Source organism: Ruditapes philippinarum, unplaced genomic scaffold (genome assembly GCF_026571515.1).
Source record: "Ruditapes philippinarum isolate M1 unplaced genomic scaffold, ASM2657151v2 ctg5028_1_1_1_1, whole genome shotgun sequence".
In the NCBI taxonomy this organism is placed as follows: domain Eukaryota; kingdom Metazoa; phylum Mollusca; class Bivalvia; order Venerida; family Veneridae; genus Ruditapes; species Ruditapes philippinarum.
Window position 1 is genome coordinate 1 of NW_026866552.1, and position 61,047 is coordinate 61,047.

Here is a 61,047-nt window from a genome sequence, read left to right on the forward strand (position 1 = left end):
AAGTTTGCGGACGGCAACGGCATCGGCAACGCCGCCTGGACTATAACAATACCTCTACTTTTTTTCAAAAAAAAGTCGAGCTAATAAAATGGTTTGCTTGAATTTAAAATTTTGATTGCAATGCAAATTATTAAAATGTACGGCACTTGAGCATTTTTGTTGAATACATATCATAGACTTGTAAATTAGCAGACATGGTTGGCAAAATTTGCAGTGAAACAAGGGCAAAGAAAACTGTGAATGCAAAAATACATATCACGTCTATTAAGCTTGCCCATGTTTTAAATAACAATGTCTATAACATGTGACCATTACATAACTAGTGCAAGGACACTATATTATTGAAAATATAATGTTAATAGAACATTCGAGGTGTAATAATATGGTTAAAGTGACATAACTGCTGAAATACCGGTAATACCTATAAAATAGTCACTCGGCGTCATTGTCAACCATTGGCAACTTTTGTTGCTACAGAAGGCACTAGGTTGATGAGCAAGAGACGCTTATCCTGGCTGTTTACGTTGTTAAATTCTGTAAAACGATCTAAATTAATACAGTATAAAATTGCTGTTTCAGCAAATCATTAAGCAGTCTGAGTAACTGGATTGTTTTCTTCTAAAAGAAAACCACAAAAGAACAAATAAATAACATTATAAAAAGTTAAAAGTTGTTTAAGCTTATTTGTGATTATATGAATGTACTTGCAACTTTTTTCCTTTGTATAAACCTGTACTCTTATATAGTTCGAGAGGGCAATCTAAATAGAAAGCCAACAAGCTTTTTGTTAGAAAAAGCCACCTACTCCGAAGTTGCAGCCTCGTGTATTGTGAGTGTATGTGTACGTTGACATATCTGTAAGTTGGTCAATTTTTAGATAAATACAAAAAGTGACAGCAGGAAACCAGTTCTTTTTCATTAAAATATTCTATTATAAATTATAAGACCTTATAGAATTATTCCCCTTGATCTTTAAATTTATGTTAACAATGTTATTTTTTTACTATAACTTTAAACATAAGTATACATAATTGATTTTTCTTTCATATTTTTGTCTTCCTTACTGCGTCCAGTATTTTATTAGTCGAGCTTCGCTGTCTCCTGTGACAGCTCTTGTTGAATGGATTGTCTTCAAACTTGAACATAATCTTCAAGGATATCCCTTAAAAATAACCAGACAGACCTTGATCTTCACTCATAACTGACCTTGACCATTCCATTCTCTTAATGAAGCTTCAAGCGTCTGGTCTTGGTGATGACATCATAAGGTGGTTTAGGTCATATCTTTCTGAGAGACAACAGCTTGTTGATGTGTCAGGTAGTTTTTCTTCTACTTAAAGTATAACATGTGGTGTTCCCCAGGGTTCAATCATTGGGCCCCTCCTCTTTTTAATTTACGTCAATGACATGTCAGCAGTTGTGAAAAATAGACTATTGCTATATGCTGATGACTATGGAATACTCGTTTCTGGAAAAAGTTTATCTCAGGTGGAAATTTCTGTATCTGAAGATTTGTCTGTCCGAGTCTAGTTGTGCATATTATCAGCATTTTCCGGTTTTTTTTGTAAGTCAATGGTTAATTGATAATAAGTTATCGTTGCACTTGGCTTAAACTGAGTCCATTGTGTTTGGTTCTAAACAAAACCTCAGGTCACATTCCAAATTAAACATAAATTGTAACGGCACTGTAATAGAAGCGTCCACATCCATCAAATATCTTGGGGTAACAATTGATCAGAACCTGTCCTTTGGTTACATGACAGACTCAGTTATTCAGAAGGCTAACGCCAGGTTAAAGTTCCTTTACCGTAAGAAAGATTTCCTTACACAGCATACCAAAAACTGCTTGTCAATTCCTTAATTCAGTGCCACTTTGACTATGCCTGCTGTGTCGGGTATAATGGCTTAACTTAGGTCTTGAAAAATAAATTACAGACAACACAAAATAAAATGATGAGATTTGTTCTAAACCTTGATTCCAGAGCACATATTGGCCCTTCCTATTTTAAATCCCTTAATTGGTTACCAGTTTATAAAATAGTTGAACAAATTATGTTATGTCATGTTTTTAAGGTTAAAAACCAAATGGCCCCAGAGTACTTAAGTGACTGTTTTGTTTCTCAGGAATCTATGCATTCTTATTGCACCAGACTGAGTAAAAAGGAGGGTATTGTCTTCCTAAGGTTAAAGGTTCTGGGTCAAAATCTTTTAGTTTTATTGGTGCTAAACTATGGAACAGTCTTCCAACTTCAATAATAGCAAAGGTACAGCACGTTACAGCCAAAAATATGAAAATTTCAATAATTTGACCTTCAAAGTCAAGGTCATTTATGAGTAAAGGTCAAGGTCTGTCTGGGTATTTTTAAGGGTTATCCTTGAAGATTATTATGTTCAAGTTTGAAGACAATCCATTCAAAAATAACAAAGGTACAGCCAATTATAGCCAAAAAATGAAAAAAATCATTTTCTTGACCTTCAAAGTCAATGTCATATTTATGAGTGATGGTCAAGGTCTGTCTGGTTATTTGAAAGGGCTATCCTTGAAGATTATTATGTTTAAGTTTGAAGACAATCCATTCAAAAATAACAAAGTTACAGCCCATAATAGCCAAACACGAGCGATCAGTGATCACATGTGTCGCCTCATGATGGCCAATTTCATGTTGGGACAAGTTTTGTGACAGACGGACAGACAGACGGACAGTGCACAACTAGACTTGGTACTGATCATTCCTGTAAAGTTTGGATAAAATTGCACCAGTAGTTTATGAGAAGTAGTCCGGACAAGCTTTTGTGTATCTCGCAACACACAGAAAAAAAACACCTTTTTATCAAAGGGCCATAACTCGGCCAAAAATCATTCAACCGGAAAACCCGTGCAATATGCGCAAGGACTTGAGCTACAGATCAATTCTGTAAAGTTTCATTGAAATTGCATTAGTGGTATAAGAGAAGTAGTTCGGACAAACTTTAAAAATAAAAATTATGAAAGGGCCATAACTCTGACAAAAATCATTGAACCAAAAAATGCTGACAATATCCACAACTAGACTTGGTACTGATCATTCCTGTAAAGTTTGAATAAAATTGCACCAGTAGTTTATGAGGAGTAGTCCGGACAAGCTTTTGTGTATCTTGCAACACACAGAAAAAAACACCTTTTTATCAAAGGGCCATAACTCGGCCAAAATAATTCAACCGTAAAACCCGTGCAATATGCGCAAGGACTTGAGCTACAGATCAATCCTGTAAAGTTTCATTGAAATTGCATTAGTGGTATAAGAGATCTAAGTAGTCCGGACAAACTTTAAAAATAAAAATTATGAAAGGGCCATAACTCTGGCAAAAATCATTGAACCGAAAAATGCTGACAATATCCACAATTAAACTTGGTACTGATCATTCCTGTAAAGTTTGAATAAAATTGCACCAGTAGTTTATGAGGAGTAGTCCGGACAAGCTTTTGTGTATCTGGCAACACACAGAAAAAAAAACCTTTTTATCAAAGGGCCATAACTCGGCCAAAATCATTCAACCGGAAAAGCCGTGCAATATGCGCAAGGACTTGAGCTACAGATCACTCCTGTAAAGCTTCATTGAAATTGCATAAGTAGTATTAGGGAAGTAGTCCGGACAAACTTAAAAAAATAAAAATTATTTAAGGGCCATTACTCTGACAAAAATCATTGAACCGGAAAATGCTGACAAGATCCACAACTAGACTTGGTACTGATCATTCCTGTAAAGTTTGAATAAAATTGCACCAGTAGTTTATGAGGAGTAGTCCGGACAAGCTTTTGTGTATCTTGCAACACACAGAAAAAAACACCTTTTTATCAAAGGGCCATAACTCGGCCAAAATAATTCAACCGTAAAACCCGTGCAATATGCGCAAGGACTTGAGCTACAGATCAATCCTGTAAAGTTTCATTGAAATTGCATTAGTGGTATAAGAGATCTAAGTAGTCCGGACAAACTTTAAAAATAAAAATTATGAAAGGGCCATAACTCTGGCAAAAAATCATTGAACCGAAAAATGCTGACAATATCCACAATTAAACTTGGTACTGATCATTCCTGTAAAGTTTGAATAAAATTGCACCAGTAGTTTATGAGGAGTAGTCCGGACAAGCTTTTGTGTATCTGGCAACACACAGAAAAAAAAACCTTTTTATCAAAGGGCCATAACTCGGCCAAAATCATTCAACCGGAAAAGCCGTGCAATATGCGCAAGGACTTGAGCTACAGATCACTCCTGTAAAGCTTCATTGAAATTGCATAAGTAGTATTAGGGAAGTAGTCCGGACAAACTTAAAAAAATAAAAATTATTTAAGGGCCATTACTCTGACAAAAATCATTGAACCGGAAAATGCTGACAATATGCACAACTAGACTTAGAACTGATCATTCCTGTAAAGTTTGGATGAATTTGCACCAGTAGTTTATGAGGAGTAGTCCGGACAAGCTTTTGTGTATCTGACAACACACCGAAAAAAAACCTTTTTATCAAAGGGCCATAACTCGGCCAAAAATCATTCAACCGTAAAACCCGCGCAATATGCGCAAGGACTTGAGCTACAGATCAATCCTGTAAAGTTTCATTGAAATTGCATAAGTGGTATAAAAGAAGTAGTCCGGACAAACTTTAAAAATTAAAATTATTAAAGGGCCATAACTCTGACAAAAATCATTGAACCGGAAAATGCTGATAATATGCACAACTAGACTCGGACAGACAGACGACGGAGAAGTGATCCCTATATGTCGCCCTTCGCCGTAGAGGCGACACAAAAATGACAATTTCAATAATTTGACCTTCAAAGTCAAGGTCATTTATGAGTAAAGGTCAAAGTCTGTCTGGTTATTTTCAAGAGTTATCCTTGAAGATTATTATGTTCAAGTTTGAAGACAATCCATTCAAAAACAAGAAAAGCATTGATGCAAAGCATCAAAGGCAACACCAAAAAAAATTGATCAAGTTTTGCACCTAAATACTTAACAAAAGATGTGTACTTTATAGCAATACCATTACATGTGACCTGGAGGCTAGGCCCAGTTTGAGTTGAAACTTAAACCAAAAAGAATAGACTTTGTCTTGCCAAGATGCAAAGACAATTTATAGTCAATTAACCAATCTTATAAGACTCATGTTATAAGAGAGAATTTCTACAGATTTATTTTACCAGATACAAGGATACCTGAGTCATCAGCATATAATAAAAGCTTATTGCTTAGGGTTGCAGACATGTCATTGACATATATTAGCCATAAAAGAGGACCTAAAATGAACCTCAGGGGGACACCATAGGTACTTGAAGTAGTAGTAGAATGAGTACCAGCCACATTCACCAGCTACTGTCTATCAGGGATAAGTCTTAAACCATGTAAGAATGTCATTACTTATGGCAGATGCTTGATTCATGAAGAAGAAGAACTCTTCTTCATGTGCAGTAAATTGTGATCAACTGTATCAAATGCCTTTTGAAGATCTAAAAGTATCATGCAATTCTGCCTTTGTCTATTTCAAATTTAATACAATCTGTTAAATGAATCAAACATGTGTCAATTGAGAAACCACTTCTAAACTCTGATGAAACTGCCTGACCATGACTCGAACCCATGGATGATCATTCCTGTAAAGTTTGAATAAAATTGCACCAGTAGTTTATGAGGAGTAGTCAGAAAACCAACTTAGCTATCCGGCCGGCTACACATTTTCTATTTAATAATGAAACAGTTCTAAACTCCAACATATTTCCCCCACTATATTGATTTTAGTCCTTGAATTTCTGATGTTTACAGAACATAGTGAGCATATATTGTATAATTATATTTACTAAAACGGGCTTAGACAGTTATTCGTTGTGCCATTATTTATAACAGGTCAATTTGAAAGTGAACATAACTGTACTAATACATGTACAATATCTTATTTTTGTACAGATAAAAAACTAACATTTTTTCTATGATAAGAAATTTTATGAAGGCTGATTTGTATTTTGCATAGGAGGCACCGAGCGAAAACATGAAAATACAACAAACGAACCACTTTGTGGTAGATTGTATTTTCATGTTTTCATCTGGCACCTGACAACAGACTTTTCATAGAGTAGATTGTTACTTGCCCTTGAATAAATTTGTGCACTTTGTTGGTTTTCATTTGGCACAAATCACCCACTAAAAAATTTAGTGCACAAATTTATTCAAGGGCAAGTAACAATCTACTCTATGAAAAGTCTGTTGTCAGGTTGACTCTGGAGACCTGGAGGTTGAGACAGGTGTCCCTCCATTACAAATAGACAGAAGGTATCCTTTTCAAACTATGATTATGTTAGAAAAAATAAGAATAGCTATTCAGAATAATATTTTTTGAGACTTTATTAATTAAATTGCTTGATCCAAGTTTAACGACATTTTCAATCAATACATGTATTATCATTTATAACTTTAAATGAAAGTCTCATCCCTTTAATAATAATGTCATAACTATAACTCTTTAAATACAGAAATATTACAAGTCTCATCATATCAATATACTAAGATATACATGTATGCACATAACATTAATAATTACTCTTACAGTAACAAATACTGTCCCTATTTTAACTCTCCATTTGACTTTATTATATAACTTAGGGTTTCTTAATCGGACAAAAATCATAATCGATCATCAAAAATAATCGAACAACCTTTTTCGATCAATCATCGATTATATAATCGAAACATTTATGATAACAAAGTAAATATGTACAATACACATATCATACTTTAATATTTATAAGAATTCAATTAATATTCTATATTTTGTGTAACTACCACTTAATCAACTGAAATAAACTAGTTACTCATGCTTATGATCATCCTTGAGTAAAATATTTTAATCAAATAAATTCATTATATCTATGAAGTTATGTCTCAATTCCAATATAAAAGGAATGAATAAGCTATGTATGGGAACAAGAGAAGTTGGTCATGAATAAAAATGCCAGGTTTTTTTTCATGTCACTATATATTTATATTGTAACCATGATTAGTGTGTAGAATAATTTTATTCATATCGTCTTTGTTTGAAGTCAAAACATGTTTATTTCATATTTACAAATAGACTGTGTAGCAATTTTCTAATTTCAAATTTGAGCATAGTATGTCTGTAAACTAGAATGCCTCACTGTCAACTATTAACTTCATGGTAACCAGTATGCTTTCTCATTCATTTTAATGAAAATTATTGGGTAAACCAAAGCTTTAAAGTGTTGTTATAATACAGTGAGTCACTTAAGTAACAGCAAGAAGATAAATAACCGATGATCGATTATTGAACTTTGTATTCGATCATCGCTAATCGGTCCTATAAACGATCAATTATCGATTATACTTGATCATCGTTTAATCCCTAATATAACTACATGTAACTGGATATATATCAAGTGTTTAAAATTGATAACTTCAGTATGTTATCCTTTCTCTGTTTTAATATATGGACATGAGCACCTATATGCATATCTTTAATTTTCTACCTTTCATTTTTACCAAAGGTTATTTTATTAACAATTTATATACAAACACATAAAAAATAATAATTAGTAATAAAAAAGTAAATAGACAAAAAACAAAAATTTTAATAAAAGAGTTACTCCCCTTTTAAAAAGGGAAAACCCAAAAAAAAAACACCCAAACAGCAAAAAAATAAATTTGCAGGCCCCATTTTATTTGCCACCAAAAATGGTAAAATTTTCTAAAAAGTTTGTGCCATGTGAACAGTAATTTCAGAAAAAAAGGATGGGTTTCAACATCCGGAACTTAACTTTTAAAAACAAAACATTCTGTCAATAGATTTAAAAATATGGGTAAAATTTTAAAAGGGAAAACGTTTACAAAAGTTCTTACCTATCTTAAAAATTATTTGCAGGTGAACTTTTTCTTTTAGAAAAATTTTTTTAAAATATATAAATGAAAAAAAAGAATACGCTCAAGTAACCACAAAATTTCGAAAACCATTTTTGTATTGCCAAAAAAGCTAAGGGACAAGCTGTTAAACTGAGCCTGCAATTTCTTGAATATAATATCACAATGCACATGCTTTTTACATAAAGTTATTAAATACAAATATAACAACATATTTGTTTACTTGAATTTTACGAAACAAAATAAAAGTAATTAACACAACTTGACATTAACTGTTAATAATAACAGCTCCTTCCATAGGCCAAAATAAAAAGTATTCCATAAGAGACGACGCCGCTCACCGGCGTCGCCAATAACAAAGTTACAGCAAATAATAGTAAGAACAAGCAAAATTTGGACTTATTTATGAATGAAGGTCAAGGTTAGTATGGTCTACTGAAAGGTTTTGTCCCAAGGGTTGTTGTGGCCAAGTATGAAGACAATACACCAAGAACTAAAAAAGTATATGATCCAGGTAGAAGTTTGCGGACGGCAACGGCATCGGCAACGCCGCCTGGACTATAACAATACCTCTACTTTTTTTCAAAAAAAGTCGAGCTAATAAAATGGTTTGCTTGAATTTAAAATTTTGATTGCAATGCAAATTATTAAAATGTACGGCACTTGAGCATTTTTGTTGAATACATATCATAGACTTGTAAATTAGCAGACATGGTTGGCAAAATTTGCAGTGAAACAAGGGCAAAGAAAACTGTGAATGCAAAAATACATATCACGTCTATTAAGCTTGCCCATGTTTTAAATAACAATGTCTATAACATGTGACCATTACATAACTAGTGCAAGGACATATATTATTGAAAATATAATGTTAATAGAACATTCGAGGTGTAATAATATGGTTAAAGTGACATAACTGCTGAAATACCGGTAATACCTAGAAAATAGTCACTCGGCGTCATTGTCAACCATTGGCAACTTTTGTTGCTACAGAAGGCACTAGGTTGATGAGCAAGAGACGCTTATCCTGGCTGTTTACGTTGTTAAATTCTGTAAAATGATCTAAATAAATACAGTATAAAATTGCTGTTTCAGCAAATCATTAAGCAGTCTGAGTAACTGGATTGTTTTCTTCTAAAAGAAAACCACAAAAGAACAAATAAATAACATTATAAAAAGTTAAAGGTTGTTTAAGCTTATTTGTGATTATATGAATGTACTTGCAACTTTTTTCCTTTGTATAAACCTGTACTCTTATATAGTTCGAGAGGGCAATCTAAATATAAAGCCAACAAGCTTTTTGTTAGAAAAAGCCACCTACTCCGAAGTTGCAGCCTCGTGTATTGTGAGTGTATGTGTACGTTGACATATCTGTAAGTTGGTCAATTTTTAGATAAATACAAAAAGTGACAGCAGGAAACCAGTTCTTTTTCATTAAAATATTCTATTATAAATTATAAGACCTGAAATTTTACTTAGAACTGACATGCGTATCGTTTATTAAGTTTTCATCAACACTTTTACACAATAGTGTGTACGTTGTCATCGACAATTTGCAAATATTGTTTGAATGTTCTCATAAAATACAAAAAATTAGACGGAACTAAATACATTTTTAGACAGCATCGGAACTGCCGCGGTCGGTAGGCTATGTAGCATAATTTAAATCGGCTGGACAGAAAAATAATCACTAAAAAAACTTACCTCAGCCGAGCTATTTTGGCCGTGTACGTTGACTTTTGTGGTCACATGACCAAAGTTGCTTACCCACGGTGATTATTAGTTTCCACAATATGGGTTTGTTGCTTATAACATTAAAGTCCTAAACAAACCCCACATTGAAAAATAATTTCTAGAATTTTAGAATTTCTATGAATATAGTGATGCAACCCAATGATCTTCATATTGTCATCTTAGTGTGTAATAGAAAGAGCATCGAAACACAAGGCTATCTGATTTGTACGAGGGGGCATAGACCCCCGAGTATTAATCAGATTGCCGAGTGTTTTGATGTTCTCATAATCAAACATAAAATCACGTTCCCTGTTGTCACAATATGAAACCCCAGAAAAAAGGTACTAGTAACCAATAAACGAGCATCTGAATATGATATTTCTATCGCCTTCCCTTTCTCTGCCGTCACAATAAGTAAACCCAAGCAAAATTGAGCCAATCAATGGGCATGCTCTGGATTGCGGGTAACTAATACCTGCACTCCAGTTAACGCACTTTGCATGTATATGTAGATACTGATGATATACTCATAACTAGAAATTGAATATTGTTGCATTTAACAATTATAAACCACAGTATTGTCACGTATGTTTTTGTGTTCCTACATTCATCTTTTTTTGAAAAAGCAAAAGTCAATTTCTCTGAAGTAGTGAAGGACAAATGGTATTGACGTTAAACATGACACAACATGGACTTTATATAGGGTTCTCCAATGAAATTCAATGTTTCAAATTTACTTATCTTATAATATCCCATTGAGCAATGAAAATTTGTGTTACAATATAAAGTCATATATCTAGTGTCTGGAGACGAGTCTTAGAAACTGCCAACCAGTCAATTTCTCTTTTAAAACTTCAACAATAAAAACTCTCCTTCAAATACAACTTGCAAAACCTAATTCAAATTTTATTGTAAGGATAGCTTAAGCGTTAAAAGTTATAATTCCTGATTGTAACCTGTTAAACAAGTAGAATTTACTAAGTTCAAAATGGGCTATAATTCTGTCAGAATCCATTTCAGTTATGGGCCTTGAATACCCTCTCTTACTGTGTGAAGTTTCAACCATTCACATCAGTAGTTTTGGAGAAACTAAATTGCACTGAATGTAATGAACTTCTTTTTAACTTTAGTTTTTTGAGAATGCAATAAAATCACACATTACTTTTTAAACATTCACCCTCAATTTAACCTGTTCTTTGTGTAATAAATGTTCCCTATTAGAGTTTAGAACGGTCAAATGTTAATAATCAAAATGTTAAAAATCATGCTGCGAATAGGACTGACACTAGATAGAGAGCAAATTTATCGAATTACTGTTGTAAATTGCCATATAATGAATCAGTAAGAAAATCTTTAATTATGCCTGTGAATGTGCACAACATGCATAAAAATTCAACCTAGTTTCAAGGCTCTAAAAGTGAAACTTAGAACCAGTCTAAACTAGGCATTTGATTGGATGTTGATAAATAACAATTTTCAAAATCAACCAATAGTATGAAAGTATTTGTAGACTGGTTTCTGGATTCATATTTTTGCCTCATGACTAGTTCGAGATTTATTATTTATAACAAACCTGTCCCTTCTGTCCTTCTTGCCAGTTCTCTAGTAAACAGGATATTTGCTAGTTTGGTATCAAAGTAACAGTTGTGAATAGAATAGTCTTTTTCTGCCCTCAGGTTCTCAAAGTCAATCCCCTTTGACCAGTTATGAGCCAAGGATGATACATTCACTACTCTACTGGGCTGTGACTTCTTAAGCAGGTCTGATAATATAAATCATGAACCAGTTATTGTGAATTCAATGAAAAACAAAGCATTACAGGTCATCAGAATTCAAGATCATAAATTTTGCCTAAATTTTATTAATGTCAAAACACAACTATGAAAAGCATACATGTACCAGTCAATTAATTAAATGTGTTCAACATTAAATTAGAAACATTATAAAATAGGAAGGCTGAACTATTTTACCCATGAGAAGGTTTGTGAGAAGGAAAGGTCCAAAATGGTTTGTTGCAAACGTCACTTCAAATCCGTCATCTGTTTTTGTCAATGGCACAACTGCATAAAAGATTATTACTCGATACAAATTGTACAATCATTCAATTTGATATAATTTAAAAAATCTTATTTTGCTTATTTAGTTTTAACATTTTTGGTCACAACTTTGCGGTCAGTCCCTAACCGACTTTCCTAGAAAACTGACCAGTAATTACCATTTTTTCTGCAAGTGACCAACTACTTATCCAACATGCTTTCTGAATTAGCTGCGAGAGACAAATGGCCCTTAGACTCAATGTTGAAGATCACATAAAAATTTTGCCTTGTCAAAGACTTAACAAAGCGACCCATGGATTACAAATCCAATGCTCTCCCTATCAAGCTAAGCCAGCAGTCTATTAATCTTGTCCAATTCAAACAGAGCAAATATCTTCTGAATTCCCATAATTACACAGTAAATATAATTCATATCATAAATAATAAAGTTTATACCTTTACTGTCACAGCAAAAGATTAAACTTTTATCTACTTATTCTACTTCAATATCAGGGATTTCCATACACAAATTTTATAAATGTAATGCTGCTTGCACTTCTTTGAAAGTCATTTTTGTATCTACACATTTTATAGTTTTTCTGTTGAAAACATTTTTAAGGGTAAAGGTTTTGCCAAAAATTTTCAAAACAAACATATACATTTAAATATTAATTTTTTTCCCAACAATGTTTTAAGAAGTACCGGGAATGGGAGTTAGACTCTAAATTTTAAAAAGGGTTAAATTTCTTTTTTCAGTCCCGTTTTCAAAAGGGGGATATTAAAAACTATAATAAAATTTTCAGTGATTTAACTCACACAGTGTTACACAGTCCCTATAAACACTTGACAGAAATCATGATCAAAAAATAGAAAAATATATATAATATTGCTTTTGTTTGTTCTTACATTTTTCATTCATAAATTTACAAGGAGATGAAATAGCCTTCTAAAAGTACATTTCAGCGTGTTAAAAGGCAAGATTATAGCATTTAATCATTCAATTGCCTTATCTGGTATATACTGGAATAAGGTATTTAGTGTTGTGCTCCAACAATTTTTTTAGTCACACTTAGAGCTGTCATTGTTTCAGTGCAAAGCATATCAATGATATATAGATAAAGGATGGCAAATATCGACAAAACACCAACATATGATTGCTCATAAATGGCAATTGTATGATTTTTTAAAACCATTTTTGTCATCACTTCTATGAAGCATGTCCAACATGTAATGACAGCATAGTTTTAAAAATGGACATCCACTTCTGTGTATGTTTTGGGTGAATTTTATAATTTAAACAAATTTCATTAATTAGTCAAAATTATCCATTTTTTCAAATTTGTAACGATTTGCTGATTTATAGAAAAATATCACCAATACTTGATATCGTTTCTATCAAAGACAGCTCTAGTCAGACTATAACTAGTTTGCTATACCTGACATTTCTGCATTGTTGACAAGTATGTCTAATCTGGTCTCTTTCTCTTTGAACAGTTTCACAAACTCTCTCACAGATTTCATCAAATTTAGATCTAACTTCATAGCAAGAACATTTTTATTTCCAGTCTTTTCTTGTATCTTATCCACAGCCCTCTGACCTTTAACAAGGTTACGGGAAGCTAAAATCACTCTTGCATTCCGTCTTGCAAAGTCTAATGCTGTGTAGAAGCCTATACCTAGAAAAGAAACAACATTATTGTGTATTTGATTGTATTTTAGAAAGGAGAAAGCTTTATGCATGTAGTATCATTACAGTTTAGTTATTATCGGTATCTATGCTTCTAATCTAGAGTATGAAAAGAGAATTCAAAAGTAATAAAAAGTTTTAAGTGACATAATACTCATTTTCCACTGTCAAGCTGATCGTGATATACACTGAGCACTTGCATTTCAGTCAGTACATACTTTGAGATTTTCACAATCAATGATGAATGGATTAGTCTATACTGAAGGAGAAATTTTCAATATACATACTGACAGGCACAGATGTGCTAGCTGATTTCGGTCTGCACTGGCTGCATACATGTGAGTAGAAACTGTTGCCACCAGAAGGGCAAGAGTTAACTTAAGACACTTTACATAGAGGACTTATACCTGTATTGGCCCCTGTGACTATGGCAACCTTTCCTAAGAGATTTACGTCACTTGTACATTTTCCTTTAATACTCTCCAAATACAGTTTCAGAATGACCAGTGATGTCAGTATCACTATGAAAACTGCAATAAGTATCTGCCAAACAATATCCATAATTCTCCTGTAAATTGAAAAGTAAATTATCAATCAATGTTATTTTATACATGTTCAACCTCTTAAATTAAATAAACACTTTAAGAATTGCAACAAGGTAGGCCATATAAGGGCTACCAGTAGTCCAACTTATTGTACTATGTGACGAGATATTGTGCTATTTTGTGTATGGGCAATATTTCATGAAATTTTGACCCAGACCAACAATATCTCAGAATATAGCTTCAAATGGCATGTCAGTATATTTTGACTAAGGGCTACCAGTTCGACAATATGCTGAAAAAGGATTTTCGGGGCTGAATTTAGGACCCACTCTTCTCCTCATTGAGTGTAAATTCCCACTATCTTTTGAAAAACGATGGCTGGAACTTTAGGCTAGCAATATGGGCCCATACGGCTAGCCACCTCAAAAAAAATTACTCCTTCAATTTATTTTTGATGCCTGAGATTTGTATCAAGTACACATTATATTTTGTTCTTTATTTAACATACCTGCAAAATTCATAATTCAATTTTAATTCTGCAAATTTATTGATTTATTTCATAATCTGTTAATTACATAACACTGAAACTTTCTACACCCTCATGAGGAGGTCAATCTAATTTCAATTTTTAAATAGTCTTTATTGATAACTTTGTTTAATATTGCAACTTCATTAACCCCAACAGAACTACCAAATGTCATGATAAAGAATCAGTATGGTAATTACAAGAGTGGTGAGTTGACATTTGGACGAGCTGACCGTGGCCGTATAGAAAAAGTTATTAACAACAACAACAAGTGACCTAGCTAGTCCTATAAATATGACGTCGCTTTGAGATATTTTTGCTTCTGGGCTTGACTGACATAAACTATAACAAGCCTGTAACGTTTGATATATTGGACTACAAGTGACCTTGGAAAAAATTGCAATCAAAAATGACTTTTCAAATCAAAAATGACTTTTCAAAACTGACTATTCGACTGTAGATAAATGTAAAACATCGTGTAATATGCAAAATACCAAAATATGTCAATAAGTTTCTTCCATGCTGAATTTCAGATGTGTACCTTATTAGATTCCTTTAATATGTGTCCTTTCTAGAAAGCTTATCATAGGGCTGTGACATTTTTATTAAAATATTAGTTAAATCATTTCATACTTAAGTTCAGGCTTAGGTATTCATTCATGTGCTTCTAAGTGTGAACAAACATTTTGATATTTTGATGTGACATCATATGCCTTACAGAAACATAGTGTAAATACACAATAAGTGTAAGCGTTACACTATAGTCTAGTTGTGTCAATTAAAAGGTATTCTTTTTTTATTTTAAACAGTCTTAAAGTTGGGTATGTGATTAATAGAATATTATATTTGTGTATGTTCTTAACTTAATATATATAACTCATTGAATAAAATAATATTTTGTTTCCATAATATAATTTTATTCAACTCATTCAATAAATTCAATATTGAACCGAGAGGCTATACACTCATTCAATACCCTCTATAATGATTATACATAGTTACTCCCCTTTGTTGAGTAATCATCACCATTGATACTGCAATTTATTGGCGTCCGCGCCGAAGCGCGGCGCCCTTATGGAATGAAATCAGATTTTGTGAAAGGGCGACAGCAACTTCTCGAGCTTTTTAGTCGGTCATAATAAAAGCCGATCATTCCGATCGGTATGATGGTGCTTGATTATTAATTAAGAATGAAATGTCGAGATATGTTACAATGAATAGCGAACTGGAGAATTTTCGCAATGCAAACATTTTCAAATGAAATAACCTTTTCCGTCAATAAATCGCGCTCTTCGGGGGTTTTTTTATTTATCATTTTGTAGTACACAGTGGGTTATCATGGTATGTTATTGTTGTACATGTATCCTAGAATGATCAGTTGATGACCTAAATATTCCGAAAATCTATTTATAGATATATCTTTTATCACTCCTATCGGTAATTACCGGTTTGTCCCGGTCTACTTTGACCGGGATTTACTAGTGACTGGCGAATAGTACCACACGTTTATTGTCCGGTCTCTCCCGGTTTTGTAGTAGATGTTTGATATCGTTACAATTAAAAAAACAAAAACAACAACAATAGCATGTTTCATTTTATCTATATGAGATAAAAAAAACAATAAAAATGTACAATAATTGAGAAAATGTACATTTTATGGTATAAATTTGACATTATCAACTTTGAAACATTTTATTTAATTTGTTATCCGTGTTTAGTAAAGATGCCGAGGAATTATTCAAAGTTACGAATTAGATTTTATTAATTATTCAATTGATTGATAATTTAAAAAAATGATAAAGAAAAATACAAATGTACATGTACATGGTTTAAGAATAAACAATATTATATATTGAAAGATAAACCATAATTTACTGACTTTTTCCAGTTAAGTTTTGACTTATAATCGTCGGTTAATATGACAATTAAATTCTTGAAATTTATTTTACAATTTTAATAGAAAAAAGAGTAGTAAAAACCCAGTATTAAAATAGCACATAAAACACAAAAAAGAAAAGAAAACAATATTATAAAATTTGTATTTTTTTTATTAAAATAAATAGATATTACATTTATTGTATAATAAACAATTATGCTCAACATTATCAACATGGTAATATAACCAGTGTCATATTTTTACTAAGTGTGAACAGATACCTTAAGAGGGGGTCTTCGCTAATAGCGATAACATAATAAGGGACAATTACAAAGGTGTGGTACGTGTTGATCATGCGTCACACATATGGATTATAAATGATTGTGTACATGTATATCGGTTGCTATTAATAACCACGATCATAAAGAAATAACAAGTAATATTCTAATCTCTAGCATGCCAATCAAAGTTCATAATGAACAATGTCTTTCGTCCGCTCACTCATAAGTGATATACATTTCTGGTAGTTTATAAGAATATCTTGTCATAATATGTCTACTAGTTCATCTTCACTTGCTGCATTTCTTGCTTGGACGCCCTTTGATGCTTTGCATCAATGCTTTTCTTGTTTATCAATTTAATAAAAACGGTGTTGATACTTACAGATTTAGTTTTATTTAATATCAGATTGTGAATAATTTAAACGTGCTGTCATCCGTCGATAGGTATAAACATTTAATATAGATTTCATAGAAGAATTTATTAGACGCTCATTATTTGAATAAGTTATGTGTTGGACTTAATTCTTACCTTGTGTGAATCCAATATTAACAATATTGAATACTTACCTTCTTTGGGCTGTAGTGATCACGTAATATTACTTTTTGATTTTCTTTGTGAGTTCAAAGAGCTTTATACTGGAAATGGTTTTTACATGTATCAAAAATGTGACTTACTAGGTTTCTCTAATGAATGGCAGCTATTAGATTGGATTTTGCTTTTTGAAAATTGTAATATCCATGAAAATGTGGGAAATATTTTCAAATAAGTTCTATGAATGTGTTAATAAATATGTTCCAATGTCTAAACCTAAGAAACGATTTAAACCGAAACCACTTTGGATGACTGGGGAAACCCTCAAACATATTAAAAAGAAAAGACATGCATGGGATAAGTACCTTGCAACAAGACGCCATGAGGACTATGATGAATACAAAAGTATAAAAAATGCTGCAAATGACATTATTAAAAATGCTAAAAGAAGCTATGCGAAAGTTATATCACGCAAAGCTAAGACAGAACCAAAACATTTTTGGAAATATGTTAAGAACAAAACTAAATCAAGAGATGGTGTTTTCAATTTGAAAGACGAGAATGGTAATTTTACAACCTCAAACCAGCAAAAGGCTGAATTGTTAAATGAGTTCTTTACAACAGTTTTACAAAAAGAAAATTTGGATTGTGTACCTAACATGAAAGATAAGACTGTGTTAAAAGACCTTGATGATATACATATCTCGGAGAGTGAGGTGTTGAATTTATTAAAGGAACTTGATCCAAATAAATCAATGGGTCCAGATGACATACACCCATACATAATAAGAGTCTGGCTGATGTTTTTGTTCGGCCGTTAACCGCTATATTTAGAAAGTCACTTGAAAACGGATTACTTCCAAATGCATGGAAAGATGCAAGAGTATCGCCAATTTTTAAAAAAGGAAGCAAAACAAATCCTAGTAACTATCGACCAGTTAGTCTAACATCAATATTGTGTTAAACATTGGAAAAAATTATTCGAAAGCACATTATGAAACATATTGAAGAAAATAAATTATTATCTGACAATCAGTATGGTTTTCGGACAAGAAGGTCTTGTGCTTTACAACTTCTAAATGTATTAGAAGAATGGAATATTTATATGGAAAATTATCAAAGCTGGGACACCATATATCTTGATCTAGCAAAGGCTTTCGATAAAATATGATAAACAAGATCAACAAGGAAAGGTGGCGTTCAATGAACGCAATCCCCATATGACCCAGCAACAAGAACCAATCGCAAGGAGCCCAGGCGGACCCCAAACAAAAACAGGACAGGGCAAAGACAGAGCACGGACAGGTTAATCATTAAATGATATTATTTGTAACTGATTAGGAATTCAAAGAAAATAATAATAGGCCCACAAAGGGGAAGGGGACAGGAGACCGGGGGATGGTGGGGGGGGGGTTAAAGTCCCACATGTACGTTTATTAAATAAAGTGTCATCTTTTGGAATCAAGGGAAATGTTTGATGGTGGATAAAAAGTTTTCTTTGCAATAGAAGACAGTGTGTATCAATTAAAGGTAGTACGTCATTGTGGAAAGCAGCGGATAGTGGAGTGCCGCAAGGTAGTGTGTTGGAGCCGGTACTTTTTATTATGTATGTGAATTGATATCACAGATGATGTCAAAGCATTAAAATATTTTTGCTGATGATACAAAATTGTATACACCAACTAGCAAGTCGGATGTCCTCCAAAATGATATTGACTCAATTATGAACTGGGCAGTAAAATGGGAAATGAACTTTAATGTTGATAAATGTAAGGAGATGCATTATGGTCATGCAAATCCTCAAAAACAGTATGTTATGAATAACAAGACTTTATTGGATACTACTCAAGAAAGAATGTGATCTAGGAGTTATTTTTGAAAAAGATCTTAAAATTTAGCAAAAACATATTTCTACTAAGATTAATAAGGCCAAATAGTATTTTAGGCCTTATTAACCGGTCTTTTGAATTTTTAGATGAATACACCTTTGTGAAATTGTATACAGCTTTGATTCGTCCTCATGTTGAATTTGCAAATGTTGTGTGGAATCCATATTTAATAAAAGATATATCAAGTCTAGAACAAACTTCAACAAAGAGCAACACAACTAGTTTCATCATTAAAAGATCTGACATATATTGACCGTCTTAAAAAAGCTTAAACTGCCAAGTCAAATACATCGCAGATTAAGAGGGGACATGATTCAGACTTTCAAAATAGTAAAAGGCTTAGATGACTGTGTTTTTGAAAAAAAATTTAGTTATTCGGCATCAACAAGGGGACATAATTTAAAACTAGAAATGCCTCGTAGTAGAACAACTCATTGCCTACATCAGTTTTCAAGACGTGTAATTAAAACATGGAATAATTTGCCAAAAAGTGTAGTAGACTCAAAAAGTGTTCATGAATTTAAAATAAAACTAGACCAACACTGGACCGGAGACACTCCATATAAAGTTTTAAATGTTTATTGAAAAGTATGCTGTTATAATTGTACAGCAGAGTGAACAGAAATAGATAAAAGTATATATAATTAAACATAGAAGTGGTGAGAGCAATAAGAAGAAGTACTGTAAGATTGTCAAAAGAAGAGGGGCTTAAAAAGGGCTTGGCCCTTCCATCAGAGCCCAGAATCATCCTACATGTATCCTACAGGTATAATAACGTAAGGAAAACGTTTTTTTTTATATGGTCAAAACGCTTTTTAGGGATCGAGTATAAATAACCTATTGACCCTTTGTAATGCGTATATATATCAGAGTTTTATTGCCGAATGAGAGAGTTGAATTTGAGGTTGATTAGATAACTTGTTTAAAGTAAATTAATATTTTATTTTTGTAACTTTGTTGTTATTACTTGCTACGAGCTTCCTTCCCATAGATAATAGTGCCGGCTCGCCGGTATTACGATAGGATTTTACTGAGAAACAACCTAAAACTCCGAATCCATCCAAAAATTTAATCGAAGGTTGGCTTCCAGCTTTCTTAAAAAAAATTATCTGTCAGGGCTGGAGTCCAAAATTATTTAGCCAATGAAATTTAATCTTAGCGTCAAAAAAAAAACTTCAATTTTCACGCAATTTTTAAAAAGCAGCAAGTATTGCTTTGAGCGCAAAGATATAATGATGATTAAAATGTTTGTTTTCATGAATTCTTTTCAATAAATCATATTTACACTGACTTTTGATTTAGCGATTTCACCTGTTTTCTCTGTAGTAAGTTTTCGTTTGGTTAATAAACATAAGTGTACATCTGGTTCTGTGCATTTTTTTCTTTTTCTTTTTTCCGGTCATTTTATCCTTTCCGGTATTTAATGTATGTATTTACTGGCCGGGATCCGGGATCGTATTAGATATAGAGGAAAAACTAATAAACTATATTTGTCTTGATTATTGTCGTTATGAAAGGCCATTAAACGTTTAGTTTTTATTATTTTTTTATTGTATGTAATGAACGTTAAATTAATTTAACTTGGGATATAGATATATTTAGAGCTATTTATTAACAAACTTAAAATGCGGAAATCACAATACTTATAATTATATGCCTAATTAATTGGAAAAATCAAAGACTATATTCTTGAATTGGTCAAATCCCGGGACCCCTAAATGTTTTAATACGATCCCAGCTTTTCTGAAAACTATATTCTTGAATTGGCCAATTCCTGGGATCTCTATATATTTTAATAAGATCCCGGCTTTTCTGAAAACTATATTCTTGAACTGGTCAATTCCCGGGATCCCTTTTATGTTTTAATACGATCCCGGCTTATCTGAAAAAATCTTCTTAGACTGGTCAATTTCCGGGATCCCTATATTTTTTAATACGATCCCGGCTGTATTGATTGACAACTTGTGTTTACTTTAGGACTTTTGTCTGTCACTCATTCCAATACTAAACAAGAAAAGCATTGATGCAAAGCATCAAAGGGCGTCCAAGCAAGAAATGCAGCAAGTGAAGATGAACTAGTACACATATGATGACAAGATATTCTTATAAACTACCAGAAATGTATACCACTTATGAATGAGCGGACGAAAGACATTGTTCATTATGAACTTTGATTGGCATGCTAGAGATTAGAATATTACTTGTTATTTCTTTATGATCGTGGTTATTAATAGCAACGGATATACATGTATGCAATCATTTATAATCCATATGTGTAACGCATGATCAACACGTACCACACATTTGTCCCTTATTATGTTATCGCTATTAGCGAAGACCCCCTTAAGGTATCTGTTCACACTTTAAGTTAGTAAAAATATGACACTGGTTATATTACCATGTTGATCATGTTGATCATAATTGTTTATTATACAATAATTGTAATATCTATTAATTTTAATTAAAAAAATACAAATTTTATGAATATTGTTTTCTTTTATTCTTTTTTGTGTTTTATGTGCTATTTTAATACTGAGTTTTTACTACTCTTTTTTATTAAAATTGTAAAATAAATTTTAAGAATTCAATTGTCATATTGACCGACGATTATAAGTCAAAGCTTAACTGGAAAAAGTCAGTAAATTATGGTTTATCTTTCAATATATAATATTGTTTATTCTTAAACCATGTACATGTACATTGTATTTTTCTTTATCATTTTTTTAAATTATCGATCAATTGAATAATTCATAAAATCTAATTTGTAACTTTGAATAATTCCTCGGCATCTTTACTAAACACGGATAACAAATTAAATTATTAAATAAAATGTTTCAAAGTTGATAATGTCATTTTAATACCATAAAAAATGTACCTTTTTCTCAATTATTGTACATATCACGGATTTATATTACATATAAATCCGTGTACATATTTATTGTTTTTATCTCATATAGATAAAATGAAACATGCTATTGTTGTTTTTTTTCTAATTGTAACGATATCAAACATCTACTCCAAAACCGGGAGAGACTGGACAATAAACCTGTGGTACTATTCGCCGGTCACTAGTAAATCCTGGTCAAAATAGACCGGGAGAGACCGGCATTTACCGATAGGAGTGATAAATAGATATATCTATAAATAGGTTTTTGGAATATTTAGGTCATCAACATACATGTACAACAATAACATACCATGATAACCGACTGTGTACTACAAAATGATAAATACAAAACCCCGAAGAGCGCGATTTAGTGACGGAAAAGGTTATTTCATTTGAAAATGTTTGCATTGCGAAAATTCATTGTAACATATCGCGACATTTCATTCTTATTTAATAATCAAGCACCCTCATACCGATCGGAATTTTCGGCTTTTATTATGACCGACTAAAAGGCTCGAGAAGTTGCTGTCGCCCTTTCACAAAATCTGATCTCATTCCATAAGAGCGCCGCGCTTCGGCGCGGACGCCAATAACATATTACAACTTAACTTCGTATAAAGAGACATCTTTATGAATTCTACCTATCTAACATTTTTTGGTCAAGGTCAACAGGCCATATAGTAAATGTGCATAGACATAGGGACTTCATTCTATCTGTTTACATGCATCTTCATATAAAATCATATTCCTCTTTGTTAAACTGATAGAACTGGCTTCCATAACTTTATATGTCACTTTTATTTTGATGTTCGATGAAGTCTTTTCAGCTAACAGAACTGTCATTTTTACATCTAAACACACCCTGGAAAAAAATTACGAAGCGAGTCGCTACTAGCTTTTTTAAAAGCTATCCTTGTTAAGTTGTTAGTTAAGTGAAAACCGGGTTGCTTAAATATAAATATTGTTTACTGTTTATTGATGTGATATAGACAAAAGGAACTGATAGATAAGATACAGCTGCAGAATATTGTATAGTTTATTTAAGAAGTCTGACGGATAAGTTTTAGTATTTATTTTATAAAAATACCTATTTATAAAAATACTCCTAATTTCAAATATAATTAATATTTTTTGTGAAATCATTTCTTACAAATCATAGTGACAAGGTAGTCCTGAGAAAAATTATATATATATTAATTTAACTTTTATAGATAATACGATATTTGAAATATAGGCAATTTCTCGGTGCACGTTACAGATATTTTTGGTGGCAGCGGTGGGATATATTAGATCTTCTAGTTGTAAAGATACGTAATTAAGGTTCATAGTATTTTAATAAGGTCTGATAGATAGTTAACACTAACACTTACTCACGTTTATCTTTTTATTTGTTTTGTCATACAGAAGTCTGACGAATCAGTAAAGGTAGCATTTTTTTAAGAACATAATATTTGTCACAAGATTAATTATTGTTATTTTACACTGCAAAAATGGCTAATCCTTGGGACGATGATGGAGAGATGAGTTTGAAAAGGAAACTTAGATTTTTAGAAATAGAGAACGAAAGTTTAAAACTTCAAATGGAAATTCGAGTATTAGATCAATATATATGTGAAACAAATATTTCCCCGTCCACATTAAATTCTACAGAATTTTTTAAGAAATTGAATGACATGGCAACTTCTACACCTAAAGAAAATTTGAGAAACGTGTCTGACAGGGTTTTAAGTCAAGAAAGTTTTACTGATGCATATGACTCTCAGTTTGAAAATCTGACAGGAAACACAAAACCAAAATCACATGATTATTCACAGGTGATAGCCTCAGTAAATGGAAAAGGCACACACATTTATGAATCTCGCAAGAGTATGCATCAGAGTACGCAGACTCCGACTATGGGACTTAAAGATAATAGACATAGAAATGATACTTGCAGAAAGACATCATTTTTACAACGTTTTTCACCCAGAAATCAAACAGAATTATATAGGGCACAACTTAGAGATAGGAGACAGAGAGCCTCAGAAACTTTATCACAGATGGGTCAGGACATTAGAAGGTTAACAAATTTAGCTTACCCATCAGCCCCGACAGAAGTCAAAGAAGCCTTAGCTAAAGAGCAGTTTATAGATTCTTTGATAAATTCTGACATGAGACTTCGAGTTAAGATGACCAGACCTACAAATTTAAATGATGCTATCAGGCATGCTGTTGAGCTTGAAGCTTTTAACACAACTGAAAGAAAGCGATTAGATAGACAAGGTTTTACAAGATCGGTAAACAGGGATAATAATAACGTACAAAATGATAGAAATAGGTCGAATTTCAAACATAACACTCCAGTAAAACCAATTTTTACTCAACATTCCCAACAAAGGCAATTTTCTGGTCAAAGTTTCTTTTCTCGTGAGTTAGAACAACTTAAAAAGTCTATGGAAGAAATGAGAGCTATGTTCAAAAATTTTCAGACCCAAAATTCACAATATTCTGAAAGTAAACCTGAACAAAGTAGAAATATGCAACAAAGTAGAAATATGCAATCTTCCAATATTTCAAACACCATGCAAAATAAACATTCATCTCATAACATTTATGAAAATAGAAATAGGGTCCCATTTACTTGTTATAAATGTGGAGATATCGGACATATACAAAGAAATTGTCCTAAACAACCAGAAATAAATAATACACAAACTCTAAAATCCCAGCAAGAGACACATCAGTCCGTACAAAGTTCAACGAGGCATGGATCAGGTTTATACATAGATGCAAAAGTTAATGATGTTAGTGTTTCTTGTTTAATTGACACAGGTGCAACTCTTACGATAATATCTGAAAAATTATATGACATGATATGCGAGTCTACGATACCACTTGAATTGAAAACATGTAGCTTTAATATTGCTACAGCATCTGGCGAACCATTACAAATAAAAGGAAAAGCTAATGTATCAATAGAAATTGAGGGTCAAAAGAGTCTCTTTGATGTTGTTGTTTCTTCAATAGAGACTGATATCATTTTAGGTATTGACTTTATGCAATCACAAAACATGATCATAAATGTAGCATCCAGCACTATATCTGTCAGAGGTAAGTCATGTAAATTGAAATGTCAAGGGCCAGTCGGATGTTATAGAATAATATGTACAGATAGAGTTTTTGTCCCAGCTAGAAGTGAAGTTTTAATACAAGGTAAAGTTCAAGAAAAAGAGTTTTCCAATAAAGGTTTATTCATGATAGAGCAAAGTAAACGTCCCTTATTAGACAATAATGGTTTGATAGCACGAGCAGTAGTTCAAGGAAATGAGAAAGTTCCCGTCAGATTGATGAATATATCCGATGATAATCAAGTACTGTATCCGGGAACAAACATTGCATTGATGAGCCCTGTTGATAGTATAAGTACACCAGTGATCAAAAATAGATCTGAAACACAGCTTCCAGGTCATTTGACGGATCTTTATGAGCGAGCTATAGTTGATTTAGATAAAAATCAAAGTAAACAAGTCAAAAAGCTTCTAATGAAATATTCTTCAATATTTTCTGTAAATGATTCTGATCTTGGTCGTACCGGTATTATTAAGCATCAGATACCTACCGGTGATGCAAGACCCATAAAACAGCCGATAAGACGTTTGCCAGAACACATGAATAAGGAGGTAAATACACAAGTTCAAGAAATGTTGGATAAAAATGTTATACAGCCATCAACAAGCCCTTGGTCTAGCGGAGTAGTTCTTGTTCGAAAGAAAGACGGAACTCAGCGATTTTGCATTGATTATCGCAAACTTAATAATGTAACAATCAAAGACGCTTATCCAATTCCACATGTTGACGAGTCACTAGATCAATTATCAGGCAGTAAATGGTTTTCGTGTTTAGATTTGTCATCAGGTGATTGGCAGGTTGACGTTGACCCATCAGACAAAATATAATCGTTATGGGCAAAGATTTTGATGTTATGCTGAATAATTTAGATACAGTTTTTCAACGTTTGTCAACAGCTGGATTAAAACTTAAGCAAAGAAAGGCTGTTTATTTGCTAAGAAAGTAAAATTTTTAGGACATATAGTGCCTGAAAACGGGATTGAGACCGACCCTAAGAAAACGGAATGTATTCGGAAATGGACGTCACCTACTAGTACAAAAGAAATGCTTTTCTTAGGGCTTTGCTTAGTCGCATTTAATAATACATCCAGATACCTTGATGATATTTTTAATTTATGTAACTCTTATTTTGATCAAATGGTGTCTGACTATTATCTCCATGAACTACAACTTAATAAAACGAACTCTTGAAATTTTAGTACATCATTTTTGGATCTTCATATTACTATCAACAACAATTCTATTCACACGAAAATCTATGACTGAAGAGATGACTTTGACTTTTGTATAGTTAATTATCCACATTTAGATGGAGACGTACCCCATGCAACATTCTACGGGGTGTATGTTTCTCAGTTAATTAGATTTGCTAGAGCTTGAAGCAGGATTTTAACGAGCGGAATATTTTATAACCAGCAAGCTTCTAAAACCGGGCTACCGCTATCATAAATTACGGAAATATTTTACAAAATTTTACAATTTTAATTTTGATTTAATTTCAAAATTCAATAGTGATTTAAAAACTCTTCTGCGACAAGGAATTAGCCAGCCTGGTTCTTATGGCGGTGCGATTTACAGACTCAATCAAACCGAGTCTGCAATTCTCTTGTAATTTTGTTGTGATTAATGCTTCCGAGGGATCACTTTGTTTCCATAATTTTTTACAATCTTCGTAAGATTTTGGGTCATGGTAATTTTTCTGTTGTTTTTACTAAAATCATTAAACGTTTTATTAAAAGAGGTTATGACCCTACTATTTTAAGACATTCTGCATGCTTAGTGTTCAACCCTTTTACAGTTGAACACTACGCTTTCCTCTTTTGATTACATCTGACGGACCAAGTGGGAGACTATGATGGGCAGTTTTGAAAGCCCTTTGGGACTGAATTGTCTTAATGTTCGTCTGCTGCCTTGCTTCGTCGGGCCCTTGTAGGTGATTTTCTTGTTGCTCTGTCTTCCTTTAGGACATTGAGTACTTTTGTTATGGTCATTGGGTTTACTTTTATATGTTTCTACATGATCATTTTGGTTTTTACATATTTAACCTTTTGTAACCATAACAACTGTTGGAATTTCACTTGGCGGGGATTCATTTTATTTACACTGTCTCGTTAATAGGAACATGGTGGGGCTAAGAGCGAGGTTTGGTTCACCATTAACCGGTTTAAACACCCCAGCATTACTTGTGATGCTGACCGTTCCAAGGCCGTGCCCCTCTGTGTTCCTCAGATGTATGTCTATGTTGTTTCATACTGTTTTGGTGACACTTTTGATTGTGTCCCTTGTTGTTTTCTCGTCTACGGTAAGTATCTTCCCCTTTGCCCCTAGTTTTTATTTCTTTGATTTACCCCCCCCTTTCCCCGGTCTCCTGTTCCCTTCCCCTGTGCCCTTTGACTTTGTGGGCCTATTATTCAATCATCTATTTGTTTTCTTTGAAATCCTTATCAGTTACAAATTATAACCTGTTATTCAATCATTTATTTGTTTTCCTTGAATTCCTTATCATTTAAGTGATTAACCTGTCCGTGCTCTGTCTTGTGCCCTGTCCTGTTTTTGTTTGGGGTCCGCCTGGGTTCCTTACCACTGGAGTCATATGATGGTTGCGTTCATTGAACGCCGCTTTTCCTTGCTGATCTTGTTTATCAAATTTTGTAGCTATTATCGGAAGTTTATTGAGAATTTTTCTGCTATAGCAAAGCCGCTTCATCGTTTGAGAAACATAGAAAATTGACATGGACACAAGATTGTGAAGAAACATTTAGAATATTAAAACAAAAATTAGTTGAATCTCCGGTACTTTCTCATCCAGATTTTTCGAAACCGTTTATTCTTGATTGTGACGCTTGTCATGAATCTATAGGAGCTATTTTGTCTCAAAATATTGATGACAAGGAACATGTTATTGCCTATGCTAGTCGCACATTAACCAAGTCTGAACGGAAATATTGTGTTACCCGTAAGGAATTATTAGCTTTGGTACATTTTGTGAAATATTTCAGGCATTATTTGTATGGAAAGAAATTTTTAGTCAGAACGGATCATGGATCTTTAAGATGGCTCATGAATTTTAAAAGCCCCGAAGGTCAAGTTTCTAGATGGATAATTGCTAGATGGATTAAAATTCTATCAGCTTACGATATGAAAATTGAGCATAGACCGGGAAGAATACATACAAACGCAGATGCATTTTCAAGAATACCATGTAAGCAGTGTGGAATTACAGGTCATTTATATCATTAAATTGTCGTTTAACATTTTTCAAATTGGTGAAAATGTTTTTGTTTATTTTCCAGTTAAGAAAGTAGGATGTTCCTCTAAGTTGACATCTTATTGGAGAAGACCATTCAAAATTGTTGAGAAATATCAGATGTTTTGTACAAAGTTAATTGTGGCCAGTTTGCTTCATTACAGATCATTCATGTTAATAGATTAAAGAAATCAAGAAGTCAGACTTTATTTGAACCAAATGATGAAATGACATCTAATACAGATCAGCAGATTGTTAATGATGTTGAATCAGTGTCTGATTCTCTTTCAGATAATGACCAGTCACAAGATGAAGGTGATAATGATGAGATTGTTATTAGTAAATTTGGTAGAAAAATAAAGAAGCCATTATATTTAAAAGATTATGTATGTTCTATTTGCAGGATGGCTAATGCAAAGGTTATAAGTCCAAAAGTAATTTGTGCAGTATGTAAGATGAGTCTCGCTCTGTCAAAGTATGAAGAACATATCTTGAAGTGTATAACAGAAAGACCAAGATGTGATATTTGTGGGAAAACATTTAAGAAGGCATATTATGCAAAGTTACATAGAGCAAGACAACATGAGAAGAAAGAGATTGCTACAAATCACAAAGATATTGATACGGAAATTGACAATGGAAATAAATCAGAAGAAGACAATCTGATAGATCAGCATGTTGATATTGATGATATGGTTATAGATGAAAATGAGAAACAAGTATCTGATGTGGATGAGGAATTAGACTATCTTGATGATATAGGCAGTAGTCCAGATGTGTCAGTTTTGGAAGAGATCAGTGATAGTGAGAAAAATATTGACAAGAATAATAATGATAAAAGTATAGTAATGAATAAGTCAGAGAGCTGTGTTGATACAAATATTGATGAGAAGTTATGTGGTAAAGAACGTGTTTTCGAAGGAAGGCTCGTAAGGAAATTAACAAGGCCCCAACCTGTTGTTGGGACAGAGCAAAGGAAAATGGTTGGACCCTTGTTCAGAAAGGCAGCGGTTACGGCCGCAATGTTGAAGAGAACACGTGAGTTGGGATCAGTGAGTGGTGGGAAAACTGTGGGGAAGAGTGCGGAGCCTGAGAGAGATGTTGGTGAGTCGGTTCAGGTAGAGGATGATGGGGAATTAAATACAAGTGTGAATGATCAAGAGGAAAGTAATGAGATAAATAAGATGAAATTAGAGTATGAATTGGAGAAGGTTAAATTAGAGAGAAGGCGAACAGAATTAGAATTTGCTAGATTAGAGTCTACAGAAAGGATGAAAGAGGAACTACAGTTCAAGAAAGAAATGATCGGTCATAATTATGTTAAATATAGTAATCTACGTTATTTTTATGTTTAAATGGATATAGCTTAAGAAAAAGTTCAGAAATTGTTCGATCCTTAAAGATCGTTCAGCACGACATTATTGTTGTGCTTGTGGTATTTTTTGTTTCAACTTTTCGGCATTTTCTAGTTGGGTGGTTCCAATATTCCTACTTGAATAATGTTGAATCACCCTTAGGATATGTTGCCTGTTTTTTAAATTTGTCTTTTGACGTCTTATCTGTGATACGCAGGCTTCATAACCTCTGACCCCCTTTCAAAATTCCATTTTATTTAGTTCCGCCCATTGTTTTCTCGTTTAGGGCACACGCTTTTTATTACTTGGGGACCATACGCCGCTTTTCATGGAATGGCACGGAAGTGTCACATTGAAGGTTCCATGATAACCGCCGTATGAACACATCTGCAGGTGTTTCTAAATTCAAAATTTTACTATTTCATGTTTAAATGTTGAATTCTGCTTAAGCCGGTGCTAGGGGGCGTGGACGGTAACTTGCACTTTCCAGTACCGTCCATGAACAGGCTCAATCAAACCGAGCCTGCAACATTTTCAATTTTGCCGTGTTGGGCTTTCTTTAGGGATTCTGTATTTATCTATTTTATGATCACATCCGTGTTATTTGTGCCGTGTGGCGGCTGTAAAAAGTCTCCCCGTACATTTAATCAATGATGTTATATTTTCGATCCTTGAAGATCGTTCAGCACGACATTATTGTTGTGCTTGTGGTATTTTTTGTTTCAACTTTTCGGCATTTTCTAGTTGGGTGGTTCCAATATTCCTACTTGAATAATGTTGAATCACCCTTAGGATATGTTGCCTGTTTTTTAAATTTGTCTTTTGACGTCTTATCTGTGATACGCAGGCTTCATAACCTCTGATCCCCTTTCAAAATTCCATTTTATTTAGTTCCGCCCATTGTTTTCTCGTTTAGGGCACACGCTTTTTATTACTTGGGGACCATACGCCGCTTTTCATGGAATGGCACGGAAGTGTCACATTGAAGGTTCCATGATAACCGCCGTATGAACACATCTGCAGGTGTTTCTAAATTCAAAATTTTACTATTTCATGTTTAAATGTTGAATTCTGCTTAAGCCGGTGCTAGGGGGCGTGGACGGTAACTTGCACTTTCCAGTACCGTCCATGAACAGGCTCAATCAAACCGAGCCTGCAACATTTTCAATTTTGCCGTGTTGGGCTTTCTTTATGTGAGTTTGAAATATACGAGTATAAAAAGAGATTAAAAGTTTTGTTTTACTTTGAAATTGTTTTGTAAATATATATGAATAATTGAATATGCGGGACGCATATAAACGGAGGCGTGGGTAATGTAATGATTATACATAGTTACTCCCCTTTGTTGAGTAATCGCCATTGATACTGCAATTAATTTATCAAACGACAGTTTGCTTTAATATATTATCAAGTTAAAGGGTTTTGATACTTACAGATTTAGTTTTATTTAATTTTAGATTGTGAATAATTTAAACGTGTTGTCATCCGTCGATAGGTATAAACATTTATTATAGATTTTATAGAAGAATTTATTAGACGCTCATTATTTGAATAATAACGTAAGGAAAACCTTTTTATATGGTCAAGACGCTTTTTAGGGATTGAGTATAAATAATGGGATAACCTGTTGACCGTTTGTAAATGGATTTGTCTCTGCGTATATATACCAGAGTTTTATTGCAGAATGGGAGAGTTGAATTTGAGGTTGGTTAGATAACTTGTTTAAAGTAAATTAATATTTTATTTTTGTAACTTTGTTGTTATAACTTGCTACGAGCTTCCTTCCCATAGGGAATAGTTAAGCAGTTAGTTAAGTGAAAACCGGGTTGCTTAAATATAAATATTGTTTACTGTTTTCGTGATATATTTACTGATGTGATATAGACAAAAGGAACTGACAGATAAAATCAGCTGAAGAGTATTTTATAGTTTATTTAAGAAGTCTGACGGATAAGTTTTAGTATTTATTTTATAAAAATACCTATTTATAAAAATACTCATAATCTCAAATATAATTACTATTTTTGTGAAATCATTTAAGGATCATTTCTTACAAGTCAAAGTGACAAGATAGTCCTGAGGAAAATTATATATATATTAAAATTATTAATTAAACTTTTAGAGATAATAAGATATTTGAAATATAGGCATTTTCTCGGTGCATGTTACACACTCCATTTATTGAGCCTGGTTATGAGAAATTATGAAAACTGCAACATCTCCATATTTTTAATTTTAAAGATCTGAAAAATTTAAACAGCTCAAACAATGGAGCCAGTAATATATTTTCACTTTTGGGATAGATCTACAAGTTTTCAACAGTTCAAATTTTTATACTCATACATGTACTGTACAGTATGCATAGCCATGGAAGAAAGTTAAGATTAAAATTCTTGAAAATCTTGAATTTCCTCACTTTGATGATTGTTTTATCTAAGAGATTAATTACATAAATTTTGGTATTAATTGCTTTGAGTAAATAATTTCTTGGCTGCCATTTTCCCACAGACACTTGGAGTATAGACTCCGCCCTTCTCCGCCCCTGAATATAAAAAACTAAAGTATTATCTATTACAAGAATTAGTTTTAAATTGTTGCTTATATTAGTATGAGACGGTTAAGTGTATATCACGTGAACAAGTTTGAATAGAATTTCATAACGTTTTAAAAAAGTCAATTTTGTTACCAACGCTTCAATTTCCTGAAGATGCCAAGCTTCGAAATGTAAACACAACTGACCTACATATATTTCAAGTATTTATGTTATCGCATGCCATTTATTTCTGGTGTAAATCAGTCGATGCATATATCCTTTTAATAAATAAATGCACGTTATTTAAGAAATAATATAACCCAAACTGTGATTTTATCGCTCAATATCATCACTGTTTGGAGTTCGGATGCGAGGAATTATATCACGAGGGCGAGCCCGAGTGATATAATGATGCGCATCCGAACGACAAACAGTGATGTTATCCAGCGATAAAATCACCGATTTGGATATATTATTTCGATTCTAACATGACATAAACAAATAAATGCTGCCGTACCTGATATTAAGCAAAATTGCGCCTGATTTGTTACCGTAGTAGTTGCGATTGCGATCTTTCTAGTCTAATGACGGGAACCAAATTCGGGCAAGGAACAAGAGAATCATTAAATACGCAAGGAGATTTTATTGGCGATACGGACACAGCGGAAATATTTTTGCAAAACAGGCAAAACGTGTTCGACATGTAACTCATGAAAATAATTAACATTTAAGTTATAAAACAGATTAACTGATTGAAAAAAGGACGTTTATTTTAAAATGTATCGCAAATATTTGCAATAGGTTATTTTGAAGGATGCTGACGATTTGATTTTTTACTACATTTAGTGGTCCTATACCTAGATTCTAGACGAATATGCAATCTTTAGTTTAATCAAGTAGTTTAATCTTTTATATATAAAAAACAAAAACAAAACGTTACTAAGAATTTATATATATATATATATATATATATATATATATATATATATATATATATATATATATATATATATATATATATAGAAATGAGAGAATATATACACACATACCACCACATCGATATGCCAGTCCAATTACGGCACAGCGCCTAGCAGAACAGTCATGAAAGCATAGCCACTGCTCATCCACCATCACAAAAATGGTGGTTTCAGAACAGCTTTATATACAGTCACAAACTGCACTACACATTGAAACAAGCTCAGCATTCTCATATATAGAGTTTGTTCTCTGTTAACATATCTCACAAATCAACGATGACATTTTATTGTCTTCTTCACTGATTTCTTTAACAATGCTATTAAAAATAACAAAGACCCGGCATTTTTATGGAAAAATTTAAAGGACGTTTCAAATCTAAATAAAAAAGGTTGTATTACAATGCCAGACAGACTTGTGACAGGTAATAAAGAAATTTACGGAACTGTAAATATTATAAATGAATTAAACAAGTATTTTGTCAATATCTCGAATGTCATACATAAAACAAAGTTTTCAAATACAAATTTTTCAAAATTAAAAGAAACTTTAAACCAAAAGCTAATATATCATGAATTTAATATTGAATTAATTACACCGTTTGAAGTAAAACTTATTATTGAAAAACTGAATATTAAAAAATCTACAGGATTAGATGGAATTGGACCAAACATCATCAAATATTGTGGAGATTATATTACACCAATAATTGCATCAATAATAGTATTAAATCTAATATTTTCCCAGATGATTTAAAAAGAGCTCGAGTTATACCTATTTTCAAATCGGGGGATAAGAATGAAGCAAATAACTATCGACCGATATCAATTTTGTCAACTATATCCAAAATATTTGAGCGCCATATTGCCAAACAAATACACTCATTCTTTGAAAAAACGAACATAATTCATAATAAACAATCAGGATTTCGTAAAAATCATTCATGTAATACTGCACTAATTAGTTTAATAGATACTTGGTTAAAAGATGTTGACAGTGGAAAAATTATCGGGACTGTATTCTTAGACTTAAAGAAAGCCTTTGATTTGGTTGACCATGAAATACTTTTGCATAAACTTAAACTTTATCATTTTTCTGAAAATGCCGTTAAGTTCTTTAAGTCATATCTTTCTAACAGAATACAACTGGTTAAAATAGGTAATCTTCAATCTCAGTCAATGAAAATAATTTCCGGTGTTCCACAAGGCTCAATATTAGGACCTTTATTATTTCTAATATACATAAATGACATAGCTTTCATAGGTAATGATATAAAAATTGATTTATACGCAGATGATTCTACTCTTTATGAGTCCGGAGAAAATATATCAAAAGTAGAAATAAAACTTCAAGATCATTTAAATAGCATTGACAAATGGTGCAAAATAAATAATATGGCCTTAAATCCAGATAAATCAAAATGTATGGTAATAGGAACAAGACAAAAAGTAAATATTATGAGAAAATTAATTCTTAAGATAAATGAAATAGCCCTTGAAAATGTAACTGATCAAAGAGTCTTGGGTATTTGCATAGATAACAACTTAAAATGGCACTTGCAAATTGACAATGTTTGTAGAAAACTTAACGGAAAAATTGCCTTATTGAAAAAAATATCGTATTTTTTGCACTTTGATATGAAATTATTGTTTTACAATGCATATATATTGCCCATTATGGACTATTGTTGTATTATATGGGGTAAAGGAAACACAAAGTACATAAATAATGTTTGTAAGTTACAAAAACGAATTGCTAAAATCATTTTACAGGAACCTCAAAGATCTCCGTCAATAAATCTATTCGAAACTCTTAATTGGTTACCGTTCCTTGACAGATGTAAATACCACACGGCGGTGCTTGTTTTTAAAACTTTAAATAACATGGCACCGACTTATATGACAGAACTGATGACTTTATCCGACAACAAAATATATAACTTAAGATCTAGGTCACGAAAAGATATTGTATTATGGACAAGACCTAAAACAAATTATATTAAAGACACATTTTCTTATTATGGCATGAACATTTGGAACAATATACCTTTAAATATTCGTAATGCTAATAACCTTAAATGTTTTAAAGAAAAATACAAAGCATATCTTGATATTCATATGAGTGAATGAATGAGTGAATGAACGAATAAATATATGAACGAATAAATATAAACGAATGATGCAATATATGTATATGTTTAAACAAATTGTTGAGTGTCTGTCGAAAAAATATATGAGTTGTAATATTTTAAAAATTACATATTATACATTCATTTTTCTACCTATGCATATCCTGTTGTTGTTGTTGTTGTTGTTTTCTATTTCAGAAGGCCACATTGGAAATAAGATATATATGATTGTTATTGTATGTTCTTAATGTGTAACCTTCTTTAAATAAAGATATTATTATTATTATTATTATTATTATTATTATTATTACTGATTGGGACCAGAGAACTATATATCTATTTCCGAAAGTCAACTGGATCACGTAAGATCAAGTAGATCCGTAGGATACAATGAATTTAGACAGATAAAGTATATATAAAGGGAGATAATTAAATTCAATACAGTTATACTTTCCCCTGCGTGGGATCACTTAAGATACAAGTGTGCAGATAAATTGATAGAAATGAGAGAATATATACACACATACCACCACATCGATATGCCAGTCCAATTACTGTTCTGCTAGGCGCTGTGCCGTAATTGGAGAAAGTATAACTGTATTGAATTTAATTATCTCCCTTTATATATACTTTATCTGTCTAAATTCATTGTATCCTACGGATCTACTTGATCTTACGTGATCCAGTTGACTTTCGGAAATAGATATATAGTTCTCTGGTCCCAATCAGTGAAGAAGACAATAAAATGTCATCGTTGATTTGTGAGATATGTTAACAGAGAACAAACTCTATATATGAGAATGTTGAGCTTGTTTCAATGTGTAGTGCAGTTTGTGACTGTATATAAAGTTGTTCTGAAACCATCATTTTTGTGATGGTGGATTTGCTTTCATGACTGTTCTGCTAGGCACTGTGCCGTAATTGGACTGGCATATCGATGTGGTGGTATGTGTGTATATATTCTCTCATTTCTATCAATTTATCTGCACACTTGTATCTTAAGTGATCCCACGCAGGGGAAAGTATAACTGTATTTGAATTTAATTATCTCCCTTTATATATATATATATATATATATATATATATATATATATATATATCAATTATATATATATATATATATCAATTTATTCACAACTATTATTTGATATTACAGACATATGTTTGCTATTTGTAGAATAAGATACAGTCCGTCCTAAAATTCATTCGAACGAACATTATGCAATTCGCACCAATTTAAATGGACATATTCTCGGCACACATTGTCTTGAATTCATTTTAAGTTTACCATCATTTCAATTTTTATTGTTAATCTAATTTATTTTGCTTCGCCCAGACGTTTCAATCATTGTCGCAACAGACAAACATTTCAGACTTTCAGACACATAATAAGAACATGGGGAAAAAATTGATTAGTGCTTCGGATATTCAACTGTAATAGAGAACGATTTTCAATTCAGATTTTGTACATTACCTGTGACTGTTCACATCATTTGGCGGCGTCTTTGATATGCACCGTCAACATTTAACTTGTTTAGTTTTTGTACTGATTAGGGGAAGTAACCGCTGCGGGAATTTTGGTTCTCGGCATTTAGCGCAAAACAGTGCCGAAACTCATTCCAGTCGTCTCACATCAAAGGAAAGTGTACGTTGTTATCTTTATGAAAATAATTATGATATTTTAGGGACTTTTTTAAACGTTGTTGAAATAGCGGAAAACAAGTTTTATGACCAGGTCGTAATAATATGCAAACATATTTTGACGTACGGTTTGCACGATAAAAATAGACACGGTGTATACAAGTGCGGATCAAGAAAGGGGAGCCACGCACATAACCCAAGTGTCTGTGCATTTTCCATGTTCGTTTCGTTTCGTTCAAAGCCTTGATGGCCGTATTGTCACTCCGGTATTTACAGCTAAACTCTGGTATTTTCGATTACGGTAAAAACTCTCATGTAGGGTTACAATTAATATGAATTGTAGCATAGTTTGGGGACCTTTCTGTTGAAAAAGTGTCAGAGTTAAATCGTATACTTATACATGCACAGTGCGGTAACTGGAGTGCAGGTATCAGTTATCCGCACTCCAGATATTGCCCGTTGATTGGCTCATTTTTGCTGGGGTTTACTTATTGTGACGGCAGAGAAAGTGAAAGCGGCAGAAATATCATATTCAAATGCTCGTTCATTGGTTACTTTTTCTAGGGTTTCATATTCTGATAACAGGGACGTGTTGTTATGTTTGACTATGATACAAAAGAGAAAGAGCACCAAAACACTCGGCAATCTGATTTATACTCGGGTGCTACGCCCCCTCGTACAAATCAGATAGCCTCGTGTTTCGGTGCTCTTTCTATTACATAGAATCTACTGAGAAAAAAAAATTATCAACAGACCGTTGTCCAGGAACTGCAATTGTTTCTACTTCCGGGTATTATTATTTTCCGATAAAATACATATTTTAGTAAAAATACTAGAAAAAATAAATACTCACCTAACCCGAATAATCCAGTTATATATAAGTTTTGTAAAAGCAGAAATTGTCAGCGTAAAATATTCTTTAAAACACCGAAAAACATCGAATGATTTCACCAATAATTTATCGACAATCAATGTCAGATGACGTAATCAATGGTCCTCGTAAAAATGAATAACGGACAGGGCGGACCGTAAGACAGGGCGGACCGTATGTTTGGACAAGGCGGACCATACTTTGGGACAGAGCGGACCGTGACTCGAGACGAGGCGGACCGTGATTTATTGTAATAAAATATTTAAATATTGATGTTTCTTTGTTTTTCTTTAAATATCATTATAGACATACTGTAGACATATAATTAGTGTTTGAAATTATTGTTTGTCCAATAGGATTGCGGTATTTCAAATGAATCGTAACACATTTACCATTCGGAACTGCCTCGGCTATTATCTATAAAAACTTCGGAAACAAAACGGATTGAAAGTAGTTCTACCACGTGGTTTCAGACGTAAACAGAAACAGAGATAATGTAAAACGAATGTATATATATGACAACTAATGTGTGTCCCAGTACTCTTATGCTAGAAAATATGTCTGACAACAATTTGTAATTCAAGTATGCCCCCTGATGTTCAATTTTAAACAAATCCGACTAAATGTCAACAGGTTGGTTTTTTGTATTTTCGGGTTCTACAACCATAATAATAAATTATAAATAATGTACTGTTTGCTTTTTGTTATGTTGTATGGATGATAACAAGATTCAAACTATTCTACTATTTATTATAACCATTTAATACATGTTGTTAAGACCAGAGCTCAAGTGAGAATGACTCAGGTATCAGAGAGGCATGATCATATATATAACATAGCATTAACGAATATCAAGTAAAGGGAAGTAATCCTATTAACACTGTACAACTAAACAATTAAAGAGTTATCTAATCTTGATATCATAACATCTCCCTTTGTTTGAAATCTGAAAAGCTCATAAACATTTGTCCGCTATAAATGTCAATTCATTCTGAGAAAGCATTAAGCAATAAAATAATGTCCATGTCAAGACTGACATCAAGTAATGAATTTCAGATAAACACATTTAATTATTATGATAAATTTTGCCTTACATAATGCTTTCATACTGTCAATATAATGTTTGTAATTTTTCTGTTTATAGCACAAAAAACACTACTGCAATTTATGCCTATTTGTTCAATGTGTACACTTATTTTACACAGACTGAATTATCTTTGGTTTACACCTGCCTCCCAGAACGAGTTACATAAGCTTCTGGATAAATGTTGGCAGTTTGAGAAGTATTTGTTGATGCAGGCGACTTTGAGTGATTAAAGGTCAAATTATCACTCTTGACACTGGCATGCTGTGAGGTTAACTGGTGTGAAAGTTTATCATGGGAATCTGCTGTGTCTTGATTACTACAAATGGCCTGTGTAAATTGATCGTTATCAGTGTTTAATGGAGGGTCATTATCTTGGCAGGTATAATCCTTCATTAGATGTTGCCTGTTTCTGATATATTGACCACCATCGGGGGTGTTTCTACAGAATAGGAGCGAATGTCTAATTTCTCTTGAATGACAGCGGGATTCCAAGATTTTCCCTGCTGAATTCTAACATTTTCTCCTACGTTAAAATGGTTTTAAGGGACCTTGAATGTTTATCATAATTTTTCTTTTGAATGCATTTTTGTTTTTTCAAGAAGTGAACCTTATTCTCTTAAAATCTGTTGTTTGGGTGTTAAATTCTTTTCAGACATAGGGTATAAATGTCCTTATTTTTCTTCCCATTAAAGATTTCAGTGGGAGAATAACCCTATGCTTAGCGGGGTAGCACGTGATTCTAAAATTGCTATCAAAGGGTCTTTCCATCTTGCTTGCATTTTTTAAGCAATGTTTTTTACTTTCTTCACGCATGATTCACTAAGGCCATTACTTTGGGGATATTGAGGTGATGACCTTACATGCTTTATGTCCCATTTAGTTGTGAATTCTTTAAATTCTTGTGATGTGTAATAACTAGCACCATCTGAAACTATTTTTTCTGGGAATACCATGTCTTGAAAAACCAAGTTCTCATTAACTTAATAATAGTGCTACTGTTTGTATTTTTAATCATGTCAACTTCAAAAATAGTTGCTCATGTAGTCGCATACTAACAAGTAGTCTTGGTTATCTAATGTAATACATCAGTACCTATTACCTGCCATGGGTACTTAGGGATTTCATGTGAAACCAAGGGTTTCTTTGAATTTGACCTTTGATGCTCTGCACATACAGAACACTGTTGCACTTTCTTGTACTATGTCTTTTGCTAATGTTAGGCCAAAACATAGAAATGTGTGCCCTGTGGAAGCTACGTTCCTGACCTGGGTGACCTTTTAGTAGCAAATTTAACATTTCAGATCTTAGACACTTAGGAATAATCAATCTTTGACCTTTGTAGATGATATTATCTACAACAGTGAGTTCATCTCTATAATTCCAGTATTCTAGAATTTGAGAATTGCAATCTTTGCGTTTTTCAGGCCAGCCTTGAAGAATGATTTGTTTCAAGGTCATGAGTGTTGGATCTGACTCAGTTTTTGACCTTACTTCACTAAGTTTTTGATCTGTGTATGGCAAGTTTTTTGTTATGAAGTGAACATGCATATTGGTATTTTCGGAAATTTCTGGATAAGTTTCTGGCAAATATTTCCGAGACAATGTGTCAGCAACGGGTATTTGAGTGCCTGCTTTGTGCTGCAACTCAAAATTATAACCATGTAACGCTAATAAGAGTCTTTGTAATCTTGCCGGGGCACTGTATAGGGATTTCTTAACAATACTGATCAAAGGTAAGTGATCTGTTTCTACAGTTATGTGCCTACCGTAAATATATTGTCTGAACTTTGTCATGCCAAATACTATGGCAAGAAGTTCTTTCCCAATCATGGCGCATGACCTTTCTGAGTTGGCCAAGGATTTGCTTGCAAAAGCTATAGGTTTTCCATCTTGCATTAAAGTAGAAGCACAGCCATACTGAGAACTGTCAGACTGAAGTACAAGTGCCTTATTTGGATCAAAATAAGATAACACTGGGCTTGGACACTCAGTAAGTATGTCTTTGACTTCCTGAAATGCTCGAACTTGAGGAGCATCCCAGTGAAAAATTACATCTTTCTTTATTATTTCTGAGAGTGGATGAATGATCTCGGACAAGTTTGGGGCATATCTAGATAGATAAGTTATCATGCCAAGTATTGTCTTAAGCTCAGACTTGTCTTTAGGCGCTTCCATCTCTTGGATAGCCCTACATTTTTCGGGGTCTGGTTTCAATCCATCAGCTGAGAGGATGTGACCAAAATACTTAACCTCCGAGACACAAACAACAAGTTTGTCTTCGTTTAACCTAATGCCCTTTTGGCGGCACCTATCAAGTAAGTTTCTTAAGTTTATGCCATGCTCTTCTCGAGTTGAACCGTAAACAAGAATGTCATCTACAATGACACTACAACCAAGTAAGCCTTCTAAGCACTCATCCATCTTTTGCTGGAAAAGAACTTGGCTGCATTTCAGTCCCATGGGATATCTTAGATACCTATAACGACCTTGAGGGGTGTTGAATGTGGTTAGATATGATGATTCATCATCTAAAACAACAGACCAGTAACCTGATTTGCAGTCAAGTTTTGTGAAATATTTTGCAGACTTTAACTGCGGCAAAATATCGTCTAAGGTTTTTGTAGGATAATGTGGCCTATGGATTGCCTTATTAAGGTCTTTAGGGTAAATTACAATTCTAACTTTATCAGAATGTGGCTTATTGACTACAACCATACTATTCACCCAATTTGTTGGTATGGTGACCTTAGCTATGATTCCAGCCTTTTCCATAGCATCAAGTTCCATTTTAACCTTGCTCTGTAGAGCTACAGGAACGCGTCGGGGAGGATGAATTACTGGAGAATACTTGGGATCTACTTTGATCGAACAAGCACCAGGTAATTTTCCAAAGCCATGAAAAACTTCAGGAAAGTCACGCAAGACAGAATTTTTACTCATTTGCTCATTCTGGTCTACGGACATTACAATCTGAATTAAGTCAAGGCATGATTGTAAACCTAGGATGGAGGGTTTGTTTGTTCTCACAACATAAAATTCTACAAGTTTTGTGCATTTTTTCTTGTAGCTGCATGAGAGATATATTACTCCTAGAACCTTAATTTCAGTGCCTGAGTAAGCAGTGAGTTTGACAGTTGGCTTCTTTAAGGGGGTATTGACCTTGAGGGATTTGAAATCTGCCTCAGAAAGGATGTTACAGCATGCCCCTGTGTCAAGTTTAAACTGTTTAAAATGTCCTTTAGAGCCCACCTGTAAATCAACAAATACCTGTCCCTTTGAATGTGAATCAACTGCACCAATACAAAATTCACTGTAACTGTTACTGTCACTGTTACTGTTTCCGGTTTCGATTCCATGCACCTTTTTGTTTGACCTACACACAACTGCATAGTGATTCCATTTATGGCAGTTCTTGCACTGTTTTCCTCTAGCCGGACATCGATCTTTGCTATAATGTGACAGTCCACAATTTCCACATTTTGTTATCTGTTGGTTTTGTCTAACTTTTGAATGGTGATTGTGTTTCTTCCCTGTCTCGTTTTGGCGTTTTGACGTGGAATGTCGTTTATGATGAATGTCATCAATGCTATTGGAATTAGTCATATCACGTAATTGTGCCTGTGCATATTCATGTGACTGTGATATCCTGACTGCTTTTTCAAGAGTCAAAGCTTCCCCTTCTGTGATAAGTTTTTCACGAACTTTTGCCGACGTAATTCCAATTACTATTTGATCTCGTATTACATCATCTCTTAACCCTGCATCAAAAGCGCAATCATTTGCTAATGTTTTTAGACATGTGATGAATTGTTCTATCGTACTGTGTCCCTGTTTTTCATTGTGGAATTTGTATCTGCTAAATACAGGATTTGATTTGGTTGTAGATGTTTTTGAATTGCATCCGAAATTGCCTTTATTGATTTTCTTTGGAGCTCAGTTAATGTAAGAGTATTACATATCTGGCGGCCTCTATCACCAATCCAAAGTAATAAGTAAGTAACTTGTACTTCTTCTTCTTTTTCTCTTAACGCGCCACTAAATATAAGTTCTGCGTGCTGCCTGAACTTTTTGAACTCCTCCATAGGGTTCTGACTGTCCCAGTTCATTGTTGGTATTGGTACACAATTTAAATCCATTGTAGAGCTGTAGAATTAATTGATTCCTCTAAAGAAAGTTAAATGTTTGTGATGCGCACAATTTAATTTCTTTCCAGAATGCTTGTTAAATCCGATTCCATATAATTTTTTATTAAATTCCTTTTATTACAATATTATTCCTTTAGTTTACTTCTGACACCATGTTATGTTGTATGGATGATAACAAGATTCAAACTATTCTACTATTTATTATAACCATTTAATACATGTTGTTAAGACCAGAGCTCAAGTGAGAATGACTCAGGTATCAGAGAGGCATGATCATATATATAACATAGCATTAATGAATATCAAGTAAAGGGAAGTAATCCTATTAACACTGTACAACTAAACAATTAAAGAGTTATCTAATCTTGATATCATAACACTTGTGTACCTATGAATTCACTTATTTGAGGTGGACTTTTACTACATATATTGGAAATAAACTTGTCAACAATTCCAAGCATTAATTACTATTTGTTTACATGTTTAGTTTCTTAGCGTAGGTTAGATCGAAATACCGCATCCGTTCTGTGTATTCATACTATTGTGTTCGAGGTCCTTATCCGAAGACTGGCGGAATGGGCAGAGTAATTGCGATTGCACATTTACTTTGAAAAATCGGCAAATTAGTAATCAGTCTAGTAAATCATGTTTTTTTATAAAAATAATTTAACACTACTGTAACCTAGTTCAAATTTATACAAAATTAAATTTGTTGCGCGTCTGCGTGGCACCTTACCAATTTAATTTTGTTAATACCTAGGAATAAACTTCCTAAATCAACTCTTTATGATAAAGAAATAATTATAAAGAAAATGATAATAAATTTGCCTTATATACCAGTAAAAAACAAGGTACCTATGCCTTTACAGGTATAGAGGGTCAATTTATCATCACTATTTTTTCTGTACGAAATCTGCTGTGGTCATAGTATTATTTTTACAATAGCTTTAGCTCTTAAATTTGGTTTGCAAATCATGGCCATGCACCTACATAATTAGGTAAAGAAGCAGACGTTTTTATGTTTTGTTTAGGGGATGATCTCGTTGTCATATTACAGAAATTTACAATTTATATGCATTTATTATTTTTCAAAGATTTCAATTATTTTAAATGATTCTGGGATTGTTTCATCAAATTATTTGTAAATAAAATTGTTATATGTCTGATTAAAGGCATAATTTTAATGACCATGAAACTATGTGTATTGATCACGTGATGGTTTAGCCAATGACAAAACATCAACATAGTCGGGCAGAGAAAAGGTTTGAAATTAGTTAATCGATAACCATTATGTAGCAATGCAAGTATTAATTTCATATTATATTTTCGGCAGAAGAAACTGTCCGAGGAGAACCAGGCATTTTCGTATCGTAATATGGCTGCCGTTACAGTATCACGTGATTATCCCAAGCACCATCGCGACTTAACGCGGGAATCATAAACATTGCTAACATGGGATAGGAAATACATTTTTAAATCTATTTGTAAACCGAATCTTTGGGTTTTATTGAATCAATCGATAACAAATTATGATGTTTTTTTTTAATTTCTTTGTTTTCTGAACTCTGGTCACCAGTTTATAAAAAAAAAAAACATAGCTAACACGGACACGATCTTTTTTCTTTCTTTTTTTTTCTCTATCTTACAGATCATTAAAAACCATTCTAATATAGTAAAGGTAAAATTTCATTGAAAATAAGTCACAGATTTGAGAAATTATTATATATTTACAAAAAAAACATCCTTATTTGTTATCGATTGATCCAATAAAACACAAAGATACGGTTTGTAAATATTTATTACAAATAGATTTAAAAAGGTATTTCCTATCCCATGTCAGCAATGTTTATAATTCCAGCGTTAAGTCGCTGCCAAAAATATAATATGAAATTAATACTTGGAATTCAAAGTTTGTTTGCTACATAATGGTTATCGATTTACTAATTTCAAACCTTTTCTCTGCCCGACTATGTTGATGTTTTGTCATTGGCTGAAACCATCACGTGATCAATACACATTAAGGTGTGAACTAGTTTCATGGTCATTAAAATTATGCCTTTAATCAGACATATAACAATTTTATTTACAAATAGTTTGATAAAACAATCCCAGAATCATTTAAAATAATTGAAATCTTTGAAAAATAATAAATGCATATAAATTGTAAATTTCTGTTATATGACAACGAGATCACCCCCTAAACAAAACATAATAGACTCAACCAAAAACAAGCGTCTGCTTCTTTACCTAATTATGTAGATGCATGACCATGATTTGCAAACCAAATTTAAGAGCTAAAGCTATTGTAAAAATAATACTATGACCACAGCAGATTTCGTACAGAAAATAGAAATCCTATTTATAGAAACAAACTGGGATTACCGAAGTAACTAAAAATAGCTTAGATTTCCGTAATATTACTTCGTCTGATTCCGCAGTATGACGGAATCATCCGAATTGTCACGATTGCAGCGGAAACCTAGACTGGTATCCCGTTCCATCATGCACTAACAAATGTTAGCAGTAAACCACCTCACCGGAACAACTCTTTCCAAAACAAATGGCTTGCGGCTGTAGCCGCAAGCCAATAACGAGGAAAAAATGGCGTCTAAGATCTCGCATTTTCTCGTTAACGACATCAACGTCAAGAAGCCTCATTCTTGCATTCCACTACACATTTATTTTGATTGCTAATGGGTCGGTCTAAAACGCAGACGCTTTTACAGACAATAATTATAGGCTGGTAATAGGACGTTTCGGACCATAGACATTTCGGACTAGACATTTCGGACCAGATTTTTGACACTTACGACCATATTTAGGGACATTTCGGACCATTGTTTTGGACTTTTCGTACCATTTTATGGACATTTCTGACCAAATGTGGGACATTTCGGATAATGCGTTAGACACTTCGGACCATTGTTTTGGACATTTCGGACCAGAATAAAAATTATTTTTTTGATATATTATGCATCAATTATTCTATAAACTAAAGAGTAACTTTAGAATATAAGAGACACCATGGAACGGTTTTACACTTATCCCGATTTAGATTTTATATATTTTGCACTATAAATGAAAAAAATTTAAAAAAAAAAAACATGTGTTGGTGACACACGTTTTCAAACAATTTATCATAAAGTATATACAAAAAGACATGACAAAATAGACGAATAGTGAGTTAAACGAGTTCTATTCAGCAATTAAAACGTGTGAAAAACTGCAGAACACGATATCATTTGTTAAAAATTGACTTTAAATAGGTATATCCAGCGTGTGTGGGTACTTATTGTACATCTTATTAAACAGTTGATTAAACAGGTACGTAAATCAATTTCAATTCTTTTAGATAAGTTAAACATAGCATCATTATCTATATTTTGTATGAAGGGCATTCGCATAAATATATCCAACGCTTACCAATATAGATCTAATAGTATTCTATTATTGTTTTAATTTTTTTTCAATATCAAAAAATTGCCAGCATATAGAAATTTATAAATGAATTTTGATATAAATATTTTACATGGATAATCAAAACAATAATATATAAGCTTGTCGGGAAATGTGAAAATACCTAAAATTCATTTTTGAAAGATGAAAATAACCATTTTTGACGAGTGTTTTTGTAGTATATACAGATGTTTTCCGACGAACTCCGTGACAGTTATCACAAGAACTCCTGAACAAGATATCATAAGAACTCCATCCTTCGTGTTACAGTTCCTTACCCGTGAATACTGTTAATAAAAGAAATACAAGTCTGCAAAATTCATTTTCACTATACATGTATATCTATATTGTCTGCGTTTCTCGCAAGTACTATATACGCTATATCGTCTGCATTTTACTATATGTTCTATACTGTTAATTAAAGAACTACATGTGTGCAAAATTCATTTTCACTTTATATCTATATTGTCTGCATTTCTCGCAAGTATTGTCTGCATTTTACTATATCTTCTATACTGTTAATAAAATAAATACAAGTCTGCAAAATTAATTTTTACTATATATCTATATTGTCTGCTTTTCTTGCAAGTACTATATGCTCTATATCATCTGCTTCTTATACTATATCTTTTATACTGTTAATAAAAGAAATACATGTCTGTAAAATTCATTTTCACTTTATGTCTATATTGTCTGCATTTCTAGCAAATACTATATACTCTATATTGTCTGCATTTTACTATATGTTCTATACTGTTAATAAAAGAAATACAAGTTTGCAAAATTAATTTTCACTATATATCTATATTGTCTGCGTTTCTTGCAAGTACTATATATATACTCTATATTGTCTGCATTTTACAATATGTTCTATACTGTTAATAAAAAAAATACATGTCTGCAAAATTAATTTTTACTATATATCTATATTGTCTGCATTTCTTGGAAATACTATATACTCTATATATCGTCTGCATTTTACTATATGTTCCTTTAGATAATGTTAATGTCTGCAAAATTCTGTTTCACTGTCTGTGTTTCTTGCAATTACTACATACTCTTTATTGTCTGCATTTTACGATATGTTCTATACTGTAAATAAAAGAAATACATGTCTGCAAAATTAATTTTTACTATATATCTTTAATACCCTTCCAGATTTTTCCGCCTTTTTGATTGGAGATAAATTACCCGAAAGGAATTGATATTACCCAGCCAGACGGTTAATATGCACACTAAATTTTCCCCGTTGGGTACCCCACGTTGTAAACAACATGCGCTGTGGCGATGCGCGTACGGTTTCATTTTACGCGGTGTAAATTCCGATTTACAAGCACTTTTTTAACTATCGAATGATAAATATTTACCAAAGTAGAGTAACAAGAAAAGCATTGATGCAAAGCATCAAAGGACGTCCAAGCAAGAAATGCAGCAAGTGAAGATATATGATGACAAGATATTCTTATAAACTTTTCAATTGTTTTTACCAGAATTGTATATCACTTATGAATGAGCGGACGAAAGACATCGTTCATTATGAACTTTGGTAGGCATGATAGAGATTAGAATATTACTTGTTTTTTTCCACATGAACTTAAAATTTTATCAATATTAACGATAATATCCAAAATATACAGGTCAATGATATTCAAAATATACTTTCCATATGGTATAAGTTTATTTATACTATATAGGGGGTATTTTTGGATAGAAAATATAGTATTTAATTTTTTTACACATTTTATGATTATTGTTTTCTTTTTCTTCCTTTTTTGTGTTTCATGTGCTATTTCAATACTGAGTTTTTACGTTAACTACTTTTTTTAATTAAAATTGTTAAATAAATTTTAAGAATTCAATTGTCATATTGACCGACGATTATAAGTCAAAAATCAACTGGAAAAAAGTCAGTAAATTATGGTTAATCTTTCAATATATTATATTGCTTATTTTTAAACCATGTACATTTGTATTTTTCTTTATCATTTTTTAATCATCAATCAATTGATTAATTCATAAAATTTAATATGTTACTTGTACTCATTTATTGTTTTTATCTCATATAAATAAAATGAAACATGCTATTGTTGTTGGTGGCTTTTTTTCGAATTGTACGTTTATGTATAATAATAATCAATTTTGAGAGTTGATCTGTGTTTATTAATTATTGTAACCAAACTAAATGACAAACATTCATTTCGGAAAAAAAACTTATTTATCTGTAACGATATCAAACATCTACTCCAAAACCGGACAATAAACGTGTGGTACTATTCGTCGGTCTCTAGTAAATCCCGGTCAAAATAGACCGGGAGAGACCGGGAATTACAGATAGGAGACCGGCGAATAGTACATCCCTCTATAAATAGATTTTCGGACTAGGTACAGCTTACAGATACATGTACAACAATAACAAACCATAACAAGGAGAGTTTTTGATGCTAAAGCATCAAGTCGCCGGTTAGAAATATGATTGTATTATCATAAATAAAAGAAAATATCAGTTTAATGGTTCGAGTATAAAGAAAAGAGGAACATAAGTTGAGTAATGTTTATTCATAAACATGTTTTCATGTACTTGCCACAATTATATCTTTCTTGCTATAAACTTTGTAAAAGAGTTTTATGCAATAAATTTATGTTATGTTATAATAAAACATCATTTTTGAAGCAAACTTGCTGAGCAATTTTGTCAAGAAACTGTTATCATTATTAAATAACACGGGGAGGAATCACGCCGTTCGTAACCCAAACAAACAAGATGGCGGATGCGGCCAAAAAGTAGGTTTTTTCCCTTTTTTCTCTGAAATTCGTGATGTTCATGTGTACAGGTACATATAACAACCTTCTCCACAATTTTCCTGACACACAGAAATTTATTTCATGGTGTTTCGTCCCGTACTTCTTCTGAAATGCGCGTCACCAGATTCGAAGCGAGAGAATTTTTCACCGGTTTGATCGTGGTAACGTACGGCTTCTTCTCTAAAATTCACTGTTTCGTTTACATACATGTATATTAACTGAAATCACTGACATTAAAAAGTTGTAATATGTCGGCATCTAAGCATTCATGCCCATTCTGGCTAGAATAACCGCTGAAAATATTAAAATCGGGGCATTTTCCGGAAATGATAACGTATGGCGCACGAAATAACAATGATAACGTACGGCGCATTTTTTCTGCTTAATGGATTTTCTATATAAGAGAAAAGTTATGTTTACCAGACATAATTAAGAGAATGTGTAGAACCAAATAAAGAAACCTGAATATTATTTAGTGTTTGCATAATATCTGTCATGTGTTTTTGTATCGGATAGAAATATCCGATCCGAGGGCTCTTTCGCAATGGGCTGTAACGATGCTTGCTAACTTAAGCCCTTGTGCAGGTGCCAGTGGGATGGATATTAAAATCCGATAGGTAATCACGAGTGATATGCTTTCTTGCATATCATAGTCGAATATAGAGCAACTTTTCCACCTTTGGGGATCTTAAAGTTTCGTCAAAAGTGAAACTTGATCGCAAATTTCAAATATCTATGTATATGTTAGTGCTCATCCGTACTGTTCTATAGAAATTATAGATTTTGACGGGAGCGATAGCGACAGAAGGATGTTTTAATTTCTGTAGAACAGCTACGGATGAATACTAACATACTAACACTGTCGGGTACGTAAAACGGTGCGGATTTTCCGTGTTACGGTGCTTCCATCCAAGATGTCGGATTGAGAAACAACAAGAAGGTACGTGTCATTTTGTAACCGATGTACAAATAATTTATTATCAGCTGACTGGACAAATAGAAATCCACCAAGTAGAAAAATGCCCACAAAGCCGTGTTATCAATAACGGACACATGTCAGATTTCTTTAAAATACATAGAGGTGTACGTCAAGGATGTCCACTTTCTCCGTATATATTTATTGTATGCATCGAACTCCTTTCAAACTGTATATGTAAACATGAAAAAATAAAAGCCATAAACATAAATGGAATCGAGATTAAAAATGTGTTTTTTGCGGATGATGCAACCTTTGTAACTGATGGGTAAAAAGAATCTTTCGAAACATTAATTGCAATACTCGATGATTTCAATAAAATGTCAGGCCTAAAATTAAATGAAAAGAAATGTAACGTATTAAAAGTAGGCCCATTAAGAAACTCCGAAACTAAATATTGCCGAAATCGAAATTTCCAATGGACTTCTGACAATGCAAAATCTTTAGGTATGACATTTTGTACAAACTCTACTTTAACTCTCCAAAAGAATTTAGAACCTAAAATTGATGCTTTTAAAAATTGTTTAAAACAATGGCAACACCGAAAACTTACACTTCTTGGAAAAGTTAGTGTCATCAAATCTTTTGCTTTACCAAAACTGATCTATGCTTTATCTGTATTACCTTTACCTAGCTTGAAAATTATAAAAACTTTAGAAAAATGTATGTTTGATTTCATTTGGGATAATAAACCAGAAAAGATAAAAAGGGATACATTGAAGAAAAAATATGAAAATGGGGGAATAAAAATGATTGATTTGAGAAAATATATATTATCAATAAAGGCGGGCTGGGTGAAAAAAAATTATAAATGATGATTTGACATCTTTAATAAAATCTATATACTTATCTCAATTAGACAGATACGGAGGCAAGTTACTTTTTGAATGTGAAATAAATGACAAATTTATACAAAGCAAATTTAAAAGTTATCCATTTTTAAGAGATATTATTTCATCCTGGAACCAAATAAAAGTCATACCAAAATGTAACAACCCAAATAAACAAATAATTTGGAATAATATGAAAATAATATCAAATGAAAAATCATTCTTCTATAAGTCTTGGTATGAAAAGGGTATTGTGTATTTGGAACATCTGTTTGACTTTAGAATTAATCAATTTTACACTTTTGAAAATTTTAAAACAATTTATCAAATCCCTGATGCAGATTACCTCAAATATCAGACTTTAATAAGAAGTATACATCCTGACGTCCTTACAGGTATCAATCTAGACAACGTCAATATCAATACCCCAAATAGATATATTATAGCGTCATTTATTAAAACAAATGAAACCAATAAATTTCTATATGAACATCAGTTAAAACGAGATAACATTATCAAAAATACTGCAGAAAATAAGTGGGAAAATATATTTGAAAACGAAAATATATGTTGGGAAAAAACATACAAAAACATTCTATCAACAACGATTGACACTAAGTTTAGAAATTTTCAATATAAATATCTACACAGAATAATTGCTACAAACAAAAGTCTTCTACAACAAAACATTTCTTCCTCGAGTCTTTGTGATTTTTGTGCAATGGATATTGAATCTATTGAACACCTCTTTTGGCAATGTTCTTACACGCAACTTTTTTGGAGAGATTTAATAGAATATTTTAAAAAAAAGGAATATTATTATAGAAATTAATTTGAAAACAATATCTCACTTAATTACAAGCACAGATACACAAAAAGATGCAAAAAAACTTTATTCTTTTGGTGGCAAAATATTACATATATAGTTGCAAAATTGGAAAACGCACACCACAATTTAACTTATTTTTACATTATTTTCGGAGCAGACTATGTATTGAAAAATGTATTGCATTTAATCGAGATAAACTGGAAACTCATTTTCAAAAATGGAATAGAATTTTCCCAGATACGAATATAATAACATATGAAAATACCTTACTTACATGAAATAAAAAACAATTATGTTTAAAAGCAGTCAAAAACTGTAGATGTATCTTCTGTTTTTTTTTTCTTTTTCTTTAAATGTATTTAATTTTTAACCCCTTTACTTTCCCCTTTTCTTTTTGTTTAAATATTAGGTTACACTAATACGAGTATCGTATTGCCGATGGTACCCGAAATGTATGTGTGCTGTTTTTGTGTGTGCTGTTTTGTGTGTGCGTTATGTTCGAAATATGTATAGTTATAAATCCTGTTGGTATCTATGAATTGGAAATGTGGGTGTATGGGTGCGGATGTGTGTGCGTGCGTGTGTTTGGGTGTGAAAAAAAACAACTCTTTGTGACCATGCTTTTGTATTATCTGGACAGAAGTTTATTATATGTTATGTACACTGTATTATTGTATGATCACTGAGAAAAAAATAAATTATAAAAAAAAAGTAGAAAAAGTTATCATTGATATTTTATACGCCATACGTTATCATTTCCGGAAAATGCCCCGATATTAATATTTACACCAGCAAATCTAGCCAAAATGGGCATGAATGATTACTTGACAACATATTACAACTTTTTAAAGTCAGTGGTTTCAGTTAATATACATATATGTAAAAGAAACAGCGAATTTGAGTGAAGAAGCCGTACGTTACCACGATCAAACCGGTGGAAAATTCTCTCGCTTCGAATCTGGTGACGCGCATTCCAGAAGAAGTACGGGACGAAACACCATGAAATAAATTTCTGTGTGCCAGGAAAATTGTGGAGAAGGTTGTTATATGTACCTTTACACAAGAACATCACGAATTTCAGAGAAAAAAGGGAAAAACCTACTTTTTGGCCGCATCCACCATCTTGTTTGTTTGGGTAACGAATGGCGTGATTCCTCCCCGTGAAATAAGCAAGTTTTGTTTGGCAGTATTTACCCGAGACTCATTAATTTACGTGAGCTGTTTCGTTAGTTTTCATAACTTATTATGATTAATGTTAACGATTTTATTGTAAGTATAATTACATGTATATATCAATTAATACTGCTCGATGGCCTAGTAAGTATGACAAAGTTGTCACTTAGTAGGCGCAAGTTCGAATCTTTGTAGTTTTCCTAAATTGATTTTTATTATATCTTTTAACTATATGAAACATCAGTTGATAAATCGTGTGTTTCATTTCTAGCACTTTTTTATTTCATAATTTTGATAAATGGTCAAGTTTTGCAAAAATACAGAAAAAGATATCATTAAAAAATCACTTTGTTGAACCTACAGTCTTCAATTTGAAACAAAATGAAAATCTAACACCTTGTCATCGAGGATTGTAAAGCAAATGATATGCTTGTAATTCTACCTGTAATTCTACTTTATACATATTATACCGTTGTACCATACAGTTTACTTCAGAATCCGATAATTACCGACAAATGATTACCGATCATCGAATATTTGCAAAGTGACTGTGAAAATATATATGCTTAATTATTGCATAAAACAATGCAATTCTAATGTAAACGTGGTGTCTGCATAAACAAACTTATTCTTACGCGCTATCGAAAAAATATATAATTTAGTTATCAATATTCCCGTCGTAATGTTACATACGATATATCGTTACATACGATATAGTTAAGGTTTTAAAATTGCCCTTCAGTGCGATAAACTATGAGCACAAAGATAGTTAGTGTATTAGTTTTCTCTGTGTATCCAATACGATTCCGGCCCCCTGCCGCCATACCGAGATTTTGTAATTATTCATACAAAATTACTTTGATTTGCTTTGCACTTTATCAACTTCTATACTTTGTGCCAACCATTCACAAGTTACCTGTATGTCTGTCTTATCAGGCATTTGTTACTATTAATAGATTTTATAACAATAACATACAACGTGTAGTCACGTGATTCTTACAAAGAAACAGGGAGAAATAGTTTATAACTAAATAAAAAAATAGAATAGGTCTCATAAGATATAAACAACCAGATAATTTAAAGTGTCATTTCAAATATCATGCATGATTTATTTAACATAAATAGCAACGCTTGACACTTTGAAATAAGTAAAAGTATCCCTAAATTCAATGACTTATCCATAGGGATACATCATTAATTCATTTTATAAAAATTGTAATGTTGCTTTTTAAGATGCCAATATTTGAATATTTCATTTCATTGAGCAACGTTATTGTATGTTTGAATTTTTGAGATTACTGAAAACAATTGTAGTCTTTAATTGTTCAGTAATTGATATATTTTTATTTACAGATTTTAAGGCCTTCTCCTACCATAGGTATAATATTAAACTGTTTCAAATATAGTCGCCGGTTTCTACCGGCGACTAATAACCCACTGTGTACTACAAAATGATTAATAAACAAGAAAAATACAAGTAAAATGGTTTCCTGCGGGGAACATTCTTAATGATATAAAAATATTTCATTAAACTATTTTCAACATTGTTTGGGGGGGGGGGGTAAATAAACGTTTATATCAGGAATATAGTTGACAATAATCGATCAATATAGAAGAAGGTCTTTGGAAACTGGTGACCGTTGAAGACCGGAGAAGGTCGAACATAAAACAATTATTTCTTTTTAAGAAAATGATTAAATAGGCCTAGCATTTTATGAATAATTCCGAGCAAAAAAAAGGTAACAACCAAGTTTACGCAGAAAATGTCTATTTATTATGGTAGATGGCACTACGAATATTTTAATTTTGTAGACTTTCAGTATAAACAATTTATTGCTTGTAAAATTTGAAATAGATATTAAAGAAACATTGATAATTTTCAAACACATCATTCAAGTTTTTGCACCTTAAACGGTAAAACAATTATAGAAAATTACGTGATAGTTTGTTGTTCTAATTAGGTGTAATTCGGACTAATTCCCTAGAGGAAAATCCGTAACGTATCGGCAAGCGGTATTTAGCTAGGTTTTCGAAAAGGTCAATTAACCAATCATGTACGGTTTACAGATCACATGCTCCTCCATGTACCGAAAACAGGTCACGTGCTCCTCCATGCCTCAAAAGTTAAACGCGTACCAATACCCTGCGGTCTTCAGACCGCAGGGAATTACATACATTCGTATGTAATATAGGTACGATTGCATACTACTTTTTGTGAAGACTTTTTATGTTTGCTGCATTAAAGATGTTATGTAAAATGAACAAATATGTCATGAGATATTTTATATCTTTAAACATTTTCATGGAATGTAATTAATGAATCATCATGTTAAAGTTGCATGCCTTCAGATGAGAAAAATGATTTCAAGGAAATCAAAATATGAAAAAAAATCACGGTCAATTGACTGCTTTGAAGCATAATCACAAAATAAAAACAAGAATTTGTAACAGAGTTACCAACGTCCCCCGCCTCGGGAAGTTTTATATGAAGCATAAAATAGTGTTATTTCAAAAGATTGAGGTATGGATCTCAGGACAATCAGTCCAAAATTATGATAAATGCTAGATCTGCAAATGCAACAATAAATTTATTTAAAAAATAAAATGAAACACAGAATTTAAAAATCTATCATGTTAAGCTTTGACCTCTAAGTGTGACCTTGACCTTGGAGGTAGGGGAGCAGGTGTTGTGCATGACATAACGTCTTATTATTGAGACTATTTGTGCCAAGTATTTTTAAAATCCCTTGAACTATGAAGAAGTTATAGATTGGACACAAAATATACCCTATTACAGACTATGTAAATCTTTGACCTCTAAGTGTGACCTTGACCTTGGAGGTAGGGACACAGATGTTACCCATGACATATCATTTAATCATTGTGACTATTTGTGCCAAGTATTTTCAAAATCCTTTGATCTATGAAGAAGTAATAGAGGGGACACAAAATATACCAAATAACACTCTGTTAACCTTTGACCTCTAAGTGTGACCTTGACCTTGGAGGTAGGGGTGCAGGTGTTGTACTTGAAATATCGTCTTATTATTGTGACTTTTTGTGCCAAGTTATTTCAAAATCCCTTGAACTATGAAGAAGTTCTAGATCCGACACAAAATATACCCTATAACAGACTATGTTAATTTTTGACCTCTAAGTGTGACCTTGACCTTGGAGGTGTTGCGCATGACAAATCCTCTTATTATAGTGACTATTTGTGCGAAGTATTTTCAAAATCCTTTGATCAATGAAAAAGTTATGGACCGGACACAAAATATACCCTGTAACAGACTATGTAAGTATTTGACCTCCAAGTGTGACCTTGACCTTGGAGGTAGGTGACTGGTTTTTGCGCATGACACATCGTCTGATTATTGTGAACAATTATGGCAAGTATTTACAAAATCCCTTCATAGATAAGAAAGTTATGGACCGGACACGACATATACCCTCAAATAGACAATGTTGACATTGAATGAGCAAGTGCGACCTTGACCCTAGAGGTAGGGATCTGGTTGTTGCGCATGACACATCCTCTTATTATAACAAACACTTGTACCTCGTTATTTCAAATTCCTTTGATCAATAACAAAGTTATGGACCGGACACGAAATATACCCTGTAACAGACTATGTTAATATTTGACCTCCAAGTGTGACCTTGACCTTGAGGGTAGGAGACTGGTTTTTGCGCATGACACCTCGTCTGATTATTTTTAACAATTATGGCAAGTATGTACAAAATCCCTTCATAGATAAGAAAGTTATGGACCGGACACGACATATACCCTCAAATAGACAATGTTGACCTTGAATGAGCAAGTGCGACCTTGACCCTGGAGGCAGGGGTCTGGTTGTTGCGCATGACACATCGTCTTATTATAATAAACATTTGTGCCAAGTTATTTCAAATTCCTTTCATAAATGACAAAGTTATGGACCGGACACGAAAGTATGATGGACGGACGAACGGAGCCTATTTCTATATCCCCCTTTTTTCTTCGAAAAGGCGGAGGACAATTAGAATCTACAGGAAATTAAAAACCTTTTTAATACATTATAGGTAGAATTTCATTGTAAATCATAGCCGCAGATTTGAGATATGATTATTTATTCATATTAACATCATTATTGGTTATATATTGATAAAAAAAAACCGAAAGACACAGTTTGTAAATATTTATTAGATCTACAATAAAATATGAAAAAGGTATTTTACATCCTATGCGACGCGCCGAGGTTAGCTATATTTACAATTCCCGCGCCAAGTCGCGGTGGTGCTTGGGATAATCACTTGATACTGTAAATGACAGCCATTTTACGATACAAAAATGCCTAGCCCTCCTCGGACAGTTTATCCTGCCGAAAAGATATGAAAAAATACTTGCAATTCAAAGTTTGTTTGCTACATGAAGATTATCGATTTACTCTTTTTCTCTGCCTGATTGTAATAATATTGATGTGTCTTCATTCGTTATCAATACACATGAAGGTGTGAACTAATTTCGTGTTCATTAATATTATTCCGTTAATAGACATATAACAATCTTATTTACAAATGAATTGATAAAACAACAATCCCAGAAGCATTTAAGATAATAACAATCATTGGAAAAAAATAAATGCATAAAAATTGTAAATTTGTGTATGACAACTCACCCCCTAAAGAAACCATAATAGACTCAACCAAAACAAGTGTCTGTCTCTTTAGCAAACTATGTAGTTGCATGACCATGATTAGCAATAGCAAACCAAATTTAAGAGCTAAAGCTATTGTAAAAATAATACTATGACCACAGCAGATTTCGTACAGAAAAAAACCCGAAGAGCGCGCTTAATTGACGGAAAAGATTATTTCATTTGAATATGTTTGCATTGTGAAATCCTCCAGTTGCTATTCATTGTTTGCGACATTTCATTTTTGATAATCAAAACCCTCATACCAATCGGAATGATCGGCTATTATGACCCACGAAAAGGCCCGAGAAGTTGCTGTCGCCCTTTCACAAAATCTGATTTCATTCCAATGATACATATTCTCATCAGTATTGAAGACATGACCTCGTGAAAGATTGATATTAATTGCAAAAAGTGCGTTCAACCACGAATTTATAGCGAGCTCGACGAGCTGGCCCGAAGGGCCTGCTCGCAAAGCGAGCTTTACGGTAACGCGAGTACCTGCTAAGTGATGGTTTTGAAAACTTTCGTCCAAATTACCGAATTGGACACATCGCAACCTTTCGAATTTAAAGATAACGATAAAATCTGAGGAATTCTGACTGAAAACGGATGTCTAGACTGGTCACCCGCGCACGTCTATGGGAACCATAGTTGGACAGGGAACCAGAATAACGGAAGCTGTGTATAAAAAAAAAAAATAATTGAAGGCGCCATTTTGTTTGAAAAATCTGATAAATAAGAACAATTTTTTGTCGAATTTTGTTGTGAAAACTATCTAGAATGAAAGAAAATGGTCTAATTAAGAAAATGAATCCGAACACCAATATCTTTTATTCAGTCGTTAACGCTGTACAGACGTTTAAAGTATTGTTTACTTGACGTCACAATGTAGCGCCAAACAGCACGTGCAAAACAAACAAATCAAGTACGCTATTTTAATGTCGCAAACGTTTTAAGTTTTACATTTATTTCACTTTAGATAATCTTTATTTCGCTTGAACAATTATAGAGTGAAACAAAATAAACAAAGTTTTATCAACGTTTTCAAAACTCGTTATTCATTTCACGACAGGGGCGGAGCCATATTTAACACAGTACGTGTGACGTCACACGCACTCGTTACTGCATTTGAAATAAAATTGAGCGATTATTTCATACTATTTCACGTAAAAAGTGCATCGAGCTCGCTTTGAGGCTTTGCCTTTTTCATATTATTACAATTATTGTAATAATATAAATCCGTGGTTCAACAGACTACTCCTTTTCTCTTGTTTACATTCGTTAGGTACGAAAAAAATACGTCATGTATTTATCTGACGTCATGTTGTGATGAAGGGGTACCCTAAAGGGAATCTTATTTCGACGTTTCATTTGAAACAGCAATGATTTTTTTTTTAATCGTCTAAACTCGGCAGGGGAAAGGTAATACAATTATTATTTTGGTTTTGGAGTGATATATGTGGATATATTACCTGCCAAGATAAAATATCACTCTCGCCTAACGGCTCGGGTGATATAAAATCTTGACAGCAATATCCACATATACTAGTATATCACTCCAAAACCAAAATAACATATGATATTGTCTGCGTTTCTTGCAAGTACTATATACTCAATATCGTCTGCATTTTACTATATGTTCTATACTGTTAATGTCTGCAAAATTCAGTTTCACTACATATCTATATTATCTGTGTTTCTTGCAATTACTATAGTATATACTCTATATTGTCTGCATTTTACTAGACTAGACTATATGTTCTAGACTGTTAATAAAAGAAATACAAGTCTGCAAAATTAATTTTCACAGAGACATAGATAACATGTCTCTGATATTCACTATAAAATATATTTTTATTGTCTGCGTTTCTTGCAAGTAGATCTACTATACTCTATATTGTCTGCATTTTACTATTATGTTCTAAACTGTTAATAAAAGAAATACATGTCTGCAAAATTCATTTTCAATTTATATCTATATTGTTTGCATTTCTCGCAAGTACTATATACTCTATGTTGTCTGCATTTTACTATTATGTTCAAGAAATACATGTCTGCAAAATTAATTTTCACTGTATATCTATGTTGTCTGCGTTTCTCGCAAGTTCTTTATTCTCTATATTGTCTGCATTTTGCTATATGTTCTATAGATCTACTGTTAATAAAAGAAATGCAAGTCAGCAAAATTCATTTTCACTATATATCTATATTGTCTGCGTTTCTCGCTTATTGATAGTAGTTGTTTATAATAAGGTAAGTGTGACTTCACATTTGCATGATTTAATTGCCTATAGCCTCTAGGGATTAATAAAGCACCTTATATAAAGATAAGTGTGACCACGTAGCCTGTGTATTAGTCCATTAGCACAGGGTGTGTTCCTCACTCAAAATCGCATTCAACGCGAAATACTGACTAGAAAGGATAGACTTGTGTCAAGGCATTTCGAATATTAAAACCAGAAGTAAGGACATCTTCTTTGCAAAAGAAATTAAATTCAAATCTATTCTGATTGCTTTACATGACTCTTTTTGTTCGAAATACCGGTTGAAAAAGTGTTCGCGGTATCAGAATTTTAAGGATGCGCGCGCATGGAATGACCCCCTTGTACTATGGCAATGTTGTATATTACAGAAGACAACTCTTAAAAGGAAAAAAGAAAATGCCAAATACTTTTGAAGTGGTTGTGCAGTGGGGTTTTTATAACTGATTTTAAAAAATTAGGACACCATCTCTGTTTTTAATTCACAAGTAATATTTATCATATTAATTACTTTTTTTAAAACTGCCTTTATATACATTTTAGAAATAATATCGGAAGAAACTAGAACCGCCACTGTCATGGCGTGAATACCCCCGCATACCACTTTGTAAGAATCAACAGTGGCAATTTAGAGCTCAAGGACAACCTCCCTGCCAAATCTGAGGTTACCAAGCCATTGCATTGCTCAGTTATGTATTCAAATGAGAAAATCAATACACTGAGAACAGGCATTCTTAACCCTTTCCCCCATGAGCATATTGTGAAAAATGGCCGTTTTCACTGAAAAGCCTCCTGTTACAAGTTCAAACTGCTATGAAACTATGAAAAATGCTTCAATACTAATCAAACTTGGCACAAATGTTGACTGGACCATTGCCTTTGTAACGACATGCTCAGTCTTAAATTTCCTGTTACCATGGCAACGAGGGGGCATCTCAAAATTGCCAAAAATCACTATTTTGCCTCGATTTTTTCCATCAAAATTTATTTCAAAGTGCTGCAACTTCTCAAGGGATTGAGATAGAGTCAAAGGCTTTTCAGCGTTGGTTACA

General features: G+C 32.8%; 1 protein-coding gene across 1 annotated transcript; it reads right to left on the reverse strand.

The window, feature by feature from the left end:
• Positions 1-11,164: 11,164 nt before the first annotated feature.
• On the reverse strand, positions 11,165-37,872 carry LOC132732852 (retinol dehydrogenase 11-like). Its single transcript, XM_060719371.1, has 5 exons — positions 37,740-37,872; positions 13,771-13,931; positions 13,113-13,352; positions 11,611-11,700; positions 11,165-11,402 (listed from the first exon to the last, which is right to left on the reverse strand). The coding sequence occupies exons 2-5, from the start codon at positions 13,922-13,924 to the stop codon at positions 11,203-11,205; spliced, it is 684 nt and encodes a 227-aa protein (XP_060575354.1). The 5' UTR covers positions 13,925-13,931; positions 37,740-37,872; the 3' UTR covers positions 11,165-11,202.
• Positions 37,873-61,047: the final 23,175 nt, after the last annotated feature.

Bases quoted from the DNA above. Each gene is read 5' to 3' on its own strand.
- LOC132732852 (XM_060719371.1), bottom strand. From the start codon at position 13,924: ATGGATATTGTTTGGCAGATACTTATTGCAGTTTTCATAGTGATACTG. The intron at 13,353-13,770 runs GTATAAGTCCTC...TTTCTTTTCTAG, and splicing joins AGTCACAGGGGCCAATACAG to GTATAGGCTTCTACACAGCA. The intron at 11,403-11,610 runs GTAAAATAGTTC...TTATATTATCAG, and splicing joins TCTCACAAACCTTCTCATGG to ACCTGCTTAAGAAGTCACAG.